The 67,241-nt window shown below is 39.5% G+C and overlaps 1 protein-coding gene across 1 annotated transcript; it reads right to left on the reverse strand.

Moving 5' to 3' along the window:
• Window positions 1-17,517: 17,517 nt before the first annotated feature.
• On the reverse strand, window positions 17,518-42,228 carry hs3st1l1 (heparan sulfate (glucosamine) 3-O-sulfotransferase 1-like1). Its single transcript, XM_035663724.1, has 2 exons — window positions 41,947-42,228; window positions 17,518-19,009 (listed from the first exon to the last, which is right to left on the reverse strand). The coding sequence occupies exon 2, from the start codon at window positions 18,828-18,830 to the stop codon at window positions 17,889-17,891; it is 942 nt and encodes a 313-aa protein (XP_035519617.1). The 5' UTR covers window positions 18,831-19,009; window positions 41,947-42,228; the 3' UTR covers window positions 17,518-17,888.
• Window positions 42,229-67,241: the final 25,013 nt, after the last annotated feature.

Raw genomic sequence — 67,241 nt, forward strand, 5'->3', positions numbered from 1 at the left:
TAGTGCAAAGAATGGATGCAGGGGGAAACAGCTAGCCTGTTTTTTACATTTCTGTACATTTTCACAAATAAGATACAACATGTTAGCTTTAACATGTGCTGACCTTTGAACAGAGCCAGGCCGGCTGTTTGAATGATCACTTTTCCCAAAATGTCCAACTATTCTTTTAATGTATTACTTGTCTTATCCTAATAATAGTTCATGCTTACTTATTTTGAACAAAGTGGACTAGCAATGTGATGTACAGGAGTAGACAAGACAAACATTTGGAAATATCAGAACAGAAAAGTCAAAATTGCAAAAACTGCAACAAAAGTGAACTGAATTAGGCTGCAGGATAATTAGTCATTCCCTTGATGTCTGTCACACCACTCACTACCTTACATTTGTACTATTGATCTTTGTCCTTTCCTCAGTACAGGTTGTGGCATCATTTCCAAGACCACTTATACTGAACAATTCTGTAATGTCTTTTACTAATTTAGACAAATATATTGTCTCATGCATGCTTTGAAAACTCACACACCAAACTGCTGATTGTCAAACTTCTTTTACTGCTGACAAAAGCTTTTAACCGGTATTCAATCTGATAACACCCACAATGGATCAAGTTCATGGTCGCAGTTGTTATTTATTACATACAGCTATCCATTTACACTGTGGAGTGAAAGCCTTTTTCATGAAGTGTTTACCTTTTGTAGTGCATTTAGTGGCCAAGAGACTTTTGACACAGTGTCAGTTACATAATTCTCTTGTTATTTTTGAAATGAGAGATCAGAGATGAGAGTTGAAAGTGCAATAGAAGTCAATTTCTGCATATTTCTTTCTGTCTATGCCATCTTACTCTCTTCCATCATGAATCTGAATCATTAAAATTAGTGAGATGTGTTTTTGAAGCTTGATGTGAATTTCCTGCCTAAAAAGATGAACCCTGGGGCCATAATACTCCCAGGTTACATGTCTGCAAGTATAAGACACTAAAATCCTACCTACTGTTTAATTGTAAGTCACCGTGGATGAAGACATTAACTAAGTCCCTAAAATGTGATATAAAATAGAAATGACTTGAGCTATTAATTGCAGTACAAAGACACGGATTTAAGAACTTGCTTCCTTAATACAGTGAAAAGATCAACTTGTGTCAACAGAGGTTTAAGTAATGCTTCTGTTGTTCCATCCTGTATGTTTTTGTTTTGTTGGGTAAATGAATGATGACAGTCCCTTTTTCAGTGGAGCTTCTCTTGCGTTATTGCAGGGATGGTAACAAGGCTTGCAGTGAGTAAAGCAGACATTACAGTGTTTGGCAGCAAGCTGACAGAGAGTGAAGGTGCACTATTGTCTGAGTTGAATGACACTCACAAACTCACCATGCATCACCACCACTTCAATGTGGCGTGCTGCTGTTGAATCGCTCTATTTGGTTTGATCATAGTGCACTAATACGGCAATTAAAGATCAAGCACGGTTTTATGAAATATTTACTGTTCGCACATCATTCAACCCTGCCTCTCTGGGTTGCGTCTCTGGGCCTTTGACTGAGGAGGTTTTAATTAATCAGATTAGCACAAAGTAATTGCCACAAACACAACGTGAGGCCTTCAGTGCCCCAAAGAATCTGAGATCCCTGGGCAGTCAGGTTATTGGTAGTATATGTTTGCATATGTTTTGCCCGAACAGAGACGAAGACACACACATTTTCAAGTTATTTTATATATTCTAGGATATTAATAATTTAAACAACACGAAGAAACTTGAAGCCACCAGTGCTCATACACTGAGAATAGACTTTACAGTAAAGTAGGAGAACAGCAGAAAAACTATAGAAATAAACAGCATTTGCATGTTCATGTATTCTTGAATTTTTAATGAGGTAGATGGAGTAGATGTCATTTTAATGTGTTTAATGGGGAAATTATACTTTGTTTATGTCTTAATAGATGTCTGGAGGGGATCTTTAAACTAACTGCAAGATAATCAAGTCAAATGAGGGAATTATATTCTCATTTCACTGGTGATCCATAAAGTCCACACTTGTGACAGACATCTAAAGTCACCCATACTGCTCATGTTATAAACTTTTCTAGGCAGAAAGTTTCTGTTTGAACATGATGAAAGCTGGGAGGTCAAAGTAACATCATGCGACAACTGTGGTAGAAAATTCTAATTTGATTTAGAGGAATATCTCTTGTTAAATATTATTTCTTTTATTAGGGGGTTGCTGAACTTTCATGGGAGATCCAGGACCCTCCCAGCCCCCCTCTATTCAAACCCAGTTTCACATCCTCTTGCGTGCTGACACATACTGCACACACACACACTCACACTGACACCACACTCCCACCATAAGTCTCTTCCAGTGCCTAAATTAACGCCTCTGAATTGGCTCACTGTGGGTATATGTTTAAGGTATGAGCCAACCCAGAACAAATAGTAGCACATCAGACTGCTGAAAATGGAAATGGAAATGGTGCTAGACCTGGCTCTGCCTCCTATATTACCTCAATGTGGGCCCTGCGCGTGCAGGGTTGCAGAGGGCCCCTCACTGTATTCGCACCCTGGCGCGCTGATGATCAAAGTGGCCATGGGAAAGCGGGCTGTGCCTGGCCGATGGGCTCTCACTTCTCAAATTCTACCGCCCCCCAACCTCTTCACTCCCTTCTAGTCTAGTGATAAGAGTCGTATGAAAGACCTTCCTTTCCACCGGTGGTGGGAACTCGGAGATAAGGTGGGTGGATGGGTGACTGCTGGGCCTTCTCCAGGGAACAGGGAGTTCCCAGGCTCCTCTGATACTGCTGTACAGAGGGGATGAAGGTTTCAGGTTGTGTATTTACGTGTGTGCAGAGGGCTCACATTTTGTGCTCACTGAATGCATTTGATATTTTTCCAATGCAACATTATCGCAGCTTGTTAAAAAAAACACCTTTGCTCAAGTTTTCATCAAACAAGTGCTTCCTAGAATACATACTCTCAGGTTGATGCTGCATCCGTGAGAATCTTGTGGTGGAACAACAATACCTAATATCTGATGAAGGTTAAGCAAAACACCGGTCATGCTGACCCTGCTCAGAGCAAACTGCCTCGGCCTTGATTCGCTGTCTTACTTTAGCTTTTAGTCTTGCTGGGAAGAGCACAGAAATGTACTGTAGAAAAAGAACTGCTATTTCAGAAACATTTTTCTCAAGTCACATGAGCAGTAAAGGTAATTACTCAAGTCAGAGTGAGGGATAAATCATCAAGATTAATCCCTCAAAGATTTGCCCTTGAATAAGTAAGTGGCTGTTGGAAGCCCAAAAGTTGGCAGTGATCCCTTTTATGGTCTTGTTAACAAAAATATAGAATGTGTCGTGGGAGGCTGCACATTAATCTTATCTCTTATCTTAGGAAAATTAAAGTTACAGAACATAAAAGTCGGCACAAGAAGTGAAAGCATGCAGATATTTTCCACCTCTGCGCCCTCCTCGTCTCAACTCAGATTCAACGCAAAACTTTAACTTGATTCCTCCAGCTTTACCTCGGTTTTCCAAGGTTGTTGTCTGTGTTAAGGGTAGGGTAATGAGCTGTCAATCAAATGACCAGGGTTTGATTCATGGGTAGCTTTCAAGGAGGACAGAGTTACTGCCCCAGTGAAACCTGAGCTGCGATGACAGCTGATTCTTGCAGAAAACGAAACAAACAGGCACATTTGCATTTCTGTAGTTTTTTTTCTCTCTTTTCGGAGCTGCCATCACCTATTCAGTTTGACAGAAAATATGATTATCTCCCTTCCCCCCATGTGGTTTACAGTAGGAAAAGAGGGACAAGATGTCTGTGTGTGTCGTGTGTGTGTGTGTGTGTGTGTGTGTGTCTGGTAGCGGCTTGAGGAAGGAGTCTGTGGTCGTCTCTGCACCTTTCTCCGCTGGATGCACCTTGTGTGTCCCTGACACTTTCTCTCATTATTAGATACACGGCTTCCTGCTGGGGAGGCCAGGTGTTGCTTGGGCTGTCATATATACACCCCCAATCAAGCTGCCTTATGCACACAGACACATGCACGCACACACAGGCACACATTACGGTGGTTCTGGGAGAGGACAGATGTGATATATTTATCAGCCCATCACTACTACACAGAGGAGGTGTTAGATTGTGGACTGGAGATGTGGAACCGAAACTTCAAGACCCACTTTTCAGCTAATAGCTGTCCAGTCTGTGTGAAATATCAAGATGATGAGGACAGGTGTAAAGGGTAGGAGGGTGTGTGAGGGTAGCATTACAAAGAGGGCTGCCACATAGAGAAAATCCTCTTGGCAATACAATTTAAAATTCTTGTCTTTATCAAAGATGTGTGCTTGACCTCGGAGATAAAATAAACTGATAGATGAAAATTAAAATCAAATGCATCCATTAAAAAGCAAAAAGGACTGATTTGGTTTGATTTGTGTACCCACAAGTCCAAGGGATGATATGTTATAGTGAGAACCCTAATTTTCATATCAGTGCTAAACCTTGCAGTCACATTAATGCATATAAGTAAAACAAACAAACAAAACTCAATTAATAACATAACATGTCATCTTGTTAAGTCAACTTCCTATTCAGTGTTCCACAGTATAAAGCCTCTGGATACATTATTTAATCAAAGCATTTATATGAATGTCTGGTGTTATGTTGCCATGTTAGACCATTATTACCTGTGGACACAAATATTCAGGAGCATGATATTGTACATATGATGCAGCTTCTGTTGCTCTACTTCGAGCTGTATATGCAGCAGATGCTCTGAATGTGCCACTGCCAACATGAATTTGAAGAGATTCATTGAGTAAACACAAAATAATGGTATTTTGTTTCACCCGCAATTTGCTTAGCTGTCAAACCACTGTATTTTTTAATATTCTAGCAACAAGTTCAGAATAGAACTGGTCCAATATTCCTCTTCCTGTGCTGTATTTAAATTCCCCAGCTGATCATGAGAGATTCACAGGCAGAGATGCATGTATGTAGTCCAGCATAATTGTATCTAATTGATATCAGCCTCACTGTTTTCACAGCACTGTATTAGAGCTGTATTAAGTTACTAGTAATGCTAACCCAAATTTCCTACTGCTGCTGATTCACATAAAACGCATCCAACTGGTGAAACATGAGGTGGCGTTTATTGTAAAGCAGCCAAACACAGCATTGTATTTGTCACTGCGGTTAGCACTGACCACAACCGTTCATCAAAAATGCATCAATTGACTTCTTATTTTTTGCAAGGGAGTAAGGGAAGAAGAGAAGGAGCACCCACAGTGAGCTGTGGGATGAAGAGCTGCAGGGGACTGGCTACACAGCAGCATGAAATCAGATTGATTTTTATAGATCAACTTCTCTATTTAAACAATTTGCATTTGTTTGGCTGCACTGTAAATAGACACACCAGTTGGGCTTCTGTTATATTTCTGACAAAACATCTTCTCAAACAGTGTTTCCTATAGTATTGAAGCACATTTGCTGTTACCACAGTAACCATGGGTGTTGCCAAATCAACCAGGACGTAAGTCTTAAGCATAACAACTTTAAATGCATATTTGCTATCAAAAGATGAAAGAAACAAATGTGTATTTAGGATAAGCAAATATAATTCCAAATGTATATTTCTTGCAACTCTTTGGGTTGAGGATTTTGAGGATTTTATGTGCCTCATGAACTCAGGAAGACTCAGGAAGAATGTGCAATGTGTTGCATCCCCGGCCCTCTGGGATGCTCTTCACTGTGAAACCATAGTGGTTGAATTTCTATCATTTATAAACAGCACAGGAGAAGATTCAATCATGACAACCAGCCTGCAAAAGTGGAGGTTCTTATGCCATTTCATCCATTCTAAACCCTTCACAGCAGAATAAGTTCACATCTCCAGTGGAGAGTAAACAGCTTACACTAGAAGAGGCAGTATACTCCTCCCACTGAAGTAGCTCTCTCTGTCATTATCAGTATTTCAATTAAAATGTGCGTATTCTCATCTTCAGCACTGATACTAAATCTATTTCTTGCTTTTTTTTTCAAACCCCTTCATTAACTTTCTTTTCAAGTCATTTTCCACTGAGGTTGGGGTTAATTCTTAATCTATTCAATTAATTCAAATTGTGGGCCAAAATCTGAGTTTGTAATTATAGGGCATTAATTATCTCTTAATAATCTCTTATTCATTAACAGATTGAATAGTACAGCTTCCTCATGCCAAAAAGCCTTTTTAATATTGAAATTTTGAATATCCCTCCTCTAATTGAAAAAGTTCTGAAATATTGTCGGCTAAGGTTCTCTGTGAAGGAAACATTTAAGTACAGAATTACAAATTCTCCCTAAAAATAGCCTTTTTATGCAATTGTTATGACATTGTGGTATTATTAAAAACATGCACATCTGGAAAAGCAATTTAAACATACTGTAAGGTAAAAAAAAAAAGCCCCTGGGCAACAACACACAGCCATGATTCATGCTATAAATGACTTGTCACAGGTATTAAATTCATTATTGTTGTAGACAGTGTGAGCTTTAAAAGCACTAAAACGGCTTACACACGCTACAAAATGCTACAAATAATGCTACACCACAATTCTATAAAAAGCCACATTCATGTACAATTCAATAGCTAAAGAAAGATGGCTTTTCACTAACTCGCTGTCCTAGTCCTGTAATAAATGTAATTCCAGTTGAAAATCTTATTCTCTATAGGATTTGCAAAGAAGATTCCCGAGATTACCTTCATCCCTGTCGTAAAAAGTTCAGATCAAGAAATAAACTGACTTTAAAAGTTTCATACTGGCAATTGTTTATGGTCTGCTAAATTAAAACTGGGTCAGCATTAGATCAGGAGGCTCAGACTACTCCATCTAATCATAACATCAAAGGAGCATAACTTGAGACTCTCACTGAGGCCAGGGCACTAAGCGGTGGTGTGATAAACAAAAGTATCTTGCCAGTGCCCTCTATGCCCATAAAGAGAAGCAGCTTCCCTGTCCACATCCACAGGCCAGCAATTACAGCTTTTTTTTTCTGCTCTATCGACATATCAGCGCTGAAGTCTGACAGGATAGAGGATGAAAGAGCAGGCAATGGACAGCCGGCAGAAGGAAACAACAGCAGAGTTGGGAGGAATTGTCTTTTGTTTCTGTCACACAGGGCATGGATTTTCTGCACAGTTCAAATATTGATTTTTTTGGGGGGGGAGAATGAAATGGCTCTCCAATCCAACTTATTGGCAAATAATTGAGGATTGTGGCTGCACTGTTAGAAATATATGTAATATTAAACATGGGGGAAACAACATGTTTTCCCCTCACACATCACTTGTATCTACTAACTAAGGAGGACGCTTGACACATTTATGGTCTTTTTTTTCGCACTGTCCAAGTTCTCCTTTTTTACTACAGACCTCGCCCCTGTACATGTCTGTGGACACCACTGGGTGATTGAATTTAAAGCCTCCCCAAATAAAGTGTATGTTTGTTTTAGATTATCTCTATCGCCATACCGTTTAAAAACCTGCCACAGTTTGGCAATTTTGAGACACTTATAAACCCTTTCCTCATGAGGACTGGAGAAGATTGCAGAGCAAGTGTGAAATTGTAAATTGCGACAGCTGGGTTTGATGTCAAATTCTGCAGAAAAGAAAGTCATAATCTTGGACTCAGACTCCTTTACCTTCAGAGAGCCAGGCTTTGCCTATAAATAATCCTTGCACTCATTCACTGAGGCTGCTCACAGCCTTGCAAGTGAAAACAGCTACGAGGAGAAACAGTCCCCCCCCCCCTTTCTGTCTTTGTTTCTCTTTAATTGACTTTTTAACAAGGCTGTGTTCAAGTTGACCAGCTACACCCCTTCATTCCCGACCACCACTCACACACATATACACTTCTCTTATTGGCTGAGATGGGAAACTCATTAAAATTGTGTGTGTGTGTGTGTGTGTGTGTGTGTGTGCAAAATGCTCCCAATTTCTGAATCAATGAGCTATGTGCAGAGGAGCATAAATGAACAACATGTTTATATGAATGATAATGCCGACCCCTCCGTTTCTGTCAGAGGAGGTCAAACTGCATAATGTATTCTGACTGAGATGAAAACACCCTCTAGGGTGGATTTGGAGTAAATTATTTCAAGCCATTGTCATAAAGTCCTAGTGAGAGCCTGCACCAGGAGCATAATTTGGAACAGTTATGCACCAAACACTGGGTAGTTAGAACAGTAAATTGGAAGGATTTCATTATCTGGGTGTAGACCGAATCACTACTTTATTATGGATAATAGAAAATACTAAAATAAACACATTTCCCACGTAAATACCGCAAATTATTAGTTAAAAGTTGATGATTTTAGTGGTCAAACAAATACATAGCAAATGATTCAAACTTATTCTTGTCTGTAATTGAAATCTGCCACTATATTTATATTTTTCAAGTATATTTCAACCTCTGCTAAGGCAAATCAACGTTATGTTAATTTTTGACCTTGGAATAGCAATGCTACCAAAAAGTCTCCTAAGGTCCTACGCATGGACTGACAATGATGATGTTAACTGAACTATCTGGTGACAGCTGAACAAACTACTTCCTCTGAGGAAGCCCATGAGATGTGTTTGAAAGCCTGGAAAAAGCTGGAAAATTGACCGTAAGTTAAAATTTTATACATTAATTTTTTTACTTATTTCGAGTATTTTCTAAATCTAAACCTGATCCACTATGCAACTTATACAAGAAACCTGAAGAAACTTGAATCAACCAGTACACATCCAATGAGAATGGACTTTACAGTGAAGTAGGAGACATCTTGTGTCCAGCAGGAAAACGTTAGAAATGAGCACAATTTGCATAATAATAGATTTGGAATTTTTAATGAGGTAGAAGGAGTAGATGCAATCTTAAGGATTTCCATGGAAATTATACTGCATTTTTTTCATACCTTATGAAAACAAATCAAACACATTATTGGTCCAGGAAGACTATTTTCCCTTTATGTCTTAATACATGACTGGAGCGGATCTTTATTTTTTTAGAACTCAATTACAGAGAGAAAGGACTCCACAGAAAAGAACAGTTCCTTACCCCGAACAGCCTTTACTTAGTGCTGAGATCTTTATCTAAAAGTATCACTCTCTTTTCTATACCCCAATACACAATATTAAAAACTGCACCATTTGCAGCCCCAATAACACATTTTAAGGCCAGACTCTGTGACTTTCCACATTTGCAGCTCCTAGTGGCATCAACAGATAAAAGTGTGAAAATAGTTTGAACTTCAGAACCCCCAAAATCCTGCAGTATAACATCAGTAAACTGTGCACAGCACAGCCCGGCTGGTCTGCGACACTTTATGATACCAAAGGGACTGACAGGGAAAAGGTCTAACACTGGTGAGTCCAGCTTTCTGAAGATGGATCACTCACTCACTGCTGTTAAGGAGACGGTTTGTATTTCACAATGAGGTTTTCGCAATTATTTTCCAGCAGGCAGAGAAGATTTCACACCAGTCACCACATGTGAAACCAGAATTTCATTTTGGCAAATACCATAAATGTGTGCCACCCACGGAGGGGTGATGGGAGTCTCTTCTATTTTGCTGCTTCACTTTGTGGTGTAGTCTGATAAGACAGGGGTAACTATCTTGCCTCATGCAGGTTTCATTAAGTGGCAATTGCTGTACTAAATTCAAATAATTGTGAGCTTTTATGACACTAAACTTTCATGTCATTTTAGTGGCTGGTTAAATTTATTCCCTGTCCTTTCATACAACACTCTTGGTATTTCTTGGATACATTTTTCCTGTTATTGCATTCTGATTAATCAGTGGAACAATTCCAGGAATCTGAGTCATCAGTGTAGAACTTTCTGACCACCTCTGTGTACTGTAAACACGCACTGTTCAAGAGCAAGTAAATAAACAAGATTTTTATTTTCTAATAAGTATGAAACAGATGCCAGTGTTCAAAATAAAAACATAATTTGGGCAATCATTTTCAAGAAGTGATGCTGAGAGGTTGTTTATTTCCTTTCTGTCCTTCCGCTTGGTTTATTTACCTGTTTTAGCTGCCACAAGGCTGGTGGATTAGCTACCACCCCCAGGGGTAGGTTGTTCACTTTACAGAGGACTTCAGGGCAACTGAGCTGATGTTATCATTTCCTCTGAAGTCTGTACTATCTCTTTGAACACACTTTATCTTCACATCTCTGTACCCGCCTGCAAATGGAGCAACACACAGGGGCTGCTTTGAAATGAATTAGCAATAGGAAGGTGCCCGAGTCACTTGTGAAGCATACTTAATTTGTATAACATAAATTAATGTTCTAAAAATAAGAACCTCATCCGCTCTTTGAGTGGGCTCACAGAGAGCTTGAAACAGGGAAATCCAGACAGTGATGAGGGACGACATTGAAAATTAGCAGAGTCAAAATGTCACCTTCCCCCCTGAAGTGCCGCAGCCACGCAACGATAAAAAAAATACAAAAAAAGAAGATGAATGAACAAAAGAGGCGCTTAGCATCTGGGGCTAGCTGGGATCCCAGCTGACGGAGAGAGGAGAAATGGCAAAAAGACTGACAGACTTCAAGGGAGCTCAGAGAGACCTTCTTGCTTTTGTCTGGTCCCTCTTGCCCCTTTCTGCTATGGCAGGAAATAGCAATTGTGTGACACTTGGCTCCTGTGGGCCCAGGCTGCTACAAGCCAGCAGTGAAATGTGATGCTTTTTGCCATGGCTGTGCACTCTGACTGTTGTTGTTGTTTGGCTGTGGAGAAATCAGAGCAGGGACTCGGGGCTCTACTGTACACCCAAAGGAGAGTAGATTTCATATTCCAGAGTGAAATGCCTTCCGGCACTCTTCCGCCAGCCCTTGATTTGAATAGACAAGAGCTGCTGGGGAGGATTGAGGGATAAAAGAGGCTGAGGGAGAGAAGTGACTGGAGCCTCAAGAACAGACACAAAGTCTATATGCTGTATCAGCACTCATACATATGGAGAAACGGAGTGCTAAGTGTGAAGTGACACTAAAAAAGAGGACTCATGTCTTGTTAGTTCTTAGCTCAAAAGCACCACAGATTTTAATGTTTGTGGAGTTTGTTTAGGCATTTGTGTGTTTGCTAGTATACAGCAGCAGTTCCCAACCTTTTTGGCTTATGACCCTTTATAGAGTTGCAAAGTGGGAGTGTTTGCTAGTTCCTGAAGTGCAGGGGGTGCTCAAGCTTTTCGTGGAGGCCCAAAACTGAAATTTAATGGTGGGCCACGGGCCAGAAGCAAACACCTATTGTACTGTTAAGATGAAAAAAGTAGGGTTCCCAAGTTCTTTTAAATGACAGATTTCCTGTGTGTTCTTCCTGCAGAGTCACTCTGCCCAGCATGCTCAGATTATGAAAAGCAATTACTAAGTAGGCATCCGACATATTTAAAGAGCATTTTAAACTTACCAACAATAAACCAAGTTATATCTTTTATCTATTTTTTTACATTAGAAACATCTAGCTGGCCAAATCAATCCTTATGGTGTACCACCTTGGCTAGCCCTGCTGTGTTTCCTCATTCTGTATTCCAATTTCCAAATTTTCTTTTAATGATATCATCAATGTTCTCAACTTTTTCTTTCTGAGAAATCCTGTTTTGTTCATCAGTTTGGCATGGTGGACGGCTCTTAATACTACAATACCCAGGAGCCTTGGCCACTGTTGCTATGGAGAAGTCTAAGTCAGAGCAGTAGCAAATTTATAAGGCTTTGTTGGTTGCAGCATAGAACAAAATACAATGCTATAGATTCTCAACCATCCAAAAGTGACTCAAAAAGATATTTTTTTTGCTTTTAATTGAATGTATCAATAAAGAGATTGGATATTTGCAATCAAAGTTCACTTATCACCTTACATTTTCATGTACGCTATTTTTTTTTTTAATCAAAGAACCAGATATTTTCCAACACAGTTCTTCATCTTTTGTACTTAAGATTCAAAAGGAAAACGGTTGATGCCCATCCAAGCCATACAAATTATCAAATGATCCAACTGACCTCACATCCCCCTGCAGGTCTCCCTGCTTTGTAACTCTATAAGAAAGCAGTACCTGCTTGTGGCCCCTCATCAAGTTGCACATAAAGCTGTGAGCTGTTCAGCCAAAGACTGTTCCTTTCTCAGAAGGTTGTCTCAAGCTTCTAAAAGGTCAAATATTTCCAGTATCACAAGTAAAATGCTGATTTGAGAGAAGTCAAGAAAAACATCCCAGATAAACATTTTCTTCCTCCCTTGTCCTTTGATGCCAATCATCATTCAATAGCTAGCTTTGTTCTTGCCACCTCTTGGGGGTCACAACCCATATGGGTCTAATCTAATTATTTGTTAAGTGTTTGCCTTTTTCACAATAAGGGGGAAGGTTGAATTGGGAAAACTGGTTATAACCTGTTTGTTAAAGAACCAGTGTGTAGGATTTAGTGGCATCTAGTGGTGAACTTGCAGATTACAACTACTGTAACTGAACACAGCATCTTTATTTGACGACCTGGGAGTGAGAATGGGCTGCGAAGTGTATAGGAGAAACTATGGTGGCTGAAAAACTGCTAAAAAGTCCTATCTACAGCCAGTGTTTGGTTATGGCTTACTGTGGACACATGGCAGCCTCCATGGAAGGCGACCCCGCGACGTCTGTAGATAAAAACGGCTCATTTAATAATGAAAGCACAACTATTCCTATATTCAGGTGATTATACACTAATGAAAACATACCTATGAGTATTATATTCCATTTCTGCCAATGGATCCTCCTACATGTTACACACTGGTCCTTTAAGAGGAGCTGCACCAGTGACTCTCTACTGCAGAACAGAAAGAGGTCCACTGGAATTTGTGCTTCATTTTGCCATCACTCACACATGCCTACACAGACAGTTTATACAATGAGCTCTGCCTTTGTAGCCCTGATCTCACCTTAGATTTTATATCCTTTTCTCCACCTCAAAGGATTAATCAGAGGCTTTTATAAAGCAGCCACAAATAAGCAGACACGTCTCTTTCTCCTCCCTTTGACCTGAATGCAGCAGCAGCCTTCCTTCCCCTTTAGTAAAGACTGCCATGAGAGCACATCAAACACATGCCCTCTGCACCCGAGGCAATGAAAAATAAATCAACAAACAAATGAATAAGTAATCACAAAGGGAAAAACCTTTAAATTATGTGCGAAAAACAGGTTTATCTGAACAGTTCTTATGTTTCTCAGCCTTTTGTGTTTGTGATAATCCAAGGTGTATTTTGGGAAACATGTCGGTTTCCGGGTCCCTGATCTCATTAGATTTATGTTCATTGTTCTTTTTCTGATCAAGCAAGATGTAAAAAGGCTTTGGTGGGTTGGTTTTGTGTAAGGCATTGTTGGCTATGTAGTATGCATCACTCCCCACAGGCTTCTTGTATTTGAGCCAGCAGTACGGAACTAAAAACACCCCATTGCTGTTGGGTGATGTCTTGGCTGCAAGAATTGAATGAAAGTGTTTCTTTTTTTTTTTTTTTTTAATCCTGCAAAGGAGCCACCTTGATGTTTTTAGAAATAGCTTCATAGTGATGAGAGCTCAGAGGCATCGTCCAGATGGTCACACCTGTGTGCACAGCTGTGAGGAATAGCTGTGTATTTAATAGAGAAATAAACAGAAAGATACTCATTCAGTTAGCAATAAGGCTATCTTTGAAATCCTATAAAGGAACTGTATCATCATTAAAACAGTAAACCATTCAGTGTGTAATTAATTGACACTGCAGATGCTGCATGAATTAAAAAAAAAAACAACTCCTGCATCTTATTGAGCTGTAACCCGACCCATAACTGACCCATGCTGTTTATAGCTTATGTATACCTGCTGAGCCATGTCAGTTGACTCTTAATGTGCATTAGGTTCTGCTTCTAATGTTGACACGGAGGTCATTAATTCACATCAAGGACACCTCCGTAATAGACTTGTATCACGCAAATACAGTGGCTGTTAGTTTGCAAACAGCTTAGCAAGCAGCAAGCGTTCCTTGTGCTTTGATTCGATGCTAAGTGCTTCATCAATCACAATCCCAGACAGATCATTAGAGGCTTCTAGGATGACAAGACCAGCCAAAACATCTACAGCAGATTGCTCCAGACCACCCCTCAAACCTTTAATTACGCCCGAGGTTGGCAGTTATCAAAGACATGCAGTGATAAGTGACTCACTCAATAGTAGCCATTAGTTAAAGCAACTTGTTAGTGTCAAGGGTTTTAAATGACTTGCCCTGCATTTTAGTATGTCAGGCTTAAAGCAACATGTGCAGAAAAAGTAATACTCAAAATACCATAGGCCACTAAGAAAACTACTTACTGATCAACACATTGCAGCTTTAAATAACAGAGCTCTAATTCAACTGTTTTCAGCTTCAGCTTTAAGTGGCAGGCTTTATAACCAGATGGTTGCTGGACTGAATCCTCTGTCAATATGCTTTTAAGCAAGGTGATTAGGAAAAGATGATGAAGATAACGCTGGCTTCAGTTAAGTTAAGTTGACAATAAAAAGCAAGATTTATAAGCTTGTTTTTAGCCAATACAAGCTGGGAATGGTTATGCCAGTTGGTCAGTCTGCCACTTTGTTCTAGACTGAAATAGCTCCGTAACTTTTGGATGGATTGCCATAAAAGTTTGTACAGACATTTATACACACACCAGAGGATGGAGAGTACTGACTTTGGCCATCCTGACCATCCCTATAGCATCACCACAAGGTTTATATTTGTAGAAATTTCTTGAAAACTAGTTGATGCTTAAAATGAAATGAAATGACATGTAAAAGCTTTGGTGATCTTTTAACTTTTCATCTATCAAAATTGAAATTTGTTTAATAAGTATGTGAAAGTACCTGCAAAAAGTAATGACATTCCCATCAGCCTCAGATGTATGGTATTTAGTGCTAATTAGCAAATTTAGCTTGCTAAGCTAAACTAAACTAACACATGTTAACATAAACTAAAATGGTGAACATGGTAAACAGTATACTTACTAGTTAGCAATATGATTGTGAGCATGTTAGCATTCTGGCTTTAGCACATCTGGCACCAAAGTCTGGCGCTAAAAGGACAGTTAACCCCAAAATCAAAAAATTCATATTTTCCCTCTTACTTGTAGTGCAGTTTATCCATCTAGATTGTTTTGGTGTGAGTTGCTGACTTTTGGAGATATTGGTGGTATGATGTCTTACACTTCTTGAATATAATCAAACCAGATGGAAATGGGTTTGTGGTGCTCAAAGTGCCAACAAAATACATCTTACCAGAAATCCTAACCTGGTTAGTACAGATAATCCACTGACCTTGTTGTGAGCAGTTTCATGTAGGAACTATTTTCTTTCTACATATCGGCTGGACTGTAACGTTAGCTAGCACACCTAGCACCACTGAGATAGCTATATGTTTGACTGGTGTAATGTAGAAAGAAAATAGTTCCTTCATGAAGCTGCTCACAACAAGGTCTGTGGATTATCTTGAGTAACCGAGTCATGATTTCTCTTTTCTCTTTTTCTATTCTATTCTTATTTAATGTGTATTGTTCAATGTGTTGTGTTGTATCTGGAGCTGCTGTAGCAAGTAAATTTTCTCAGTATGGGATCAATAAGTCTTATTTTTTGGGCGTTTTCAGCCCCACAAGCCAAGTGCCACCTGGATCCATTAAATTGGAGAGAAGGTAGACAACTCTACGGCTAGTATCTCCAAAACTTAGCAACTCACACCAAAACACTCTAGATGGATAAATAGCACTACATGTAAGAGTAAAAATCTATATTTTTGGATTTTGGGGTGAATTATCCCTTTAAGTACAGCCTCACAGAGTTGCTAGACTCTAGTTCAAGGATAATACAACAAAGACCATTAACTCCATTGTGGTCTTAATATATAAACAGTAAGAATAACACATGGATACATTTGTTATGGCACTATCATTTAACATTTTATTATCATCAACAAATCCCATGAGCCAAAACCAACACTGGATTATCTTTAAAAAAAAGCCAGGGTAGTCACAGCTTTACATACTGTATTAAAGCAGAACTGTATAAAGGAGTCATATTGTTGCATTTGTTGCAATGATATGAACTTCAGGGAATTTGCTGATAAAAAATATCCTTATCCTTAAATGACCCATTGCTGACTGCAGTTCCTCAGTCTAACATTAGACAGCTACAGATGCACTATGCAGCTCCAAGTGTTTCTGCAAAACAGCAAGCAGTCAGCTTTGCCTCAAAGGCTATAAATGGGAATTTGTTCAGTGTGTACTCCCATATTGTAAGCAAAACATGCCCTTTTGTCCTTCCTGCCCACCTGCTTAATGGAAACACTGTGCTACTCCAATGTAACAACCCGGGAATGATTGGTATCGTGTGTGTATATACGTGTGTGTGTTGTGGCAGTGGAGCGAGGCCGCTGGTGCCGTTGGACAAATTGTTCCCTTCCTGATGAGCGGCTGGGTGATACATACCAGAGTAGACATGCGTCGGCCAGGGCCAAGAGGTAACTGTCACAGGCCCTTCACCTGTGTGTGCACCGACAGAGGGGATCCTAGAGAGAGCATGTCTAGAAACATTTCCTCACACAGTCCCCTCATGAGTTACTCCGGAGTCCAAGTGCCCCCTGGTGAGCAGAAGGGAGAAAAGTCTCTGAGAGAGATGAGTTATGGGGGACTTAGCACTGCCTTTCTCATCAAACCGAGCTTGTGTGCAAACATGAAAATCACACAATTTTCCACTCTAATTATAATTTGAAACCCCTGATCAGCCATGGACTACACTATTCATATAAATATTCAGCATATATATGTGTAGCCCACAGCTATAAACCCCCAACCCCCCACCTTCCCATGTTCTGTTCTGGATATGGATCCGATGTAGCATCAATGACTACTTGCCTCAGGAGAGTTATAGTGCTTATTCCAGCAGACAGAGCGGGGAGATCACATGAATATCAGATCCCAGTGGAGCTGTAGCTTTGGCTGCTGTTTAAAGCCTAATCAATGAAAGAAACATGACCCATGTCTATCTGTTGTGTGTATAGGACGACAAAATGTTTCTGGGAAAACTGCATACCAAATATGATTCAGGAAAGAGATAATATGTAGAAAAAAACATTTCCACAGATACAGTAACATTTGTAAATGTTTTACAGCACTGTTAGGCATATGATTTAATAGCTACATTTAACACCTGCGCAAATTGTTGAACAGAGCAGCAACAAAATGCAACAGCACCCTGGATTTGAGCTTGCTGACTATGGAGATTTGACTGATTTAGCTGCAGGCACAGGCTACCTTCAATGTCCAAAGCCATTAGTGATTCCTGTACTACTAAAGCGCTGCTCCAGGGTACCCATTTCCTTGCATTAATGTCTACCTTCCACCACAGCAAATCAAAGGCTTATTCTAATGCCTCTGCCTACCTTAGTATACTCCTTAAATAACACTGGTTAGAAGGTTCAGGGGCTTTTGATGGCCAGAATGAAATGAGACAGAGAAACATGCCACTTTTCTGGTACATTTGAAAGCAGAACAATTTATTATCAAGAACAAGAATATCAAACAAGAGAGAGGAAAAAAAGTTCATCAGTTTCACAAACTTGTTTTCGCTGCAATTTGATCACTTAAACGCTTCCAGCACAGAGAGAATGACTTATTAAGCTTAGAGATTCTTCCATTTAATCTTACGCCTCTAGTTACAGTTGTTCATATTTTTTTGCCCTATCCTGTGAATATAGAACCGCTCTGCTGAAACCAGAGATCAGTAGTTATTAAGAGGCTATTCAAAGGGGTTGTTAAATGTCAGTTCTGTAAAGTGCTTTAGGCCCCCTTTTTAGACCTCATCACAGACAAGGTGGTGGCTCCCTTGAGTCCGATTTGTGATCTTGGTTCCTTATTGCCAGTCGAAGGTGCGCTTCACCAGCCTGAAGAAGGTTCGGTTGTGTTCCTGTAGGTAGGAGCGGAGCTGCTGGAGGACAGTGCTGTTGACAGCCGGGTGAGGACGTCCCTTAGACTCATGCAGACAGCGCTCTCGACCATCACTTCGGATACAGTAAAACCCCTTGGTCTGGTTGAAGTAGAAGTTGGAGGATACTATCCTTGGCGGCAAGTTGAGGAAGCGCTCTACCTTCTGAAGCTCTGGCAAGGGGTCGCGGATGAGAGCATCACCATCTACGATGTGTATCTGTTCCAGGGGGAAGTGGCGCAGCCAGTTGCGCATGTGGATGTCGTACAGGCTCCTCTGAATGGCCTTGTACCGGATATTCAGGGCTCCATTGCGCACTAGCAGGTTCTCAATGGCTTGCACTGGCTTGTGGTTCTCCAGCCGGTTGAAGTACACCTGGGTATAGTCGGAAATGACCCGCTCAGCCGGGTCTCGCAAGATCAGTAGCAGCTTTATAGATGAGTTCATGGCGCAGATGCGTTCTGGTGCGAGGGCTGACGTAAAGTAACCTGGAGTTTTCTCTACTGTGATCTGATGGGGGTAAGAGTAGGGCATCAACTCACGGTACCACTCAAAGCCCTTGGCATAGTTCTCATCCCAGTCAAAGAAGTGCACCTCGGTGGCAGCAGCAGCAACCTCAGGGTGTATGTCTAGCATCTCCAGCAGTGCTCTTGTGCCCCCCTTGCGTACCCCAATAATGATACTGTGTGGGGCTCTTTTACTAGTTCCTGGGGGTGGAGATGAGGTCACATCTCCAGAGACATTGACTGGCAGTCCAGAATCAAGGTCCATGGGGTCCAGTGTTATGCCAAATCCTGCCTGGATAAACTCAGGTGGGGCAGCATATGTCTGGAGAACCAGAAGAAAGGCAGATGCCAGGAAACAAGCCATGGCGACGAACTGAAGAGTGGAGATAGACAGAAGCAAGAAAAGGAGACAGTGGTTTAGCTGTGGACAAGATCTGTCTTTCGGAGCTCAGTGGTTACAAGAGCAGTGGGAAGTGCAGTCTTTGTCTGCCATTGAATTTGACCTGGAGGAGGAGGAGAAATCATCGGCAGTCCACAGCACATCTGCAGGGAAGAACAAAGAGAAAAAAAGAAGAAAAGGCTTTCAGATTTCAGGCATATAAAGCAGAATGAATGTCTGTATTATACTGAAATGGCACTTTCCTCATTCTCCTGAAAAAGCAATCCAGCCATAAATACAATCCATGTCTGTTATAAGTGTATCATCTCAAAAGGATAATCTCAATTCATCTCTCTTTGAGTCTCTTTTCATCTTCCCTCTTCCCATCTGCTTTCTCTTCTAACTCTATAAAGTCACTTTCAATTGATACTGTAATTTCTCCGGCTGAAAAACATTTAGTCAGACAGCTCGTTAGAAAATGTGTCTGAGATATGCAAGTGTGGCTGAAGGCCAGAAGACAAGACCAGAGTGCTTTGTCTTCCTTTACCAGGTCAAAATCCACACTTGAATCAATACGCTTAACATCTCCCCCTGGAGCATTGAAATCAAGGCATTTCAAGACTTATAAAGACAAATTTATTGCAGGAAATCTGATGAGTTCCCACTTCTAGATGACTTTGATTTCCTATACATGCCAAGAAAAATCCATACTAGGGCAATGGAATTCAGCAAACACAAGGAGAAGGATTTAGGGTATTAAATTAGACTTATAATATTGTTGAGGAGCTCTTCAAAACCATGGGAAAATTCTAATTTGCTGTCTCATTTTTTTGAAAACTTTCAAAACTTTTTATCTGTTATTGCAAGGGCTGTTACATATTTTAATATCTGCCTTGTATTCATGCCTTCAATAGGCACTTGTCAAACGGTTTGCCTTCACTTAACCAAGAAATAGCATATGTTAAAAATGTTTCCCTGCTCTGTAGCAAGAAGCCGTCAGCTGAAATAGCAGAATGTCATGGAATTAATTTAAAAAACAAAAGTCTTCAGATACCTTCACGAGGAAAACAAGCCCAGAGAGTTGTTGCTTGCACTGTGCTAGTCAAAACAACAGGGCCGGGCTATGCAAACATCCAGCTTCAACAGCAAAGGTCATGGTAAGGTAATCTAAACAAACGAAGATATTCCTTGCCTGGGAACAGACTGCCAGACACACACACACACGTACAGAGTTCTATTCTGGATGCATACAGTAGACATTAAGCGTTCAGCATATATTTCTCACTTACAAAATATTGTAGGCTAGAAATAGGTAACAGATGGAAGTCACTTGAACACATTTTGATGGCATTTTAGCATTCAGGGGGTAATCTTTCTGCCAGTAAAATGCTGAATTCATGCATCACTTTCTGTAGATGGATTACATCTTAAAGGGGAAAGGAATACAGTATTGAATAAATTTGATACTCCATAGCAGCAGGGAGGCTACACTTTTCTGTTTTTTTCTTACCAGTGTTTTCTAAAATTTTCATGATAACTATACAAAACAATACAAGATCTGGTTTGTTTTCTAAAGAAAGGCTCATAAGATATATTCTTGGAGAATTTTCATTTTACCTACTCCTCAGAGCATTTGTACAATAAAGTACCATGGGAACAATTAAAAAATAATAGTTAAAAATAACAGTGTGTAGCATTCAGTGGTATCTAGCAGTGAAGTTACAGATCGCAACCAACTGAACACCACTCGCAACAGTATTTTACGTTATATTAGGATAATGAGCTGCCAAGTGTGTAGTAGAAACTTTGGTGGCCGGAAAACTTGTGAAAAACATGATAGGCTCTATACAGCCAATGTTTGGTTTGTCTGTTCTGGGCTACTGTAGAAAAAATGGCGGTTCAATATGGTGGACCCACTCCCTCTGTAGATTAAAACTAATTATTCTAAGATAACAAAAACACAACCATTTTTATTTTAAAGTGATTATACACTAATAAAAACATGAATAGTATATTCAATTTCTGCCAATATATCCTCTTTAATGTTACACAGCGGAGCTTTAAATTTCAAAATGATCCACCATTGTAAATAAGTAATTTTGAGATAATAAGAGTGAGTTTATGAAACTGATATGAAAGTAATTGAATCATTCTAACATCTTTGTTTAGAAACTGTCAGTAAATTATATTTGAGGATCGCTGATTTGTAAGGCAAGCCTTAAAATAACTTGAGTTGTTTTTAGTGACCAACTGTTATTATTAATTATGTCTCTGCTTGCAGAAATACTCTACCTCAAGTACAATTTAATCACAGAAGTTGTTGACTGTCTAATTAAACGAGGTACGTGAGAGGTATAACAACCACTGAACATAGCACTCTTACGAGGTCACCCGTGGCCTTTCTCTCACCTTACAGAGTCTTTCAACCATATAAAGGCTATGACACATGCCCCTGCTTCACACTACGATCCCTGGCTTGAGTGTGGGACTGAGCCTGTGTGTTGAACGCAGGAGAGTCGACCTGCCCTACAGGGCCCGGGGTTGTGCAAGGAGGCACTTATATGCTGTGACAGGCGCGCCTGCCTGTCAGCGCTTCCCTGGCAGAGAGCTGCCAAGTCCAATGCTAACAGCCAGGCAGCCAGACGAGCTTTCTGTCTCATCCAATTCCCCCCACTCCTCTCACAGAACACCACCACCTGGAAGGAGCCATTGTTTCCCATTCCACTGGGCCTTATTGCTTTATTCAGCACTTGATGCATATCTTTCCAGCTTTTCATTCAGCACAAGGCAGCCACGCTATCTGGCAGACTCCTTAACCAAGACTATTTCCACTGAACACTGTGGGACAAGTGGGAGGTTACACAACACAGGTTGGCAGGGAAGAGCTATGGCCTCACCGAGACTTGGGAGTAGCATCTGTGTGTGGTGGCTTAGTCTGAGCCCTGCTGCCTCACAGCAACACAGTCTACATTCAAATCTTGGCTCTAGGCACTTTTTTGCTTATGGAGTTTGCATGTTTTGTATCTTTGCATTTCCTCCAGGAAGTGCAGAAGAGCACCTTAATCACCTACAGGTGTGTGCATGAAAGTGGAGCCAGGCCAGAACTGGCAAGATGACATTTAGCTGTGGTGAAATGCAGGTGCAACTGGAAATAATATGGACATGGTTGTAAGCAAGCAAAAATGTTGTGATTACCTATTTTATTATCATTATTATTTATTATTTATGTCCTTCCACTCACTGTAGCTATGCAGCATCCCTCCTGTTCTGGTGCTTGTATTATTGCACTAAGCACTGATATAAACCGGAACATTAACTGATCCGATACTGGATATATGTGTCAATATTTGCCTTATTATGCAGATGACTGACTTAGTTTTTAGGGCCACAGCAATCTCTGGCCTCATATTAGCCTGAATAAAAAGGATGCCAGTTGCATTGACGTATACAGATATTCAATTTCAGGAAAGGAGAACAGTGTCGGATAATCTGTAACTGCAGATACCAAACATTAAGGCATGGAATTTGGTATCTGGAGAAAAACTGTTGGATCACTTAATCCTTAATACCTCCTGAATTACAGGGTTTTTTTTAATTTTGCAGTTCAAGTTCAATCAGTTTGGGAATAAGGGGGGATCAATTTAAGGAACAGGAAGCAAAGTGGTAGTTTTTGTGTGTACTAGCTCTGTGATTGCCCAGCGAAATGTTCAAGATGTCTCCCTGCCTTGCACACTGAGCTACACCCAGCCCCTCTTTGACCCCGATTATGAATAAGTGGGAATGAAAATTTAACTCAGCACAGACAAAGGCTTATATAACAAAATGACACTATACCGCATTCCCACTTGAACCCATGATGCAGTGCCTCCCCACACGAGAGCTGCACTTGCCGACCATTATCCAGGCTTTAAAACTTGCCTGGCACCAGAGCAAAAGTGCTGCCTACTGCCTGAGCAGACAGCACAGCCAACAGATCTGCACTATTCATTATATCCCACCAGGCTAAGAGGAGGGCTCCACAGGTTCTCAGTGTCACAGGAAATATATATATATATATAAATATAATTTCCCTCTGGGAATATAATTTCCCTCTGGGATTATTAAAGTATTTCTGATTTCTGATTCTGATTTCTGAAACCAGGTTCTCCCTAATTAACCCAAACAGCCGCCTCTATACATCTACAGAACAAACCCTCATTCATATTCAGAAGGGCCCCCTGCTATTAACTGTGGCGGGCAGCAGGTATTGAACAAGGCAGCTTTGTTTTTTTTAATGGCCGCTCATTAGAGACATTAGTACAAAATAATTATTACTGCGATAAAGCTTGATTACAAGGGGTGGCTTTTGTGCTATTAAATTGATTGATTTCAAGCGAGGAAGTTAAAAGTATTAATCATTGTTTCATTCCTTTTTGTATGTAGTGGTCACACATACCGCCTGGCCGAAGACAAAAAATGTAATCTGAAGTACAGTCGAGTGCAGAGAACAACCTCCTTATCTCCTGGTTGTTTTTGCCATCTAGACATCTTGTATCTCTGTTTCACTGGCTCACAGCACAGATGATCTCTTGTAAGATGCAATGACCCTAACCCCCAAAAAAAACTATCACTTGGGATGCAGAAATGCATTCACCTACATTCTATTTTCTTCTACACTTTCCCCCCTTTGCTCCTTCTTCTTTTCCTCAGCCATTCTCTCCAACAGGCCCTCAAAATCCAGCACAATATATTTCCCACCCACACACATCCAACTGTAACTCTGAGACTGTACTCCCACATACAGGATGGGTTTTAAATTATGGATGAATTTTGGTTCACAGTGGGATTCCTGGCTCAATTTATTAATTTCTGTTACAACAGCTCACAACTTAAGCTACTCACAGAGGACAGAGATGATCTTTTCTTCCCTTCTTAACCTACTCACATTTCTACTTTGAGAACCCAACAGAGTTATAAAAAAGCATGTTTAATTTCTGGGACAGGTATAGTCTGGAAGAAAACCAGTAAAATCCTTATTTCCTAGTCATGTGTTAAGCATTCAGAACACTGATAAAAACGCTCTGTATCAGCATGCAAGGAATTTTAAAGCGACACCTTGAGCACTTCTAGCATTTCAATCCAACTAAGCCAGCTTGACCATGATGTGAAAAAATAATGACTGAGTAGTCCCCATCTATGCACATTACTGGTATATTACAGCCACTTACTGGTGAGTATATAGGCTGGAGGCTGTGCTAGCGTGAGAACACAGAGCTGTCACTTACAACCTCCAGGCTGGTCAGGAAAATGCAGTTGGGGAATGAGTAATGCTCTCCCCTCACTAGAAAACTACAAGAGAGGTGCCCTTGACTTAGTTGCATGTTAGCAAGGCATCTAACTCCCAACTGTCCTGTGGAGCCATTCAGAGGCCCATCCACAAAAGAGTGGAAACACCATGTGTCAAAGTTCTCTGGATAAAGGCTCACGGCGTTAGATGAGACTTGACTTTGGACTGTAAAAACACACTCAGTGCCCAGTTTATTAGGCAGACATGTGGACTAGAGTCACATTACTTGGACTTGAGTCACAAATTTGATTTGATTTTTAGAAAAATAAATCTTGCAATCTTACCTTGGACTTTAACACCAGTAACTTGTGTCATCAATTGGACTTTTGACTTGAAAATACTTGATACCTTCCCCCGAGCCCAAAGATCAAAAAGTATGTTATTTAAGAAGTGTGCCACTAATCAATTAATTTCCGTAACATTAATGCTCTTCATTCCCAGCAAGTGGACACAAGATCCACTTTGTTTGAACCAATCCGATGGCATCTAATCGAGTTGCAGGAGAGAACAATGAAGAACCAACGTTACATCATAGAGCATCAGAAAAAATATAGCAAAGAAATATTTATTTAGTTTGTTCTGTTATTAAAATGGAATTGCATTTGGTGAAGAGTGCAGTTCAGGATCCGAAACTGATCGTTTAGGAATCAGGACTTGACTATGGACTTGTGTTCAAAGATTTACATAGACTTACTTGTGAATCACAAAACAATGACTTGGTAAGTTAAGTTTATTAGATGCTGTCAAACTGTATTGCATTATACAGAGATGCTTTTCTGTTATTTAGTCTTCCCCCATTGATATAAATGAGGTGGACAAAATAATAGAAACACCTGTCAGTGCAATGCAATTTAACAGCACCACAAAATACATCCCCACAATAACAAAAACGGAACATTGTAACCTTAATAAAGGTTGGAGGCTGGAGAGCAGGACTGTTATATTAGACTGCATTATTTTTAGCTAGGTGTTCTAAATAAACAGGCAACTGAGTGTAAGTCTCTGCAATGCTAATGGAATCTGTTTCACAGTAATACTCTCCTCTGGGGCCACCTGGTGGATTAGTATCTCAAATAATTTCCTATAATTTTAACACTTCCTCTGTTCCCAGCATCAATTTAAGCAGATCATCAGCTATTTTGTGATGTGACTAAAATTATTTGGGCATCTACTTTGAATTAATATACCCTATTATCATGTTGTACAAATCTTTGGTTCATGTTTTTCTTTAGTCAGGAATAAAGACCATGTTGCGCTCTAATTCAGTTTCCTGTGCCTATCTCTATTGGTGTGTTTAACCCTTTTCTCTCTCGTTTATCTCACAACACTAGTTTACTGTGTCCTCTCAGGGTTCTCTCACTACAGGAACCACAGGAGTAGATGAAGCTGTGGGGTCAAATCAAGACGTGCCCCCAGATCCTCACTGCAACACACCCTGGTCCATCATCGATCCCCATTTGCCCCCTCGCCCCCTCATACTTGAATCCCCAAATTATATGACAACCTTATACATAAATGGCTAGGTCTTCATTAGTGAAATGCATTACAATACGTACTATTTCAATTTACAAACTGAATGCAGCAGTGGAGCTATTCACTGTCTGATAAGTCTGATAGGATTTATTAGAAACTGGACGAAATGATGGAAACCTGGAATAGACTTTCCACCTTGAGTGTGAGAAAAGCGAGTGTGCCATAATTAGGGTTTGTGTCATCTAATATTGATATAGACTGCTCTATCTGACACCTCAGCAGCATTTTACAGAGTGACACTGAGGATGGACGGACAACATTTTCTTGCTTTTAGAGAAAATTGCACTGCAGCTCTGATTGTAAGCAATATTTGGCTATTTTGGGAGCGCATGAGTAAGACAATGACCTAATCCACACCCACATGTCAGCAGAGGCATTCATTATGGACTTCAAGAGGAGGGAATCTGTCATCTGCTAGTGCACCCAGACACACATGACACCCAGCACTAATTACAGTGTTTTAAAGGGGATCCTCTATACCCTGACTTAAACCTTCACAGTATAGTGATCGTTTCGGCTCTTTTTACAGAGTGGATCAGTGTGCAATGCAGTCTCTTCCAATTACCAATCCTTCTGCCCACTGCCATCTGCGCACAAGTAGAACATGAGCCACCCAACTTGATGGAGGCCTGTGCCTCATAAACAAATATATGTTTATGCTACATTGGTGAAATCTGTATAAAGATGTGTATCAACAAACAGCACCTCACATAATTTTACTGAGGATGGAAACATTCTTGGTTTTCCTGAGTTTGGCAGAAATGACGGGGGTCAAACAATGCTGCATCTACCCAAAAACGTCATTTCTTTCCCCCCATGGCATCACCCCTCCAGTTACCCAACCTAAAAACACCATTGTTCGACTGACACAGGATGGCTTTAGCAATCTCTGCTGCCCCGCTGCATATCCTGGCCCAGGCCTCCTCCGGTTTAGCTTTGACATTTGTCAATGCTCTGAGATTTATTTTAGCATCAACTGACATTGTCCGGATTCCCAGGAGGCATTTTCACAGATAAAATAGGCTGACTTGCTCATCACCCTTGGATGAGTGGAGGCAACCAATCCCAGGGACGCTGACTCACTCAGGGAAGTGTTCCGTGGTCGTTCAGAAACAACAACAGACTATGAGAAGGAATTCAATCAGAGAGTGGCCTGATGATCCTCATTCAGCCTGCCACTTCTGATGAAGCACCTGTGCTTTCCACAGCATCGAGATCTCCCCACCGCAATAGACGATAAAGCTAATTCTGCTCCACCACTTTAATGCTACTGTAAAAGTTATCATGCTTTTCCCATCAAGCCTTTCCTTGTTCTCACAATGAGTCTGATCTTCTCCATGTAAAGTAATTGCTCTACAGTTCATCGCAGAGGGAACGCTCTGAAATGCCGACTTAATCAAAACAAATGCACCAACTTTCCTCTCTCTTCTTGCGTCTAACTAAGCATTTGGAAAGCCGATGCTGTTCTCCAGTCTCACAGGCATCCTGAAAACTGCAATATACACATACATTATGGATGAATTACTTCATCAAATAAAAAGCAGGGCATCTTGTAATGAACTGAGAGGATACTCTTAATCTTTGATGAGGCCTATCTGATGAATAGTTTAATGAGAAAAAGTATGGGAAGGCCTGCTGGGTGCTGACAAAGATATCACAGCTCTGATAAGTAAAGTGCAGAAAAATGCACAATGTTTAAAGGATTTTACGATCTTGTAGTGTTGTTTATTAAACAGCATCAATCTTACAGCTCATAAAGAGCATTAAGTAATACATTGAGTGTAATCCCACCTCAGCCAAGCCAAGTTGAGTTATGCACTGTGCACACTGTACTCCAGGGCAAAGCACGCAATACATATTAACTAAGGTATATGTACACTAGGGGCTTGGTATTTTCTTCGAGGAGGTCAACATAGATATCTCATGTTTATTTCCCCAAACTACAGCTAGTGTGTGTGCGGCTCTACATAACTTGGAAAACCTTTCCTCTGGCACAAACAGCTTCCTGTTGGTAGGCGCACGCTACGGATCTGCCAGTGTTTTCCCGCCATTACAAATATGTATTCAGCACTGCAGAACTGAAGGTTTAGTATTTGGACCTTCTGTGATGTGCTGTTGGCTGCCAAGCGCTGGAGTGATTCAACACCAGGCTGCAGTTAGTGAGCTGATAATAATACATTCAACTTAAAGCTGTGTCCCACAGGGGCGTCCTGTGTTTTGCTCGCATCAGAGGTCGAAACATTATACAGTTAGATGTGTCAGTACTGGTTATGGTACTCCCTGCTGCAGCAGCAGGATATCACCAGCACACATAGAGTAAACAAACAAGACAGAGCACACTATGTAGTCAAATACACGGTGAGCGAAAAGCAGCATATCCAAAGTTTCTTACCGACAAACTTATCAACAAAAGTGAGATCTAGTTGGAGAAAGTCAGGGAGCAGCAGCTGACCCTTCAGTGTACGTGACTTGACTGTCACATGAGCGCACAGACAGGATTAGCTTCATTTGTTTGTGCAGTACGTGTGAATGACAAATCAGTCAAGCGTAACGTGTGAGATATGCAGATCAGAAATGGAAAGAGTATCAGACTGACACTGACAGCGACACATTTCTGGAATGTCATTTAGCCACAATACACGACCTTGAACTGGAACTTTCACAGTATCGAGCTACCTCATCTGCATAAGTAATGCAAGTTGTCACCTCACATGCTGATCATTGATTGTAACGTGATCAGAGGGATCGGACTATGTGGGTCGAGGTGGCTTGGTCATTTATCAGTGCAGAAGTTTAAAAACCGCTAACTCATTCTTTTAATAAACTGTGTTTTGTATCAGACATATCCTCAACATTTAATTAAGGGTAGGCTCACAGTTGTTCAAGTCTGTCCACCTACAAAACAGTATGAACACAAATGACCACTGACCATCCTGTACTGTTTTGTGCAAAAATGTATTCAAAACTTTGTCTATAGCTTCCGAAGTTACATCCTTTTCAGTACAAAGAGATTTTACTTTTAATACTAATATAGGTCTAATATAGGATGACTGTGACATTTGTTCCCCATCACTTACATTGAAAGCACATTAGGAAGGCCATTTACAAACAAATAAAAGACAACATGTATAAATCATAGTATATTTAAAGTTTGCTTTTAAATCAAAAATAGTCTAGCCTTTTGGAATATAACTTAACAAAATATATAGAGGTGCACGTAACAGTTATTTTCTTTATCAACCAAGTTTTGAGAGCCCTAGGTGATATCCTCAGATGTCTTGTTTTGTTCGATCAACAGTCCAAAACCCAAAGATATGCAGTTTAAAATAACATGAGATGCACAAAAACAATAAATCTTCACATTTGAGCACCAGGAGCTCCCTCCATTCAAAGTCCCCCTCCATTCAAAAATCTGTTATTCTTCTTGTTCCTACAGTTGGATGTTTGAGCTTCACTGTGCAGAATGATGTATTGTGCAGAGTTTGACACTAGAAGGCTGAAAGTGGAACGTTTTCTGTGCTCACTGAAAAGGGCAGACCAACACAAATAGTCTGGATGTCAAGCCTGGTCCAATTTGCAACTTTATACAAATGATGTAGAAACTTGAAGCCATCCGCACACATTTACTGAGAATGGACTGTAAAGTAGGAGACATCTTGTGTCCAGCAGGAAAACTTAAATAAACAAAAATTTGCATATTCATAGATTCTTAAATATTTAATGATGTAAAAGGACTAAACACCTTTTAAAGTATTTTAATGTAGAAATTAGACCTATTTTGCAGAAAAACCTATTGGACACACCTTCTTGTTCCAAGCAAACTGTTTGTATATGTGGTAATACATTTCTAGAGGGGATCTTTAATTAAACAACTGAAAATGATTTATCAATTATCTAAATTGCTTTCAATTATTTTTCATCGATTGACTATTCAATTAAGTTTTAGCTCTTCAAATACATAAATGTATTCTCAAAATCACCATCGACCAAACACAAGCTGTGCTCGGCATCATTTGCTGAGATGCTGAGCTCAGTTTGTGACTGTGCACAGTGGCACCTTGGAGGCAAATAACATCAGTTGCCTCCGTGCTCAACTTTGAGCAACATCCTTGTAATTTCCTACTTGCAGGGCAAACTAGATTGTAAGGGAAGTGTTTATCTATAATAACAATCTCCAGCTCCATTTCCCCGTGCCTAGTCTCTGCCTGTGTGACACGGACTGCTTCAGAGGTCTGACTGGGCAGAGATGGGGGAGGATGTACACCATCATAGCTCCACGCGGCTGTTGTACGCTCTATCATTACATTGTTTACAGCATTTGCCTTCGCACTGCTCCACACCATTGCCTGTGTGGCACTGGGCAGCATGTCGGCGTTACCTCAGTGCAAAACTTCCACACTGGCTGAGAGGAAATGAAAACGCTTGTGCCAGCTGGGCTTTACATCTGCTTCTAAGCCGAGTGTGCACTACCAGAAGAGCTCTGTTTACAGACATTTTCAAGGAAGGCTAACCACAAGTATTGGCACTCCCTGTTACTTTATACTTTCTCCTCTTGTTCTGTCTGCCGAACACTGGCAGCGGTTTGAATGCAATCCTACCATACACTTCTTGTGTTCAGCCTGCATAGCGAGGTGGGATTTGCCATCAGTTTAAATCACTAGAGCATGCACAAACTGAGATGAGGTGTGGATAAAAAAACAAAAAAAACACTCCTGGCTTTAACTGAATTTAATACACATGAAAAGGAAAACAGAGTTGTTAGGGGAGATGCATGTGAAGAATTTAGGCTCATTTAAATAGCTGAAGAGACCTGTCTGTGCCTTAATGACAATATGCGTGTGTGTGCAGTTCTGGGTATGTGACAGAATCAGGTTAAGAAGATAGAGGGAATAAAACATCATGTCATTTCAGCAGGGTGACTTTCATAGCAGAGCAGAGCTTTGTCTCTGCTGGTGTGATGGTAAACCCACAAGCTAATAGAGCCCTGGTACAGCTAATGAGTATGCAGTATCATTTTACATTTCTCCAAAAAAAAGAGCACAAGCGCTACGTGTTTCAGCCTTAAAAACATCAGTGTGGTGCATACTAAAATGAAGCCCAGGCTAAAGATTAATCAACTTCAAGTACAAGACAAGTCTTATCAGAACTACATAACAACTTATAGTATGAGGACTTCTCACTGTCAATTTCATCTGTGCCTGTCTTGTTGCAACGTTCTTCATGAATAAGTCATCAGTCCCCCACTATTCCCCTTTGGCTTATTGCTCATTCTGCCGCCTCCATGGCCCTGTAAAACCAACTGAAGTGTTTATGGGAGATAAGAGGCAAAGGAGGTCGCAGGCCCAATAACTCCTTTTATCACCCCACGTTCTGCAGCAAGGGCCATTTTATGGGTGAATTTGCTGAAGACGAATTCTTAATTAGAGAAGTTTGTGGACCCAGCATCAGAGGCCTAATGGGGGAATAAAAAGAATCAGTGAAAGGGCATCTGCAGGATTGCTTGTTGGCCTGCTTTGTTACTGTGTCTTGTGGCAAAGATGAGAAGAGCCTTGGTTTGTTCTCAAAGCAATATCAATGAAAAAGGTCTTTTAAAATGGGTTTGCAAGGCTTGTTTGGTTAGGTGTGAATGCTGTGTTTGTCTAGACAACCCTGAGTCATTTGGAAATTAGTTCAGGTTATTGATTTTCTTGGGGGCTTATCTTTATTAAAGGAGTCTCCCTTGTCAATGGAATTACTGCCTCAGCCATTAAGGTGAGCTGATTCTATTTCCCATTATTGTAAATTCCTGCCCAAGCGACTTAAATGACTTAGGTCAATAGAAAATGCAATGAGCTTATCTTACTAGACAACAGGTTTGACAAAAATAATGTAAAACTTTACTTTCATTCCCTATACTTTTAAAAGAACCCAACCACTTTACTTTAAGGACAAAATGTTCTAGGCCCAAAAAGCTGGATACATTAAAGAATTAAATGAATGTGTTGTTCTGGTATCATGAAGTGTCACCTTTGACAAATATGAACAGGGTGGGATGGAAGGGAACTAGTTCACATTTTAATTAGCCAACTTGGCAGACATGTTTCACCAGACCAGACCAGATAATGACTAGGATCCTGTGTTCCCAGTCGTCTGCATATTAACTGAGAAAAAAGAAGAAAATTAATTACTCATTTTCTCAGACTGGGGGAAGAGGGATCTCGTCCTTGATTGCATAATTTTAAAACTCCATAATTATCTCAACTCCATAGCAACACTTAAGCAAGGGTAGATACATATGAGTTACTTGTTTTCTCCTGCAGACTCCTCGCAGGTTGGGACTGAACACACTTTACCTCAGAGAGGGAATGTGTGTGCATTGTTGGGGACCCTCTCGACCTAAATGGTACACTTTGTGAGGTTAGCCCAAAAGATTTGACAGCTAAATATAGCAAACAGTGGAACAATGGAACATTAGTCGAGAAGTGTGATGCAATCTTCCCCCTTCCCGCTCATCAACCCCTGCTGTAAAGCCTAGATTAACCATCTTTCACTTCATTTAGATGGAGGATTGTTTTGGGGTTTGCCTGATTATATCTATCTCAAGCACACACCATGCTTCTATTGGTATTTAACAAAGATTAGCTTTAAATTGATGATTAACCTTTGTAATCCTGCATGCATTTTGTAAATGGCTTGCTTGTCTTTACCACAGCCACACAAAAGAGAAGTATTATCGTTCAGGGAAAATTGAGCCTCAGAAAGCAAATGAGGCAGTGTTATCTGCCTGGTGCTCTGCTGGATAATGAAGACGAATCTTCAGACCAGAGAGCCATCTCATAATGAATCCAAACAGATGAATTATTTTGCGTTCTTAGCGTGCATCTTTTAATAAAACTTCATTGTGACCCTGACAAGCAATTGCCACCCTTGCAAAGAAGCAGAATTTGTTCGTGGGAATGAGTGGTTGGCATTGTTTAGATGGCTGTATTAGGGAGTAATCAGACATTAAATGAGTAATTTCTCCATATTTAACTCCAACTGGGGAGGTAATGGTTTAATTTGCTGGGCAATGAGTTTTCCCATGTGACGTGCTCCTTGCATTAAATCACAGGCCAATGTAACTGCATCTGTTGCTCTGGAAATCATCAATAAATAAATACAATCCAAATTACCTCTCTAGTGACTTAATCCATTTGAGAGAAATAGAAATCAAACCTTGCTGAGTACGAGTGGTTAAGAGAGCAAGGTAATAACAACTGATTTCCTGCATTTGACAAAAACACAGCAATACATCCCCAACCTGTTGTGCTCTGGACCTCAGGCACATGAAGTGGGGCTGCAGAGTAGACTATAGATACATTTCTATACAGTTTTCAAATACACTTACATTTTAATTGAATTGCATTTATGGTTGTTCAAGGTGCTACACCTATATCTATATTTGATTACTCTGATACTATTTATTTAATATTTATTCTATACAATGTCAGAAAATGCAGAAATCACTATTGTCTAAAGCCCGAGCTATTGAAATAGCTTGTTCTGTTTGATCAACAGTCCAAAACCCCATATTATTAAATTTACTACAACAGAAGGCTAAGGAGTGACCTTGTGAGTCAGGTGGCCTTGAGAGATCACAAAAAATCACCTGAGAATCCATCTTGCCAGGTTACAGTCTACGCATTTGTGGCCAGTGAAGAAGTGCGGACCAATCAGCGTCCATTGAGGAAGCACAATGGAAGTTTTCAACTGTCTTTGGTACGAGTTTGACTGCATCATTTGGTTCATTGATCTGATTGGTTGAAGTTTGCTGGTAGACGGTGACAGACAGATGGTTCATCCGATCACCTGCCGAGTAAAGAAAAGAAAGTGCCCTTTTCCAAACAATGACTTCCCAGATGGTTCTTTGTAATAAAGTGGCGTAGTCAGGTTGGCTAAGCAAAAGAGGAACATTTTATCTTATCTTAAGGAGACTACAGAGTATTTACATTTGAGAAGCTGGATTGAGTTAACTTCTGGCATTTTTGCTTGAAAATGTGTTTATCAACTAATCAACTATTAAAACTGATTCAGCACTAAATATATGTCATATGAGGATATTCAGCCTTTTACAGAAAACCTGCGCTCACTTTCAGCACTATCATGGACAATGGCCATAACTCCCCTCTCTGTGCTTTTACATGAAGTGATGAAATGAGGATGGTATATTATTCTTTTAAACCTCGGAAGCTGACATCAAATGCCATACCTAATCCCTACTATGCTCCAGACCTCTGGAGCAGATCACAGCCTACACCTTGTAATCCTATTGCAGTTTATTAAGGGGATATGATGTAAAGAGGAAGCCATGTGATGAAAACTCATTCTGAAAGTGGGGAGGGCTAAAACCTGTGATTTTTATTGGCCCAAGCTTTCCCAGAGTTATCCTGTTAACTGGGACAGGTCTGATCACATCCTCACACTTCAAACTAACAAAAATATCTTATCAAATATAAAGATTTAATGTAAAAACTATCCTCCCAAACCCCTGTAAAAACTCAGATGTTTAGTGCAGATGTGTACTGTATGATAAATACTGTAGAAACACAAACTTGGACAAATCTGTTTGTCCCTATGTGATACTAAAATATGAGCAAATATGTAGCAAAGCCTCAGAAGCAGACGTATTTCCAATAATGGAATATGCATACACACATAAAGTGAACATATTTTTTGCATGCATGCCATGAAATATTTACCGACACACAAATGAAGACTAGTAAGTAGGTTAATTTACAGTGATACATGAATATTGGAACACAGATTTCAACAAAAAGCAGAACAAACAAGTCATCCTCTTTTACTTTAACATATCAACACAGAGGATAAATACAAGCTTTTTAAATACCAACCTCTCCAAATCATTTTAGGCTATGAATTATTTAGTGTAATTTCCTTAAATGCAATTTATGAGATAATGTGCCTTTTTTTAGCTTGTTTGCCTCAATGATAAAAAACTAATAGCCAATATGAAAATATTCATCATTATCCTCTTATGCCCAAATTATCACTGCTCATAATTATTAACTGGTCAAACAATAAACACTTAATGATAAACATGCTGAACATCTGCTACACACATACTGTAGATTAGTGGAAACAACAAATGATATAATTACTAGATTAGAATGAGTAAACAAATATGTCATCAACTGAAATGGGTTAACAAATAAACAAATCTGAAAAAGGACATGGATAAATCAGAAGGAAGCTAATCCGAACGTTTCCAGTATCTGAGTGAGCTTCAAATGATGCTTGCATTAACAGATCCATGCTGATTATGGCTTTATATCTTCAGATAATGAGGCTGTCACAAACATTAACAGAGCAAACCAAACCCATAACAAATATGGTACAACAGTAAAAACAAAAACAAAAAATCATTAATTAGTGGCATTATAACTGAAGTAAACAACAAGACTATCTCCTAGAAGACAGGCCTCTTCTCTGCATTTCACTCTGAGTGACCAGAACATTAAAAACTCCTGTGCACTGTAATAAAATCCTATACAACAGTCCTGTAATATGTTCACATTCATGTTAGTCATTAGGATATAGTAAGTTGCATTTTATTAGGACTGCAACTGAAGACTTTCTTTGAACAGTTAATCAATCTACAGATTATTTCCTCAGATAAGAACTTAATGTATCTCATGTCAAAAATTGTGCACAAATCTTCAAATTGCTTGTTCCAACTGACACCAAAACACCAAAATATGTCATCTACTCATCATCATTTAAGATGTGGGAACCAGAGAATATTTGTTTTAATTGAATAAATGAGTCAGAACAGAATAGTTGCTATAGCTTCATATTATATTGTGAGGTATAATTTCTTGCTCCAGAACATATAAAATACTGATGTGGTCAATATATTATATTATAATACAGTATCAGTTACTTCAGCTCTGAAAACAAGAGTTCAATGAACAGCTCTCTGACACAGTGTTACAGTTTTACTAAGGTAGTACGGTCTTTAGTTTTGCATTGCATCATATTAAAGGGCTGTAACTAACGATTGTTTTTATTATTGATTAATCTGTCAATAAATCAAGTAATCATTTGGTCAATAAAATAATGTGGAAAAAAGTTGTTTCCAATGAGCCCAAGATGAGGCATTCAATTTGATTTTATTGTTCAACTAATAGTCCAAAATATTCAATTTACCATCATATACGTATGACAAAGACAGTATCTTCACAATTAGAAAGATGGGGACAGTATTTGTAAAATAACTTGAAGGATTAATTCATTATCAAAATAGTTAATTAAAAAATTAAAAAATTAAAAAAATATTAATTAAAAGTTAATTTTCAGTCCATCATTTTTCATTACATTGCTCCAAATGTTTTGCTCCTCCACATACAGTATATCAATGATGTGGAAAACATATTAGCTTTTAATATAATGTATTCCAATACAGGTACATAGCTTAATGACCACAGAGTTCAGTGAACACAGGGTCAACTTTTACGAAGTTAGGATGTTGTTCAAGAGAGGATTCTATTTTAAATTGAGTTACATTGTACTGTGGTTCTGCTCACTCGTTGTGTAACTCTGGATATCTGCTGAATCACCTTATGAAAAGTAAAATAGATACTAAAACAGGACAAAGGGTCAGTGTTCTTTACCCTTTTATTCTCTTCAGTAAGGTGACACCTGGGTGCAGGGAATGGGGTGATAAGCAGTAATATCTTCTTTGTAACGGGAAGCAACAGTGCTTATCTGAAATGTGGTTAGATGTAAGGCTCACATTACTGTAATTATTTATTTTGTAAATCACACAATCATCATCGGCAATCGGCATTGGCATTATCGCTTTTGAGCGCTGATGTAATGTTGACTATTTCTAGATCAGACTTTTAACATATAGTTCAGTAACAACGCTTTGTGTCAGCGCTCTGCCTTTAAGCCAAAAAGGAGAAAATGAGGCAGGAATAGCATCTTTTTAAAGTTCAATTTCAAGTTTCAAATAAGCAGTATTCCCCTTTGAGATGGGGAAAAGATAGGTGCTTGTCCGGGCATTTCTCCCTTCCAGAAACTAAGATGAACAGTCTCATTCAGCACCGTGGACAGCTCCCTGTACAGCATCAAGAGACGACTGCTAGAGCCTTCGTCAGTAGCATGACTGGGACATCATTAACACTGGTCAGAGAGCTTTCTCTGGAGACCACTCTGTGCCTATAGCCTCTATCCATGCGTGTGTGAGTCTTTGAAAATCCTTACTTACCGTTAACAGTATATCTGTACCTATAAATGACTTGTTGGATCTTTTAGTAATCAGCTCTGCTTCAACAACAGCTGAGTTGTGTTGAAAGCTTAACAAGGACTAAAGGTTTTTGATCTGACTCTGTGAGGTCGTTACTTTCATCTCCTCTTTGCTTAACTTGGAAATCAAAGCACAGATTGTCTGCGATGCCTTTGTTAGGTGTCTGACCTTCCCACAATAAACTTAAATCAATGTCTCTGAAGATCAAATTTCATATTTAGACAAACCCAGATCTTCGCCTTTAGAACAAATGTCAAATGTTGCTTCTGGTGGTGGCAAGAGCGCGAGCCAGGAGGACCGACCAGCGCTTGACATTTTGTTCTCATGAGTATTCATCTGCTCCTTTAAAATTACTACCAGTGATGTGTAAAGAAAATGGAAAGCAGACATAAGGGAAAAACGGCTTCAGCCACCCTGCAAAGTAAAGCTGAATCACGGCGTTGCCCTCCCAAATGACTGACAAACACATGATCTTTTGAGGATCCAGCAGTTAGTCTGACCCCTTTCCATATGCAAAACATTCATAAAGCTGCCTTAAAATAATGACCCTCTTCATCCCTGATCATCTTAATATCTCCACCTTAATAAGGAAAGGCCTTGTTCCATGGAGATCATTTCATTAAAATGTTACTTAAATATTCTGCTCTCAGGCCACCAGACAGATGAGGAACATATTTCATAAACAGAAACCAGTGGAAATCTCTTACTTTCCCTTCCTCGGCCTCACAAAACCGCACACACCCACACAAAATAAATGGATACATATGGCGGAGCAGAGGCATCTGAATCAAAACAAATCTCACTCCACACGACGGGGTCATGATCCTTCCGAAGCGACAGATACCATTAATCTGACAAATATGACAAGACATGGGTGTGATATAAAAGAAATAAATAAGTATGTATGACACGCAATCACCAATAATGAGGGATGTGGCTGACATGTGCCTACTCATCTGAGGCAGAGAACAAAGATAATGAATAAATAACTTAGCTCGTCATCAAGTGGAATGATAAATCTTCTTCATAACACTAGGCGATGATGGCGGCGTCAGGGTTTCTTGAACCTCTTGATGAAAAAGTGGCCCGTGAAATCTGTTCACTAGAAGGTGTCGCCGCCCTCTGCTGTCTCCTCTTTCACCCACTCCTACCCCATCCCATTATTTTAGAATGGCAGTAAATTAAGCGCTGATTCTGTCATCAGATACTGCGGGCCTTTATTAAAGCTTTCCCAAAGGCTGAGTTCAGACTCTGAGGCTTTTGATGACGAAGACGCAGCTCCCAAGCGCCTCGCATTGACAGCTTCGATGCTGCTTTTTAATACTGTGCTGGCGGTGCACATGCTGGGTATCAACCCCTGAGATAAGGCGTATGGACCAAGGTGGCTCTTTGCACCATGGATCGCTGCCTGCTGCACACTCATGAATTATGGAATTCGGCACAAATATGCAAATCTGGGCATTAGCCTAGTTATGCCCCTGTACTGTAAGTTACAGTGACTTATCTATTATGTATGAACCAAGGATTGGAGTGAAGAGGTCCTGGCAGCCAGCTTCATGGCCCTCTCTCAGTTGCTCACTCTCACATCATGAAAGAGCATGAATAAGAGGTAAGGTAGTTCCAAAAACGCCAGTTTTCTGCCGCTCTGCATCTCCGAAGACTTGGGAGAATTAGAGCTTGCTTCTTCCACGCTCAATTGCCAAGCTACTTAAAATAACAATGACTTCCACAGGATTTGGAGGCCTGGAAGACACGTAGGGGAATAAGCATGAAGTTGTTGCTAATCCTCTAATTTCCCCCCACAAGGCTGATGTGAAATGCTAGTCTGATCAGTAATCAGTCCACGGGGGAGGCAGACAGGAGATCCAGCCAACTGGACAGGCACACACAAAAATTAGCCTGTGTATGACATTACCATCACAATGCTGGATGAGTGATTGTACTCGGGTAACCTAATAGTAGCGGTGTAAATATCCAAAATCACGAAGCCAGCAGATCTGAGGACCCATGAGGTCAAACGGCTCATTTTTGAAATCATACACATATTCTGCTCAACAGCATAATGAATAAGTCCCGCAGCTCTGAGATGAACACAGCCATCATTAGCTCCGATCAAAGTCAATCATCAAGCACATGACAGCTGACAACTTCTATTTAACAGGGTGCCCGGGAAATAATGATACCTGCTGGCCCTCGTGAACCCAGTCGCTATGGTAACAAGAGGAAGCCACTCCTTTACACTGTCCCATAGTCATCACTCCTCATTGGTATAACAAGAGAATATAAAAAGGACATTTCTTCTCACTTTTTGTGTCAGGCAATATAAAATTAGAATGATACAGAAGCTATTGTTCACAATTGTTTGCAAAAGAGGACCTTTTTGGATACATTTGTGGAAAAAAGTTGATGCCAACGACTGCTGAGTCATCAGCAGCTCCCCAACACTCAATGCTGTGTTTGTCTCACATTGTGCAAAGGAATTAAGCTATCAAGCATTAGCTGTCTTTCTGTCATGGGTTCAGCTGCGGTGATGGAAAATGACCAGACTGTAAAAACTGCACAGTGACGAGTAGTTTTAGTATTTTCAGCACCCTGTATGTTACCCTGGGATTCAAATCATGACACGTAACTAAGATGTGGAGTCGCGGAGACACATACAGCTAACAGCAGCGGCTACCAGCTGCTAACTGCCGGCATGTCTGTTGGAATTACAGTCATATTATAAACTATATCTAGTGCCTGTCCTCATAGATATAGCATCAATTGTCAGTTTGAACCAAAAATTCACACTGCCTGGAGAGCACAAATGTAGGGGGCGCTGTAGAACAATAAATGTTAAAAAACATACTTTTTTTCCCAGTAATTTCAATTTTGAAAAGTCAAAACAAACACTAAGGCTATACATATATTAAATTTTTGAGCTAAAATCTATTTTAATTTCAGTTGGATTTAAATAGGTTACAGAAATGAAGGCCTTGAGATAGCATCGAGCACATTTTACAGCAGAAAACTCTTTCACAAAATCTTTTATCTGTGGGTGAATCAATCAACCCACCAACGACAAAAAAATGAAAAACTCTGGAATTAATTTGCATTTTTACCAAATATCCCATGTACGCCTCAACTAATAGTGTTCATCCTTTAATTCAACAAACATAACCTCATTAAATATTAATTCCATGCTCTTGTTATTTTCTATTGCTCTTGATTAGGAAAACTTGAGGAAAAGAAAATGCACTTTTGTTTTGTTGTTCTTCTCTTCCAACCCTCCCCTCTTTGCTCAAATGGAGCCAACTGGATAAACTCCATCAAATAAAACACAATAATAGGAAATTGTACACAAGAAACAGTCTCTCTCCCCAGCACCTTCTCCCCCTCTTTCTATCCTTCCCACACGAAACACTCCTGACATTATGGTGTAACAGCCACTGAGCCTGTACATTTATCCAGTCATACATCACTGAGACACCTTGAGTTTTCATTGGGGATTTAGAAATCATAACGCCTCCCTGGACCACCGTCGTCTTTACAACCCGACTCGTAAACACTTACTGTCAGGAAAATCCCACAGACCTTCCAGCCCGCTGACTTCACCTTTACTCACACATTTGTTTCCAGGACAAGCTAAACTAAACATCCGTCCCAGTTAAGCTACAGATAAACAGTCAGCCCATTCATGTAGATTGGTTGGGCATGAAAATAATGAGGGCGACCCCTCTTTCATATTGACCTTTTGACCTTTGTTGTCAGTGTTATCCTACTTTTCTGACCATTTCATTTCTCACTACATGAGCTGCCTTTCACTTATGCTCTATTTGCATTCATTGTCTTGCACCTATTATTTTACCACCTTTGACACATCCATCCTTTGATTAAAAGAGTGTTCCTAAGATTTCTGCTTACATTTAATTCCAATGTTCAGCAGAGATTTTTCATTTTTAAGATTTTTTTGTATACCTTGTGTATCCACATATCTTGTGTAAATGTATTAAAAAGGATGCTGATTAAAATTAGGCAAGAAAAGGGTAAAACACTTACTCTTTACACTAACATACACTGTACAGCACTTCAAAGTGTAATGAGCAGTCTACAGGCATACAGTAATTGTGAGAACATTAACGGGCTGCCGCTGAAAAACAGTATGTTTCATTTGAATTTCATCAGAGAACTTACTCCAGTCAAACGCAGGCGTTTTGCCTTTGAGAAATCCTGCAGCTAGAAGCACCAGCTCACATAAGCCAACACCCACATGCTCATAATTAAAGGTGAATTGCATAGCCTGTGGCAATTTGCATCCTGTGACGGTAATGGGTGGCTGCTGGAATTTCACTAGGTAGATCTGATACCAGATACAGGAGATGTGATGCTGCTACATCAAGGCTTCAATTCACCAAGAACAGGAAAGTGGCAGATAGATGCGCATGTCTGCCCTTTGACACATACACCTTTCAGTTTTTAATTCACTAGTCTGCAGCACTAAAAGTAGAACTTGTATGAAATGTCTGCTTGACAATTTTAAACACACTAACTTAATACACATTTCAGCCCAAACTTAAAAAGTCTTAATGTGAAGTTGGTTTTCGTGGATCTACTGAATATTGTTCTCTCGGGAGCTAATAAATCTAATTTATAGGATGTAGCATTTTAATTAGTTTGATCAATACTCTATTACAGAGGATTTAAATGTGAACAGCAGGGAAAAGACAAGGCACTCATTTCACATGAATGAATGATCATGTTTCTATTCAGCTTGCTACAAGGCGATGCTGGATTTATTCTAGCTTAATAATTGATAAATGAATCGCCCGTGAATTCAGAAAGCATAAAACATCCTTTTGTCAGACGCTGGAGATTCAAGTGTTGCAGAAAAGCGTGTGTGTGAGCCGCCTGGCGTCCAGGAGCGGTGTATTTCACACAGACAAAGTAGAGGAAATCTTTAGAGAAAATCTGGTTACCTCGCACGGGGGGCTCGGTGAGGATCTCAGCGCGCCTCTTGGGTTTGGGTTGATCTCAGGAGCAGAGGAGGAGGATGATGATGCTGAGCCGCGGAGCGCACTTTTGCGCACTGCCGGTCCAGTTAGAAGAAAAGCGTCCGTCTCTCCTCTCGGCCACTCTCATCACTGATTCATTTGAAAGCAGACACCAGGGGGGGAGAGGACTGAGTCCTTGTTTATTCAAAGTAGATAACTCGACTCCGGCTCCGGCTCCTCACGCAGACGAGCCTGACTGTGTATAGAAACGCGGGCAGAGTTGTGCCCGAGCCGCTGCTTTGCGTAGCAGACTGGAGGGAGCGGGGAGGAGCCGTCTGCCGTCAGATGATCAGGGCAAGGTGCTCTCCTCACTGATACTCTGCAATCCCCAGCCTCAGCAGACCTGCACTTGAGACTTTAACACAATAATCCCTATCTAATCGTCTACTTCCAGCGGGAAAGGCTAGTTATACTGTCACTTATACTTGTATGGGTATATTAGTGCCTGTGCAGAGAGCATATCTGTAGCCAGGCGATAACTATTTATGATTTCAGTTTAATAGAAAATCTACCGGATTGGCTATATTCTTATATAAAACCTTCTATATTGCTCAAAAGTCCCTGAATAAACAATAATATTAAATGTATCTATAATATGTTACATGCCGGTATGTTATTACCATGGAGAAAATCAGGCATTGTTACTGCAATAGAATTGCCAGCAGAAAAAGCATGCCAAGGTCATCTTAACATCACAGCAAATTCTTCTCTATTTTACCTTCTTGGAGAAATATTATTGCAACATGACAAACATTATAAGAGAAATAAAGGAGCATTTCAGTGATTGTACACATTCATTTCAGTGTACTCTTCATGAGGTGAGACTTTCACCTTGGGCTTGAGACTTCAAATTCTGAACAGAAAGCCTGCATTAAAAGCTAAGCTTTGGAAGAAGTTGGCATTTCGAAAGTTTAGATTCTACGGAGTTGCATTTTGGGAAATGTAGGATCAAGTGTTTTTGGAGCATGGCACATTCTAGGGACTAAGGTTCTGGCTATACTGGAAACAAAAATGGAGAATTCAAAAGTGTTTATAGATGCTGGATGGCTGGACTCAAACAGGAGCAGATCTAGAGAAATATTGATGGGGTGGCATAGAGACTTAAAGGGGTGGCAGAAATATATGCTAATTTAATTGCAAACAACCACATATATCAATATTTGCTTTGCCCCGAAATAAAGATGTTTGAATTCAAAAATAGTAAAGCATGGGATAGGTGGAATTAGACATTAATAAACAGTTTAATTTCCAGCTTTAATTTCTCTCCAGCTTTCTTTTTTCCCCATTCTTACACTCCAATCGAGTAAAACACTATAAATGCTTTCCAGGAAAGATAGTTTGACTAACCCTAACCCTGAGAATAACTGTGTATTGATTTACAGTGATCCTTCCCTCTAAGGGGACAAGTGGCAGGAAAATTCACTCTTCGATTCATTTATTCAAGTTTTCCCTTTAATGTGTCATCAGTCTGTATAGATTTTGCACAGGAGTGTGTGAACTATTGTATAAGTATATGGTACAGTACACTATAAGGCAGTGGTTAGGTGGTAACCGTTACAGATATCTCTACATACTCCATTTTAACTTTAAAGCAGTTTGTCTCTAAATTTAATCCATACTCATTAACATAAGCATATGACCGAACTTTAGTCAGTCTGTTAACATCTGCTTGAGATTGTAAGTCTAAAAACAGACCCATCACCTCACAGGTGGGACATAATGTCTGAAAGAGACAAAGCTGTTTCACAAAGAAAGGGTCAGATATGCCTGGGAGCGACATGTGAAGCCAAAATCCCCATTCATAATGGAAGTGTATGTGTGTCTAACATCCCCATTGAGTACACTGGCTACTTGCTACAGGAGGCTGTCTCAGAATCCTGGCTGTTGTAGCTGGATACCTAAAATGAGATCCAAAGAGAGGACAAGCGAAGGGCGCATTTATATTTCAACAGCCCAGTCCACATTTAGAGCGAGGCAGAAAGGCAGAGATCATATTTGATTGCTTAAAAATGTATGTTGTTTGTACGACAAAAGACGGCAGCTGCATGTAGATCTTAATGCTCAGAAATGGGGACACTGAACAAGTCGCAGCCTAGTCAGCAGCAGTGAAGCTGACATTGGAATCCGAATCCCTCCCAAAAATCAGTACAAAAGAGTCCCTTCAAGTGATGGGGTAACCGTTTGCGGTGTGGAAACAAAATTTCTGTCCTTCTTAATAAAATATAGTGCTGTGCGGGATAAAAAATGTTGGGAAATGGGAAATCTAGAATCCTAAGGGTTTCTGACCCTACTTTGAGGAGTACTGGGGTGTAAGAGATGGAATAGTTGCAGGCTGTACTTTGCAGTGTGCAGATGTATTTGATAATTTATCAGGCGCCTGGTCTCTGAGCAGCAGGGATAACCTACAACCCACAGCCGACAAGACACCTTCAGTCACAAGGTCTTAAGCTTAAAATGATCTTTTTTTGCTGACTCAATGATATTTTGGTAGATAGAAGACATTTTTTTAAAATCATATCCTTAATACTGTTAACTTTTCAGGAGAGATTAAATCTGCAGTGCAAGCTATTATTTATTGAAAAGGGATTTTATAACTTCATATTCATTTCACTGGTATTTTTACCCTGCTTGTTCTTTTCTTGTTACGCCGGATCATTTGCAGACGGATCATTTGTGACACTGGCCCTTACATGGATTTACGCGATTGCCATTAGCTCTAATACAACTGTCTTTTTAAGTAATTTGAGTGTTACGTGTTTGTCATTGCTGAATGTTATGTAATCTGCTGCCCTAACCAGATAGCTGCACCAGTGCTGTTTAGACTTGTCCCATCATGGCCTGGAAAAGACTGACGCTGATGAAACTTTCATTGAGCAGATGAAGCTGAGCACAGTTTCATAATTCCCCGGCTAGTTTCATCAGCTTGTACTGATATCGTTCTATCAAGGCCGACTAAGAGTGGATTTGATGTCTTGTTAGCTGAAGGAACCTGTCCTGTTCGAGGGTGATCCTTCCCAAGGTGCGTTGGGGCTTTGGAATACATGCGCCATGATTGAGATGTTGTTTTGGATCAATGTGGCACTTTTCTGTGAGAGCAATTCATTGTTCCTTAACTGTCAATACAACAGTTCTTTCAGCTTTAAGTGACTAAAGGACGACCAGCTTCGAAGAAATGCCCAACGGGGGATTCAGCTGTTGGAATGTCTTATGTGAACTACAGAATGCAGATATTTTAACAACAATGATTTCTCTAAAAGAGTGTAATAGTGGGGTGCATCTATAACTGGTACTGCAGAGATTCAAGCATCCCTGTTGCTTCTTGATGTACAGTATTTAAGAGGAAAATCCTTGCAGAAGTGTGTGTTTAAAAATAAATGCTGATTGTAGAGATGCTTGAGAATTCTGTTTGGCTCGAGATGATGATTTGTTCAGTAATACACAGATACACATTAGGCGATTTGAGAGCGGATAAGGGGGGATGCCATCCCCCTTGTTAACCTGCCATCCACCCTCTCCATCCTCTAGTAGCAGATAGAGTGCAGGGGCAGAGGGGTTGTTAAGCTGAATATGTTAGTCTAGCCTGTCTGACTCATTGATCCTTTATCTGACTGAGGTTTGTGCAAGTTAGAATATATGGCCCTGACCATGGCTCTGAAATATCAGTAGTCTGTGTTCATCAAATACTCCAGCATGGTCAATAGCCCTCCACTTCAAAATATGATGCTGTAGGTACCCCTTTAGCATCACTTCTGGACGCGCAGGGGTCCGTGGTCATGTTAGCAATAATAAATATACATCCGGTGACACTTTCAAAATAAGGCTAAGGAACAGTTGCAGTTTGGTTAGATTAAGGTACAAAAACGTCTTTGTTAGGTTTACGAAAAGATCATAAGTTACATTATGTACCTTACATAACTGATAGTGTTTCTACCACTTTTTGACCAAATCCAACCTGGTGGCAGATATTAAGAAAATAAAAATATATAGAAAATGCCAATCTTCTGGCTGATGGTCTGGTGTCCTTATGTAGGTCATAGATGAAACAGTATGCATCCTTGTTAACATTTGGTGTCACACTGGACATGAATAGTGGTCTCCTGGGTTAAAGTCCTGTGTTTGTTTGAACCATCCAGACAGCCCACCACCACTGTGTGTGGACTCTCTCACCCTTTATACTACATCACCTATATACTATTGTATATTATAGCCTATAAACTCTATACAGTAATGTCACCTTCATGATAAAAGGGACAAGTAGCAAAGTGTAGTTGCAGAAAATAGAGGGGATCACAGAGACACACTACTGCCTGTCATATTCCTATTATATATCTATAATATATTTGATGATTCAGTAGCTTCCATGCTGAAAATACACTCCCACATTAAAATATATCTCAGGGTAGACATAATCAAGGCATCCTGCAACAATGTCCTTTGGGAGGTGTACGTGGATGTGTGTGTTGGTTTGTGGTGTGGGGGGTGCGTCACCCCTGTTGTGAACAAATTAACAAATCACCAACTGACCATATGTCATTAGTTGTATATGTCCCATGCTTCATTTTCCGTTTTGAAAAGTGTCTTTTATATTGCCTCAGATGTGTTCAGATATTTTAATGTGGGAGTAAAAACAATTAAATGTTTCTATTGCTTTTGGCACTCTGTGTCTTGCCAAACTGTTGCAACTGGGGCATATGCTTTATGTTTATTTAAACATTTGCAAATCAGAGGAGGCTCCTGGTTAACACTGGGCCAGTCAGATATTTTCCATTATATTTCATGTCAATAAAAGTCAGGATAGTTATTTTTCCACAATATGTCCACACTCAATCTGAGATTGTTTTTTTATGCTCCAAAACCAAGACCATTTCATTTGATATTTTTACATGCAGTATTTAACCATTTAATGCATTCTTAAACTGTAAGCACATTGATTGCACATGATTTTAACTGCCTGTTGCAGCTGACAAAAATATTGATGAGAGTGGAACTGTGAATAGGAAAACCAAAACAATGAGCTGAAAGACACAACACTGTATAGAGCCAATAAGAACATTGGAGTTGGGTGATAATTCTCAGTGGGTTCATCACTACAAGCAGCCTATTTTACATTATACATTGTTATACATTGACATTTTGTCATTTTATTTATTCTTAATATTAAAAATATTGAGTAATGCAACTTTAATCTTTACTGCCTTGAGTGAATTTGCATCAGTTAGCAACCATTGACTTTTTATTCAGTTGCACCACCTGTAAAATTTGCTTCTGTCTGAAACATTAAACTATTCTGAAGTCTAAAAAAAAGTTTAAAAGGACATGAACCTTTTCAAATGACTCACAGCTCCATTGTGACTTCTTGAGAGACTCTGACTCCTGCCTTGGTTTTTACTATGATTTTCAGTGAGATGAAAAGCCAACACTCCAGGTCATTCATTGTGATTGCTTACTGCTACTTGCTGAGTATGAAGAGAACAACTCTGTGAGTGGGAACCGCTACCGGGTGTGAGGTGACTCAATCACCATGGTGACAGAAGAGGCTGCCCCATCAATTCCTTGCATGGCGATGAAATACTTTATTTTGCTGGAGGACGGGATCAAGAGCTGTGACCTCCCACTCTACCACTCATTGACCTACTACTGATGATTCAAAATGCAGAGGGCTCTGATTATCCCGTGAACAAAGCCGAATCACAGAGGAGAGTCAAGTGTTGACCTATGGGGTACAAGTTTGCGGCCTGTGCTGTATCTTCACCTTGGAGTAGCTGAATAAGCATCAAAAGAGATTAGAAAGCTGTGAATCTGACTTCAGATTAATTGCATATTAGATCTGAAGTGTTTAATACATCTTAAAGTAATAGTTTGACCTTTTGAGAAATGCACTTAATCACTTTTTTGCTGAGCGCTAGATGAGCAGATAAATAAATAAAAAGTCTCTCATATGTATGCTAAATATGAAGCTACAGCCAGAAGACGATTAGCATATCCTAGCATAACAGTCTGCACGTCACCCCAACTTGTCATTTTTACACTTTGTTCCAAAACTTTGTTCCAAACTGAACCTACGTTCAGGCGTTAATTAGCTTTGGACAGAGCCATGCTAGCTGCGTTCAGTCTTTATGCTAAGCTAACCTAACAAGCTGTAGCTTCATATTCACCGTACAGTGGTATTCTCATCTCATTCTGTATTTCCTAAAATGTAGAAATATTAATTTAATAGTAAGTATTTATATTTGTATATAGTGGCAGTCTCTATTTTTTATCTTTTTATCTTTATTTATAGTTGATTTGTGATTCTTTTTGCCACCAGGTGTACTGCAAAGTCCAAATTCCCCGTGAAAACTAACTTGGCAATAAACCTGATTCTGATTTCTGAAACAAATGCGAGTTTCTGCTTGATTTTTTTTTTTTTTGTTCTTAGTATTTTTTTTTAGTTTTTTTTTTAGTTTGGTGATTTATTACCATATCATTTATCACCAACTGCAGAAGAGAAAAAGACAAAATGTCTGGTTTTAAATGATTCACTTTATATGTGACAGAAAGTATTTTCAAGCTGTCATTTCCTCTCTGTTCCAGTGCTGAGGCTGAATTTGAGGATCGACCGAGCTAATTTGGAGCAGGTGATGTGGGAAAGTTATAATTGTGCTTTTGTTCACACATTCACAGCTGACAATGTACCACCTGCCACTGTGTGAAGCGCGCGGATATAATATGCCGCCTGTACTTGCCATGTGGTTTTCACCCAGAACTTGTGTTACACATTACATCTACTCCTATAATAATTCAGCGATGCTTTGCAAATAAGCTCATTAGTGATTCAGAGCATAAGTTTCTCTAACAGTGACATATTCAAAGTCCCGAGAATAAGCACATTTAAGTATTGTTTCACATGAATACATTACCATACTGTCAATTCATTGACATCTGAAATTGGAGGTTTTACTGTGTAGGAGTGTATCATTTCACTGTAATGTGAAATGTGGCCTGGCTGCTGGAGTTCATTATCCTGCTCTTGGCCTGATGCCGGTTAGAGAGCAGAGCTCTGAGCAGGTTTCAGACCCCACTCAGATGAGCGTGAACTTCCCTCACAATGGATGGCCGTGCAATTAGATGACCACACATCTCTATGTTTAACTAGCTCATTCTCCCTCGCCTACAATGCCTCTCCACACAAGCACAGAGTGTGATAGGCAGACATATTTTTAGACATGCTATTAGTAAGTGACTAAAATGTATGGCTTCCCTGTTGAACTTTTCCAACAATAAAACATACCCTGATTGAGGACAGTAAGCTTGCTACTTGACTGAAACATAGTCCTTGAACTTGTCACCTTGACGAAAGCAATGTTGCAAAAAAGCCTTTGCCTTTTAAAAGCACACATCCTTAAGAATATTTCTGTTTGGAAATGTCTGTGCTGAGTAGATGCCAGCTACAGTGTGACACAACTTCATCTCCCCCATCCAGCCTCAGCACCCAGAGAAAAAAAGAGACTTCATCAACAATAAAGAGGCTGACAGGAGTGTGATGTAGGCCCACGGTGAGCAAACCCGACAGGACTACACCAAACATCTCCTCGCTGACTTATTAGCATCCTGAAAAGTAGGTCAATCAAAGGAGGAGGGGATGTTTAAAAAATGCATTTTAGTGTAGGGAATAGTACAACCAAAATAACACAGCACTAAAACATACATGTTATTGTTTTGTAGTAGTACTTTGCTCAGGATGAAACTGATTTAATACATATAAAAATGTGCAGGGGCCTAATGTTGTGTGATATTTAAGTATAACAATTTCATACAAAAATAAGTTGTAAGGACCTTTCAGAGCCATCGTTGCTTAACAGCACTATATATTCTCTGCTTTCACCCGACTATCGTTTCCTACAAGCTAATTGCCAATTAATTCATTTGAGAGCCTTCCAGAGGATTCATTCCCTACAGAGCCTAAAATAGTTTTTTTCACTTTTCCATTGTTGTTGCCAAGCACTCAGTAGGGAAGGATACATCCGCCTTAAAGTCAACCAGGCCTTATTTCTCAGATCTGTTTCATTACATGATGACATTTAAAGGGCTATCATTGCAATCAGGAAAAAAGTAATATTCCCTTTACACTGTAAAATAAGCAAATTAATAGTAAATCAGTCAATCCTAAAATATATGATATGTTTAAGACAAGCACCCGGAATCAGATATGAAAATATAAAAGGGAAGCTCATTAAAGAGAGCTAATACCGTACTTTGTCACATTGTGATAATGATGACAGTAGCATAGTTTTCTTTTGATTTGAAGTTGGTTTGAAGTTGGAGTCTGTCAGAGGCCCATGTAACCTTGCTGCATTAATAATGATGATGATGATGATGTCAGCTTCTGTGGAAGAGAAATGGCACAGATGAAGAGAACGTAGGCAGGCAGGTGGATACCAAACTTATATATGAGCAAAAAAGGACTTGGTGAGTTCATGTAGAACATGGAATGGGAATCAGAAACACAAATATTCAGCAGAGCATACATTGTGTATGACCATTGTTTACATAGTCTGTAACATTTTATGTGGAGCATCTAAATATTTAATGGCATGTAAGGCCTTTTTTTCTGGATATGCTGTGTTTGCATATTTATATGCTTTTAAAGCTCAGCGAACAACTGTGTTGATGACTCGCAGTGGATTCAATAAAGTTGTGATTATGTGGAAGTATGGGATTTCTGCAAATGGACTCCTTGTACGTTTATCACTCTCATTTCACTGGGCCTCTAATTCACTCTGTAGCTCATAATTTAAGAACACAATGCACAGCACATAATGCAAATGCACACATGCAGAGCAGAGGTCTTGCAGAGGAGAGCAGAGGATTTGTGTTATAATATGCATGCAACATTGTAATTATTCTTTGGAAGGCCAGGATTTCCAGGGAAATGCAAAGCCAAAGTGCCTTTGTATTGATGGTACAGCTGCAGATTGCCCCAGGTAAACTTGTTTCTTTTTTTCTTGTCTTTTGCAGTCACGTTATCAGGGTGGTGCTGGAAGCCGTCCAGACTTAACTTTGATCACGTCTATAATCATGGCCGTGGAGGAATCACCAAACATGATAGCTTTGTCCCACATTCAGCTTTGCCCTCATCCCTGGAAATAAAAGCAGCTGAGAAAGGAGGTAGGGTAATACTTTTAGGGGAAAATGTTTTTTTTTCTACATCTTTGCTTTTTCTCTGACAGATCTTTGAAGTTATTTGTATCCTCAGGCAAAGCAAAAGTACTGTGATGGCTTTTTATTCACTGTAAGATTTGGTTTTTGTTTTGTTTCTTTTCTCAACTTTTTTAAAGCGCAGCATATTTTAGACACGCTGATGGCGGCTGAGCCTAAGGGAGTTACAGCTTGTCTCTGTACAGAGTGCACTTGTTTGGGTCTCTAGGTTCTAGCAGTGGAGATCAAAATAACCCTGTATGAACAGAGAGATACTGGAAAGGAAATGACACTCAAGTTTAAAAAGTTCACATGGAAAAACAAAACTCAGATCTGATTTTGTTGTTTGACTGTTCACATTATTTGTTTTTTAATGTGGCCATTATCAGATTCCAGTGACACACTTTCACCACGTTCTAACAAACATTTTTAATTTTCCAAATAAAGTGACAGTCCAGGTCCAGAGCTAGATACTAACATGACTACCATGTTAACATTCTCACAGTGACAATGCTAACATACTAATGCTTAGCAGGTATGGTTACAACCTTAGTCAAATGTGTTAGCATGCTAACATTTGCAAAAATGCACTAAATAGTACAGCTAAGGCTGATAGGGATTAGTTTTGCAGGTATTTGGTCATAAACTTAATTATTGGACAAACTCAAATGTCAACCTCATGTTAGTGACAGAGGAAAAGTCAGAAAACAATTAATATAGTGTATAAAATTATTAGGATTCATCATCTGGGAACAAAGACTATAGTATAAGTGAAAACACTGGCCTCAATCCCTGCCCATGTCACAGTAAATTATTATTATTGTTTTTGTATTATTATTTTAATATTTAATATTAGTAATTATATACTATATTTATATTACGAAAAATATTAATTAATTATTAAATTGCAGTTTGTGTATTTATGCTGTTTATTTATTCATGCCATTACAATGGTTTTTATGTGTGGTTTGTTTGCGAATGTATGTGATTAGGCTACCCTGTTGTGAACCAAAAATTATGCCCTTGGGGACATTGAAGAGATTTCTTCTTCCTATGGTGGCAGTAGAGGAAAAGATCACAAGTCAACTACAGGATTCATCCCTTTGACCCATAAACTGTTTTATAAAATCTTCACCCAACAATTCATACAATAGTTGTTGACATATTTCAGTCTGGACCAGAATGGTGGACCAACCAACAGACCAAACAAAAGACCTGGTGTGGAACTGTTGAGTGAATCATTTGCAGCAAGAAGGAGTCTATTGTTCAGATGGATGGGTTAAATATTAGGCTAAGTGTAAGTGTAATTTTATGGTCTGAAACATTTTCCTTTGTCACATTTTTGTGTCTGGTTTTGAAAGGTTCACACTGCACGATTACAACTCAAACAGCAGGAATTTTAAACAAAAGGACTCATAATAGCATGTTTACAGGTTTTGTTACATGTCATCTCAGCAGGGGGATTCATAACAAATCCAGTTTCAGTCAGTTTAACTCCAGCTAAGCATGACGGATGATCTGCACTCCACAACATAACTGAGCTCATCCTGTGTTGGTACCACTTAAGACAACAATCTAATCCATAATGCCTACAAAGCCCTTGCAATCTAGATCCTCCACACTTTTTCACATCATCAATGCTATTTACTCACCTATTCAGTGGACGAGTTTGCATGAACATTTCTATACGGATGTAGTGTGAATGCTCTCTTAATCAAGGGTAAATTTAGGTCTGATCAGCCCTAAGTGTGGGTATAAAGGGTATGCTTCTTGAATGACTTCTAGAGGAACTGTCTAATTCACTGGAACATGTGTGATGAAAATGTCTGCTTGGTAACCCCAGAGATAGACATAGTCCCCCAGCCCCTCTTCTAACAACCAAGCATGGATGGATTACTGAAGGGGACTACAGGGCACAGGCAGAGGGCCCAAGGACGAAGGGGCCACTCTGTTTGACTGTTAACATTTCTTGATGGAAAGTCTGTGAGTGGGACGGCTGTGGCTCAGGAGGTATGAGCCGTGTCTGTCACCTTTCCACCTAAACAAGAAGGTTGGCTGTTCGATCCGGGCTCCTCTGCTGCATGTCAGAGTATCCTTGATCCAAATAGCTCCTGATGCTGTGCGTATGTGTGGATGTAAAAGAATGGATTAGTTTGTGATGAGCGTTTGCCATAACTATGTGAAAATAGGTGAATGTGGCACTTTGAGTGGTTGGAAAACTAGAAAGGCTATACAAGTACATTTCTGCAAAGCAAATATATTATTTTCCTTCATATCATAGCTGCACAGCATGCTAAGACTACAGTAACATTTCAATAATATAGAGTCACATTTCTTTGATGGTTTCTTGTAATGTATGGTGCTGCATAGTGTTTTAATATTTTGTATCATATCTGTAAAGAGGAGTATGGATCTACTGTAGCCACACTGTATCTCCAGTGTGAAGAAAATACCGAAGTTCAGGTGCAGTTTGTGAATCAACAAAGTAAACAGTGAAGTAAAAACACAAAGAGACAAAAAAACAACTACAAAGTCCCTCAAAGAGACTACAAAGAAACACAAAACAACTACAAAGATATGCAAAGTGACCAAAAAGAGACGCAAAACAACCATAAAGAGGCACGAAACACCTGCAGATAGACATAAACAACTACAAGGAGATACAAAATCACTACAAAGAGATGGTAGAAAGCTACAAAGAGATGGAAAAGGCTAAAAAGAGGTGCAAACGAACTACAAAGACTACAAAATTCAGTTTTATTTGTATAGTGCCAACCCATAACTATCATCATAAAACAATTGCAAAAACACACAAACAACCAAAGAGACATAAAACAAAATGACATCAGTGAGATGCTACAAGAAGACACAAACCAACGACATGTGGCCACTACGTTTGTAGTCCTGTTGTGTCTCTTTCAGTTTGGGTGTCTTGCTCCTCTTTTACGTCTGTCTGTGCCCAGGGGCCCTTTTTCTCGTAATCCATCCATGCAACCAAGGCAGGTTTCTGAGTAAGTGTCACTGGATAAAGGAATATTTGCTTTGTATTCTAATATATTTGCATACTGTAATTGAAGCACAAACTCCCTGGATGGCAGACACATATTATTATTTATTCTTTTCATATTTGTGTTCTAATATATATGCATGTGCATAAAGATGTCTGCTCACCTTATCCAACAGCCAAGGTCTGAATCACCAACTCTGTAAACTATGCACAACTTGCTGAAAGCCATCTGGAACTGTAAGGCTTTTGTTTTCAATACATTTCAATTGGAACTCCTAAGGAGCTATATAGTTTCACATGTGTTATCTCTAGAGTCTAATGGACCTGCCAGGGCCACAGCTTTGTCACTGTAGATATTCAAGGCTGCTGGCTTGATTGCAAAGAGAAAAACATGCACACAGCAGCGTTTTGCAATCCAAACTGCGAAAACTGTGAAAACATTCATCAAGTAATGCAGTTCATTTGACTCTATTCATTCATACAGTTACAATCTGTTTTTGGTCTGTTTAAAGTTGCTCGCATTTTTGGGCTTCAGTAAATCAAGTTGAAGTTTTGTGCCTGCTGAGAAACTGATTGTGATGTAGATCTCATTTCCCATGAAACTGACTCCCACAGATTATAATCCACTTGATTCTTGATTAGTGAGTGATTGTTCCCTCAACTACAAAACAAATCAAAACAATCTGAAGCGCCGTTCTGTTTTATAACTACAAGTGCTGTTGACTCAACTAAATCAACCATGTGCTCGTTACTAAAATTAGATTGAAAAAGCTTCATCAGTCAGCTGTTCATTTGCTGTCAACTGCTTCTATTTGTTTTTGTGATAACGCAAATTCTTCACACTTAACAAAACATGCAGCAATTTGTTCACTTAAAGCCAATCCATATTTTTAAAAATCCATACTATAGTTGGTTGAGTCACTGCGTTCCATATAAATCTTGATGAAACTTAATTAATGGAAAACATCAATTAATTGATGGAGAACTTATAAAGAACAGTTGGGCATTTTCCCACTGGCCTATCAAAATATTATTAAAATGATTAGGCTAAGGGTTCCCTTGATAAAGATACGTGAAAAGGCTGTTTAATAGGTATACCTGCCTACGTATTAGCTGCGGACAGGGGGAAAACATTTCATTTCCAACAAAAACAACAATAAAGTTGCATTTTCAAGGGGACCACAAGGATGGTGTACTGGTGGGTGGTGTTTGCCAGAATGTGGGGGGCCAGTCTCTTGGCCAAAAATGCCAGGGCCAATTTTTTGTCCACTGGCACATAAAAGCACACATAGAGCATAAAGCAGGACATCAAAGAGGATGTAGCAATACATGCAGATAGGGTGGCAACACATTTCAAGCTCAGTGCTCTTCTTCAGGCACCAGGGGCGATTAAAAAAGAATCTAGAAATGAGAAAAAAAGAAGGTAAAGAGAGAAAATGACGTAAGCTGACTTGGGGCTGACCACATGAAAATATCTTTATGTAAAAATAATACATCATGTATTTTATACCATGTACAGAGTTACCTGGAAAGGATGAAGCTCCCCCTGTTGGGGTGTACTTGTTTCACCAGTTGTGATTTTGTGGGTTTTAATTAATCCCACTTGTGTATGTTAATTTGTGAAATTGCCAGAATACACGCTGAAGAAAGGCGTCTTGTGGCAGTCTTTAAAGTCTTAATGGAGTGGAGTGCGTTGTGCCTTATATCATAAAATATGATCCAGTTTCACCAAAATCAGTGAAATAGTTGATGGTGTGTGACTTGGACCAACCCGGAGATCAGAGGTACATAGTACGAGAACAGGTGTATGGGGTGGAGAGTGAGAATAACAGAGGCACCATTCACCCTACAAGTTAGTGTAGAATTAAAATGATTTTGTAGATGTTATTTTAAGGTAGAAATTGCATAATGTTGCTTTAATACATCTCTGACATTAGGGTTAAACAGTGAGACTGACATCAATGAGATAAAATTGTAGTAATGCTGAATTCAACGTCCGTGTGAAGGCATATTTAAATCCTGCACAGAGATGGTGAACTCTGCCACTGCCAAGGAGATCTGCTGCTGTATATAAAGAGGTAATTACATGTAAATATATTGAATGGCTATTTCTTAAAAACAACAAATAGTGTAAAAAATTGGGTTTGATAACATGTTTTTGCTCAACAGTCCCTGTCCCTTTAATAAAAATTCTACTACTATTTTTTGTCTGAAATAATAGTAATAGGAAAAGCAACACTGCGGTTGAACACTGCGTATCTTCCAAGGTGCTCTTAAACGAAATGCTAATCCAAACAATAGCAACTTAAAAGCCTGTGCACACTGACCACAAACAATTTGATGCCACTCATGCAAACACCCACACAGGCACATTCAAATTAACAGGTGCCAATAGCTCCTCAGGCTGTCTGTGGAGGTTCCAGAGTCCACCTGCGTAGAGCAGCGAGGTTGTGAACTCTCCGTGACACCAATGTGTGAATGCACCTCAGCATCCATCTCTGAATAATTTGTGTCCTGCCAGCTGAACCAGGCTAAATGGTCTCCTAGCCCTTCAGAGATGCACTCTGCTCTGCAATCTTAACTGGTCCACATTTCATGCATCTGGGGCTGCTATAGTGAAAGAAAAACAAGGTCACAAAGTACAGGTTGCATAACGGGTTTCTCAAATATGTATATGCTTAATAAATTATATGCTACTCTATGGATGATTTCCAAACCATTCAGTTTGACTGACATATACACGATGAATGACACATGCTCTACAGATTTAAATAGTAGCTTGTGTGAATATTGCTAGTATCATGCACACCTGCCAACAGACATATAATTTCCTCATGCTGCCATGAAGACATCTATGAATTGTTATTCATAAACTCTTCGTAAACAATATCATTCTGTTGCTTCTTCCTGCATAAAGAATTATGTTACTATAAATTACTTATATGTCCGCAAATCCTAGTCCCCATGGATTTTATGACACAAGCACAATATCTTAAAATGTAGACTAATGCACACTGCATGAAAAATGAGAGAAATGCATTAGAAACATGATAAGAAACAGGCAGTGGTTTGACATAGAAATCAAAGAAAAATGTTGGCAAGCAAGGTTGCTGAAGTCAGGATGGTGGATCGGTGTATTTCCTAGATTCCGAGTTCAAAGCCAAAGATCTCTATGGTGTTAAATCCTCATTTAATTAGCTTTGCTTTAGCTTAACCAGTCTGAGTTGCCTTTACTTCTTTGGGGTCATATTATCACATTATAAAGTTGCTGTGGCAAAGGTGTTAGCTAACAACTGTCTATTTTCACATCAAGCTCACCCTCAGGATTTATTTGGAGGTGTGTTTTAAGACACCAAGTCCAATATTCACTGAGATTTAAGTTGGGTTTCATTCTACACTGAGCTTTTTTGATGAAAACAGCCTGTTGTGACTGTAAATGATGTTGATGGTGAGAGGGACAGAAACAAAATAAAACTCACTAAAATCGACTTTGTTAGTCTTTCCACAGTCTTGCCAAAAATCACCACGGTCAGGTTGGATCCTTGGAGTCGAATGCAAATGCAGGTCCATTAAAAGTGCTTGATTTTGCCACAGACAGGCTCAGATTTATATCTTAAGTGTCTGACAACATTAAGGAAAGGATTTGTGGAGCAAAAATGTGATCGTCACATGATATATTTTCACATATCATCATCTGCAGATCAGACTTTGTGTTCAGCACCAGTGCCACCAGGGCATATATCGGTACATGTAAGGTGTTCTGCAAATAAAGTGATTTATTAACATTATTGCAATATTCCCTTGAGGCAATAACACAACACTTAGGGAACAGTGGACAAAAAAGGATATATTACTCGTGCATAAAATGAACGTTATCAAAAGATTTAGGTACCCAATGAGATATAACTCCATAGTAGACTATATAATCACAGTCGGTTTCATCTCCACTGAGTATACATCACAAAGACGTAAAGTGCTGGTGCTTTTATGCTTTGTGAATTGTAACACATTCGTTGCAAAGGCTTTCTCCACTGAGTTTGCTGATGCATGCTTGACCAAGTAGGAACAATGGGGATATCAATTAGAAGAGGGGCTCAACCACCTGCCTGGAAGCCTGATCAGCCTGGGCCATCTGCAGGCTTAGGCAGTCTCACACATAGATCTTCCAATGAGCCAAAGCTTAGGTGAAAGAGTTGGATTCACACCCCATTTAGCCCAATATTAACATAAATCATTTTGGTATAAACATCTACTAGCCAGAACTGCACTGCTCAGCACTGTATGATTTCCCACTTTACTACTTCCATATGGTTTTTGTAATTATGAGGGACCTTTTAGAGTTTTTTTTTTACTTTGTGAGCAACAAGAGATCCTTAGTTATGCAGAATGTAGTATCCAGTAGAACCTAATTTTTCACTACATTGAGGAGTGAAATATTTATTAATAAGCTAAAGCAGTACTCCACCCAATATTGTGTCATTTAAGGTAACCTAAAATATTAAAGCTCTTCCCCTTTGGCACATACACACAGATGTAACTGAAACTTGAACACCAGTTTAATTGCCCTGAACATTGCAATCAACACACTATGAATGCATTTGGCAAAAGTGAAAAGAGATGTTGCTCATCTTTTATTTAGCAAACATGCATCTGATGCAGACATCATATAGTATACTGTACCAGAAGCTCATATTTACCAAACCTAACACTGTGTATGACCTCCAAGAATCTTACAGATAAACAAGTCCAAATCCACAGCGTATATGATGCATGTACACTGTGGAATATGTACTATGGTATAGGCCATCATGCTCTAGAGACTGGACTTATATTTACTTACTTTATGTATTATTAGCTTTTTACTTTAATATTTATTGTTGTCAATATGTGTACATGCTATGTGTGTCTATAAAAAAAACATATTATGCCTCTAAAAAAAAAAAAAGCTGTGCCTGTGAGTCTGACATATAGTCCCACACTATCCCCCTTGTTTTTTGAGATGTAGATCATGTTTTTTGCAATGCCAGGTACAGGACTTTTTTCCTAATTTATCAGAGCGAAGCCCTGAATTATTCATATCTAGGAAGGTCTAAATGACAACATATTCTCTAAAAGCATGTATGCATGTATTGGCTTTCCACAGAAGCAAGAATAGCCAAGGACAAATCACGTTTGTGCAGCCACTTGGCAGCCTCAGTCTGGGGTGTGACAGCTACAATGACACCGGAAAGTCTTTGTGATTTCATCCACAATTACAAACTTGATTCGTTTGAATTGTGAAAGATGTGAGCTGGTCTATGTCAAGGGTTGCCAGAGAAACATGTGGTTCACAAGTCGTTGGAATAAACATGACTTCGGTGCATCACACTTGTTTGTACAGTTTAAATTTTAGGAGATATTGAAGACTACAGCATTGCTGGTGCCAGGAAATCTTTATATTAATCTGAGTTCTCTTTGTGTTTGTGGGAGTTTTTTTCCAGATGTTCCAGTTTCTTCCCACGCCTCAGGTGGAGAATAATGTAATGCCCTCTTCAGACAAAGAAAACATGACATTGATGGATTCATCAATCTTTTAAAATCATGGCTTTTTGTCATACATATGTGTCTTTTACATTAACGTTCCCTGGGGCTTTATGCAGACGCGACAGGACATTTATGGAAAGAGCCACGATGCATCACAAAGAGAGCAAGAGAGAAAAAATAGCAGTGAGTTAAAATTGTTATGATAAATCTGATCTTATGTGAAAAAAATCTCTTCATTAAGTTAAAATGAGCTCTTTTGAAGTATTTAGTGTTTTTATTTGTTTATATTGATACAGCAGTAGTAGAGATATAGAAATGTGGGGTGATAGACTTGTGCTGTGTTGAAAATTTGATCAACAATAGGCAAGATGTCTGCAGTCAGAATTATAGCCTTTGTAACACCCTCATTGAAACACATAAGTTGTTAAATTCTTTGAGCTTTTCAATCATGTGGGTCAAACACTGTTATTGTATGACATAATGCAGCTCATTCTGCTCATCAAAGGCATATTTTCCTCATATCTTCCTTTGGACCCAGCACCTGGCCCTCCATAGCTCTGTGCATCTGCCTGTCCTGCTCCAATAAACACAAGGGTTCAATGCATTCAGCTCTGCAAAAACACTTTTCTTATTGCTCTACCTAGAGAAAATCAAATCCTGCAGCTAATTTATTCATATCTTCCTATTTCTCTGTGGCCTGGCATGGAAAACACAGGAGAAGGGAGGACAGAAAAAAGCTTTTTTTTTCTTTTGAAGGTCTTCCATTAAAAATGAATGGTCCTCTGATTCGGTGAAAAGAGGGCCGGGATTGGGATCGTCTCCCAGACGGGGAGACGGGCAGAGTGAGGCTTCAACGGGTCCAAGTTAAATATCTACTCCTTTCCCTTTCTATTTTAGGCGTTTCTAGAAAAGAGCATACGCGCTTGGCAAGCCCTCACCGGTTAAAGGTTTAAGAAATGTAGTTGCTTAGTGACGACTCTGGCTGAGATGTAACAGAGAAGAGTACAACAGCTTGCTTTATGCCTCTTCTAACTTCTAATGGTAAAAATCAGCCAAGTCAACTTAATGCCGGTCAAATTAAAATCTCCATCTATTGTTCATTCCTGTATTGTCAGTGACAAGCAGTAGATCAGAGACTGAGAATTGTCACAACATTGCACCTTGATGAATTGTGCTTTGTTCTAAGAGACAAATAAAACAGTTTATACTCATCTGCTATCTCTGGTGCTGAATACAGTCAAAAGAATAATCACACAGTAAAACCTCTCTCTAGTAAGCTTTATTTGTACAATGTTTCAACTTGGCAGTGGAACTTTGGTGATGTGTCACCTGGAGAAGATCAACACTCGGTTGAAATAGTGCAATATTAAAGTTTTCTGGGAGCAGGAGGTTGAGAATAACAACTAAGTTGCTTGAAGCAGATTTTAATCAGAAAGTTTCTTTTCCTCCCCTCTGGATGGCCTTTGTCCGGTGCTGCATGAACATAGACCTACATTTAGCTTGAAAAATAGGAGAAATAAATGGTAGTTAAATATTCACTCTGCAGTTAAACAACAAAATATGTCTCTGTAACTACCCCTGACCCTATTGGCAGGACTGCCTCACTTGTTTGTACTTTCCAAAACCATTACAAAATGTGTTTTATGATGCTACAACATCCACCCGACCTCCTCCCTCTGTGGACTTCACTCTATATTAACATCACCTTACTTCCTCCATTGACCTTGTCATACGTCTGCTAGAGAGCTTTTTTACTTGCACATAAGCATATGTTCAAACAACTAATGCTGTTTGGAGGGCAGGCTCACTTTCTATAAAGACAACACAGGTCACGGAGTTGTGTAGTATGGTCAAGATGGGTCTTCTAAAGGTCCTTCATAAATGACCAGTATGACAGTTACAGAAAACATTCCTGAGCATTTTCTGATAGTCCACCTCGATGGTTATGGTTCAGTTAAGTTTAGGCAGCTACAGTCTAAGCTTTCTTTCGCCTTTATTAACTCACTAAGTTTACTGAAGCCACAGAAGACTGGCTTTTGTTTGGGTTAAGGTTGCCACAATACCAGAATTTTAAACAGATTTTTGATTTTGTTCCCCATTGTTTCCGATTGTTTTATAGCTTCAGTGCTTTCGATACTATCAAATGTTACCAGTTCATGACATTGTGGATAAATGATTGATGACACTGAACAGTTTTGTGGTGCTGCCTTTATTGACCTCTTATAGCATTTGATACAGTTGAGTGTAAAATCCTACTTAAAAAACTACAAAGTTCAGGTCTAGATTTTGTTGCAATCAACTGGTTCTCAGACTGCTGTGGTAGATGGTGCTTCTCGGTCCATTACAAGTTATATTAGTCATAAATAACGTTATTGATTGATAGCTGATTGTTTAGTCATGGAAATGTAATGTTATCTGGTGTTTTTCTGGTGTGGACAATCTCAGCATGGACATCTCCAGCACATGCATTCAAATCTGTGGTTTCTATGATGCAGAGTAAAAATAAATGCATCCCTCCATTATTTCCCTCTGAAACAGCCTCTATTATTGAGAATGCATACAAATCTCTACATACCATGATCATGTGTCCTCATAAATGCAGACATACACATAGCCCACAAACATAAAGATACACATAATGACAATGACATGCTGCTAAGGCATATTTGTAGCTGTGAATAATTCATATATTTTGAAGATTTAATGATGTGTGCATCATAGTGGATGGAGTATCCTGGCCAGTCAAGGTCCCAAGCCCAGGACTGGAGCAGAATGCCTAACAAGACTGGTGGGCTGAGGATATCAGTGTTTTGATGAGTGTGTGTGTGTGTGTGTGTGTGTGTGTGTGTGTGTGTGTGTTTGTGCATGTGTGTGTCAGTGTTGAGCTAGGGAGTGGTCTTAAGATCACAGGGCGAAGGCTGCAAGCAAAATGCATCTTTAATTCCAAAGTTGTTTATCTTTCCTCCTGTTAGATGTGCAGAAGTCTGTATAATGTAAAACCTCTGCAATAATTACACTCAATTTCAGTTGATGCACAAAGGAAATAGCTCTCGGTAAATCCAGAAAACAATCTTTAACACCCTCAGAGAAGAGTGTTTGCATCAAAGTGGCATCAATAATTCCACACTGAGACTAATTTCCTACAGGTTAAACTTGTGTTTTTCCCTGACAAGCTTAGTAAAGACGGTACAAGGGTAAATCCTGCAGATAAACCCTGCCCAAGTGTTTGAGATATTTGGTAATTTTACTTTATTTACAGCTCCCATCCAGGAGAACTTACACTCTTTGCGACAGCAGATGCTTGCAATGCTAGCTCACTATACAGGCAGCCGAAAGAAGGCAGTACAAGAGCTGTAGCCACTGTGCCTATAACTGAATTTACACTGCATTTGCATGAGCCTTTTCCACACTACATTAGGCAGAAAGTGGAGATAGACCTAATAATGTGAGCCCCTTATTTTACTGCAGTGATGAGCTAATTTCAGCCATTACCCTTGAGAAATCTTCTTTGTTACCTTTTGGGAGAGTCTGCTGAGCAGGCATGCTCTTTTTCACTAACGTCCTGCCACAGAATTCAAACAATTTCACTCTCAGCAACTGACCAGTGATACTACAGTGGCACTGGTCACTTACATAGGGTAGGGTTCAACTTTTGTCCTGTGATTTTAAAATTACCTTCACTTTTTTTTACACTTTCTGGGTTCTTGCCATAAATGACAATTGATTTTACTGCAAATAATTTAGCATAAAAATTGTGTCATTTTTGATGTTATTCTTTCAATACTTGATGGAAATAACCCTGACGATGTCATCGTGGGTTCATTTGACTTGGGCTTAAAACTACACATTTACTAAAGAAAGTCCGCCTTACAAACTGGAGGTGTGGAGTTTGAAAGAAAAGGGCAAGACAAGAGTTTACCCAGCAGTGAGGGTTAAGTGAGAGCCGGTATGGTAAATGTAGGACACAGTGTTTTTGGAGCTTCACCCACACAGACTAAAAGTGAGGATATCTCAGCCTCTTGATAATGACCTTTTTTTTTGTCTGTTTCTCATTTGGTCCTCAACTTTATGGGAGTACAATTTAAAAAGTAAAAAGGATTAATTTTCTTACTGGTCTCAGCAGTTCTGTCTTCATCAAATGGACAGTCAACATGGAAATGGAGCTGATGGGAATGAAACCACAATTACTGTTTGATTAATGGAATCAGTTCTTTTAACAGACTTTGCTCGTCATGAAATCGACAGATTAAACTAATCTTAACCGTTGATTGAATGTAATGGAAACTAATAAGATGTACTTATCTTTATTCACTCTGTGTAATTTTAAGTTAATGTTTAATAATTGCATCATTACATGCCATCTGTTATTGCTAATGGAAATCAAGAGGGGTTTTAAATTCTTAGCTGAAATCATTCACAGTACAACCAACTACCTTATAATTCCCCAAGAGCCTTCACTTGATACAGCTCTTTTCAGACAGGATTAGTTTAGCAGGTAGAGGAACGTATGATGTAATCATTACTAGAGCATGTCCACAATTTCAGTCCCATCTAAATCTGCCATGGCATTCATTTTTATGGACTGCTTATGCCTGCACCAGTTAAATTTCTGTCCCCTTTTACCATCTTTATGATGTCCAGTGAAAATAACCTGAGGAAATACAAGTCCAGCTCAAACTGACATCTCTGAGATTGTTGCCAACTATTGGGTCATTTCCTTTGGGGAAGCACTCCTTCTGTATGGTAGCCATCTGCTCAAATTGCAATTGGCAGCAGGGTTCAGCCCAAAGAGGGAGCTGACCCAAAGTCTCAGCACTGGCCTGGCTGTGACTTCTCCTCCGCTTGTCATCCTCTGCAAATTGGAGATTTGATGTTCTGGGTTAGCAGCTATTGTCCTGCAAACTGCAAACAGGGTTCAAGTCTAGAGTACCTTAACAGCTGACTGGAGCTGTATGTGCACATATCAATCTATGAGATAAAACACATAAAAGTGGAATCTAATTTGTTAGCCACATTATTTTTTCAATTTGTGCTTTTCATGGACTCATTTTCCCCATGTTACACTTGGAAGCTGACTCTCAGAAGAAATGAAATTACTTTAGGGATTTTAATGACTCTAGACAGCAATTTGATCAAGATAAATTCAAAGCAAGCTGGGGACTTTCAAGAGGTTTTAAGCTATTTAATCTTGCAACGCTTGCTGCACAATGTACCGAATGTTCAGTAAACAGATATGCTCGTTATCAAAAATACCATTACTTGCTATCTTCTCGCCTTAATTTGAGCCATCATCGAGAGACCCAGGAGAGGCCTAACAAATGGCTGCAAACAGCTTAATGCCTGTCAGATTGAGAGCCAAAGATGTAATTATTCCACTTACATAGCATACTGCTGTCGTCATAATTAAAGTCGTAATAGAGAATGACTGCTGGAGAGGCCTTCCTGTTACACATTAAGATCAGATAAATACAGTGAGAGACAGTGAAGTTAGTGTTGTTTATCAGTATCTTTTCTACGCCTGTGTCAGCAATAGCAAAAGAATTATAGCCATTTTTCTTATTTCAGCCAATAGACATTTTTTACAGCAGCAGCTATTTTGACATGACATATTAAGGTAAACACAGGTGTTACAAATGATACCAATCAAGGTTCTATTCCATTCAGGTAAAACAGAGTCAGGGTGCTGCTGTTGTGCATATTGACTCACTGGAAAGGCTCTGCTAGACTAAATGGAACCGAACCCTTAATTAGTATCATTGTTAACACCTGTGTTTACCTTAGTGTCAAAATGGCTGCTATGAAAAAGGTCTATATGCTATAATAGAGTTCACATTGGTCAGGTTAATCAAAAGTGCATTCAAATGCAATAAATGCATACATATTAATGATACGGTTAAGGTCATTTCCCCTGTCCTCTGTGTAGAAAGTGAAGTTTTTATTTTACTTTTGTTGCTGCTATGAGCTTTACTATTATATACTGTACAAATGTATGCTCTGCAAAACATTTACTGACAACATACAAATTGCTGCCAATATAAATTATCCAGGCAGCAGTATAAATGTAGTTTTAATGATGCATTGACTGATGAAGGTTATGGCACAATATTATTAAAATGCTCTTAATCAAATGTGCACACCAGACTTCACATCTGACCGTATCTTCCACAGATGATCAAATCTACTAAACTGCTTTACAACACAACAGGAAACGAGAAAAGACTGTATTTTTTCTTTCAGAACAGACAAAACTAAACTTAGAGCTCAGAGTTTTTACTGGTGGCAGGTGGTGAAAACGGTGAAATGTAAAATTTGTTCTCACTGTCGTCCTCCTGCCAGACAAAGAGGAAACCAGTCCCAGGGAGGGAAGGGAGCTAGTGGCAACATCCTCTTTGGGACAGGAAGCAGAGGCATTCTTGCAAAGGAAACATGAAAAATAAGAAATCATATTAGCCTCATTTTCTCATCAGACCATAGGGTATTTCACGGTATCTCAAGATATGTAGGTGTTATTATGGCTATAAGAATAGTGTGAACATCTAACCCTGTCCTCTCCTATGTGTTCTGACTTATAAGGTGGCTATTATCATATGGTGCCATATCAGTTAATGTATTTTGGACTAGAAAACTTTCATTATTTGTGCAACACAATTTACGTAATTTGTAAAACTGCCGTGTTTATTAATGTAATCTAGTCTATAACCTTGGAAGCTTAATGTTAACTTTATCAAACTTGTCTGAAACCTGACCGAATAGTCCTGACAGTCCATATGTGAATGCCAGTTATAATATCACTGAGCCGAATGTATTCAGAAAATATCCTTCCAATTATACAATCCACTTTTGGACCAGGATTTAAGTCGTTTCACCTTGAAATCATGTGACAAAGTCAACACAACAGTAAAGTGTACTACAGTGTCCGAGACAGTTTTGGATACTCAGTGTGTTTTCATACAGGGTGAGACCAGGACAGGACACAGTAGCCTAGTAATTGCGTATCACACAAGAAAAGACAAAACATGATCAGCTCAGCAGATGAACAAATTTGGAGTTCACCCCCCACTGAGCAGTAGCTCTAAACTATGGGACTATAATAGCTATTTTGAGATTGGTGTTATTCCACCTTGTGTTTTAGGGGTAGTAGATTATTATTAGATCCAGTTATGAACTGACCTTCATGTTATTAAACTTTATCGACAGTTCTCCCTGGTAATATATTTATCCACAGCAGTGTGCGCACCGGGAGGAGCAGAAGTGTGGGGGTATTAGGGATAAATATTTGACTTTCTGAGTTTACACTGTTTATTGAGGATTATGAGTTTGAGAGACCAAACACTCCATGTGCAAGGTCTTGTCTTCCTCCACCCTCCTGATCTGCCTATTCCCTGCCAATCCATCAGTCTGCCTCTCAGCGGGATCTTCTATTTCATAAACATGTCTGTATGAGAACACCTCTGCATTCACAAGTTGTCATGTTCACTCTGTAAGACTCTGTGTCTTTGTGTGTATGTGTGTG

This window comes from Morone saxatilis, unplaced genomic scaffold (genome assembly GCF_004916995.1).
Source record: "Morone saxatilis isolate NCDOM2014 unplaced genomic scaffold, NCSU_SB_2.0 Contig19, whole genome shotgun sequence".
Lineage (NCBI taxonomy): Eukaryota > Metazoa > Chordata > Actinopteri > Moronidae > Morone > Morone saxatilis.

Coding starts and splice junctions, on each gene's coding strand:
- hs3st1l1 (XM_035663724.1), bottom strand. CDS start 18,830: ATGGCTTGTTTCCTGGCATCTGCCTTTCTTCTGGTTCTCCAGACATAT.